The 72,089-nt window shown below is 37.6% G+C and overlaps 4 protein-coding genes and 1 long non-coding RNA gene across 19 annotated transcripts; 3 read left to right on the forward strand and 2 right to left on the reverse strand.

Moving 5' to 3' along the window:
- Window positions 1-4,422: 4,422 nt before the first annotated feature.
- LOC114272844 (Tetratricopeptide repeat (TPR)-like superfamily protein) lies at window positions 4,423-8,414 on the forward strand. Of its 14 annotated transcripts, none has more exons than XM_082870623.1 (5): window positions 4,423-6,268; window positions 6,371-6,550; window positions 6,648-6,739; window positions 6,859-7,109; window positions 7,898-8,414. In XM_082870623.1, exon 1 carries the CDS (start codon window positions 4,564-4,566, stop codon window positions 6,235-6,237), a length of 1,674 nt encoding a protein of 557 aa, XP_082726749.1. In that variant the 5' UTR covers window positions 4,423-4,563; the 3' UTR covers window positions 6,238-6,268; window positions 6,371-6,550; window positions 6,648-6,739; window positions 6,859-7,109; window positions 7,898-8,414. The 14 variants fall into 14 exon arrangements, with proteins under 14 accessions (XP_082726749.1, XP_082726754.1, XP_082726759.1 ...); XM_082870628.1 differs by having other exon boundaries at window positions 6,648-6,727; XM_082870633.1 differs by having other exon boundaries at window positions 6,453-6,550; window positions 6,648-6,727.
- Window positions 8,415-10,602: 2,188 nt separating this feature from the next.
- LOC114272846 (E3 ubiquitin protein ligase RIE1) lies at window positions 10,603-19,893 on the forward strand. The gene is made up of 5 exons (XM_028214544.2): window positions 10,603-11,379; window positions 13,714-13,833; window positions 14,034-14,166; window positions 14,258-14,416; window positions 19,334-19,893. Exons 1-5 carry the CDS (start codon window positions 10,865-10,867, stop codon window positions 19,493-19,495), a joined length of 1,089 nt encoding a protein of 362 aa, XP_028070345.2. The 5' UTR covers window positions 10,603-10,864; the 3' UTR covers window positions 19,496-19,893.
- Window positions 19,894-21,110: 1,217 nt separating this feature from the next.
- LOC114272847 (putative UDP-3-O-acyl-N-acetylglucosamine deacetylase 1, mitochondrial) lies at window positions 21,111-32,934 on the reverse strand. 2 transcript variants are annotated; one of them, XM_028214545.2, is made up of 7 exons: window positions 32,797-32,934; window positions 32,396-32,704; window positions 31,142-31,348; window positions 30,010-30,111; window positions 29,443-29,507; window positions 23,999-24,143; window positions 21,111-21,461 (listed from the first exon to the last, which is right to left on the reverse strand). In XM_028214545.2, the coding sequence occupies exons 1-7, from the start codon at window positions 32,845-32,847 to the stop codon at window positions 21,408-21,410; spliced, it is 933 nt and encodes a 310-aa protein (XP_028070346.2). In that variant the 5' UTR covers window positions 32,848-32,934; the 3' UTR covers window positions 21,111-21,407. The 2 variants fall into 2 exon arrangements, with proteins under 2 accessions (XP_028070346.2, XP_028070347.2); XM_028214546.2 differs by lacking the exon at window positions 23,999-24,143 and having other exon boundaries at window positions 21,222-21,461.
- Window positions 27,088-27,430, reverse strand: LOC145791026 (uncharacterized). Its single transcript, XR_014330651.1, has 2 exons — window positions 27,304-27,430; window positions 27,088-27,267 (listed from the first exon to the last, which is right to left on the reverse strand). It is a non-coding gene; the product is annotated as an uncharacterized LOC145791026 (long non-coding RNA).
- A 19,598-nt stretch (window positions 32,935-52,532) lies between the features above and the next one.
- On the forward strand, window positions 52,533-53,998 carry LOC145791027 (uncharacterized). Its single transcript, XM_082870635.1, has 3 exons — window positions 52,533-53,261; window positions 53,584-53,675; window positions 53,762-53,998. Exons 1-3 carry the CDS (start codon window positions 52,587-52,589, stop codon window positions 53,925-53,927), a joined length of 933 nt encoding a protein of 310 aa, XP_082726761.1. The 5' UTR covers window positions 52,533-52,586; the 3' UTR covers window positions 53,928-53,998.
- Window positions 53,999-72,089: the final 18,091 nt, after the last annotated feature.

Raw genomic sequence — 72,089 nt, forward strand, 5'->3', positions numbered from 1 at the left:
CACACCTTAGGATGGATAAAGAGAAGGAAGAGAGTGTTTGAGTGTAAGAAATCCTTACAGATGTGTTCGTGTATGGGGGGCGCAGACATGCTTATATACCTTCTGAGCCCCATATCCACTCCCAGTCATCTCCTGACACGTGGCTCTGCTATTCCATCTGTCAGCATAGACCATGCCATTCATCACCTAACCTCAACTGCCCGTCATCACAGCTGGAGCTCGGCAGCCGAGCTGCCCTGTCCGTAGTCGTGCCATGCCGTGCTCCATACCCTAGCACTTTCCTGGCAAAGTATATAAGGGGGGCCGGGCTAGGCGGCATCTCGGCAAAACCTAGCTCGAAGCACCCCGTGGCCAGCTTCCCTGCCAGTCAAACGGTAACCTCGGTCGACCGTGCCTTTCCGGGCACCGGACACTCGGCTTGTCTGGCTTCGGCTATCCTCGGACCGAGCAACCGGGTCCGACCGAGCACTGTCTTGCCCAGCTGTTTCTTTACGGTCCGGGGCGGGACGCGCTCGGCCCAAGTTCTGCCCGGCCCAAGCTCTGACAGTCCATCTCTGGGTGAACAGTCGATCATCTCAGCCAGATGCACTGTCGGGCTCTCAATTTGCTCGGTCACTACCTCGGCCCAACACCGGATCATAAATCACCCTCTCAGTACCAATTGGTCGTGTTAATGTATTAGATGGTTGTTTGTGCACTACATTACTCTGGTTGGGTTGAAAAGCCTTATATTCAGTTGGTGGATTCGAACATAGATAAGCATGTTGCGCACTTTTTTTGGGTTGTGTTCGAAATTCATCCCACTTACAACTTCGGCACAAAATGTCCCAACATGTATCAAATGTGAAGTATTTTTTCTGTATTGCATGATACATCCGCTTCGCTTCAGCGACCTGCAAAAACAAATTACAAAAATTTCAATAACAAGTATACATTACAAAAGAAAATTAATATTTAATAATAGAAATAAATTTTACCACGTCTGCCTCAATTGTTCCACTTTGTTGCCTCAGTTGAATTTGTTCAAAAAAATCACAGAATTTATTAATTGTCTTTTGCATACTAGACCAACGGTGAGACAAAGAAATACGATTTTGATTTGATTCACCACTCAATTGTGAATTAAAATAAACAAGTGCTTGTTCCCAAAATATAGCCATAATCTGACTATTACTAGTAATGGGATCTTAAGAGACTGTCAACCAAGATCTACATAAAGTTTCATCTTCTATAATTGTGAACGCTTTACCACGAGAAACACGAGAAGTTTCTGAAATAAAATGATCATCAGTATTCTGCGTGTTCTGCTCTCATGAAGTTTCCGACATAAAATTAATATCAGTGTTGTGCTCCAACATTTATGATTCCTCAAACATTTCAAAATCTTCCATAGTTTGAAACAAATTCAGTAGGATACAATATCTAACTTAGACAGTGAAAAATATTGGGATGATTAACAGTCAACCTCAGAATCAGATAATATAAACTAAAGCTCACTAGGAAAAAAATTTATAATGACACAGAAATAAAAAAATTCACAGCATATAATGTAATGCTATTATGCAACTGAAATACTCTGTCAACCCAACTGAAATTCCCAGCATGATATTATGAAACATATATATTTTATAAAGCACATGTAACAACCCCGAAAATTTAAGTTGTTCCTTAAATTTTATTTTAGTATTATTTAATTATAAATAAGAAAAATCCTAAATGTTTAATTAAATATTTCGTAAGAGTAAAATAAAATATTAAATGTTATGGGTATATGAGATAAAGTGTAATTAAATTAGGGATTATATATTATCGGAAAAAAAGGAACATATAATTAATTTAAGATTTGGGCCAAAGTAGAATTAAACCTAAAGTTAAATATGTTAGATAAGTATGAATTAATGGTTTGGGACACGTAGCCTTGTGGCTTGGTACAAAGAATGACACGTGGCAACTTGGTGGCTTGGTAGCCACGGTTCTCTCTCTATAAAAGGGAGAATTTGTTGGGGTGAAGGGAAAAAGAAGGAAAGCAGAAGTAAGAAAAGAGAAAGAAATACTAGATGCAAAGAAGAAAGAGTAAGGTATTAATTTTAAGGTGAACTGTATTATACCTTGAGCCACCATAATATATTTTACGTATATTTTGATTTACCATAATTTATTTTATACAAGTTATATTTTATAAATTATATTAATATTTCAATTGCGTGGGTTATTTTTTAAACTCTATTTGTTTAAAATGAAAACCATGGATATGTTTGTTTAAATTTTAATATATATTTGACTATGACCTTATAAACAATTATGTTTTGTAAGTACCACCATGGGAGTCCCATGCCTTGGGGGATTTAAATAAACCATTGGCTACTGATTGGTCACTTTGTGACCCTCTGTTTTCATGGATTTATTGACCTCTATTCTGTGCGGAGCAAAGTGTTATGCGGAGATAAATACTACACTATTGTGGAAGCCACCTCTATAATCCGTATGAGCCACCTCTTGAATCCGTATCTCTGTTCTGAGTGTCACTCCTGTGACCTCTGTTCTGTTCGGTTCAGTACCGTTATTATGGTTATTTATTTACATAATCTCAGTTTTGTTACTTAAATGATTATTCGTTCAGACTAAGTGGTCTTAAATATTTTAGTTATATAACTATCCATGGTTATTTTATGTCCCTTATACTATTGACATAATATTTCTCACTCTACATGTGCTTATAGTTCTTTACCAATTTTCAAGAAACATTGCAATTTAGAAATAGCTTTTGGAAAGTCTTAGATGTGGGACTGCGGAATAGACACACACAACACTTTTATGATATTATATGTAAATATCGGTCTTTTTGGTCAATAAATGTTGTGATAAAAATAGAAACTCCGATGATTATTTTGGTAGCCTCACTTAAATATTATTTCCGCTCCCGTTTATTTATTTGTTCAAGAATTGGCTGAAGGTAACTTTAGTTACTGGCCATCACGATACTTAACCCTTGGGTATGGGGAACGGGTCATGACAGCACAGCAACAACGGTAAATTTTCAAAATACTCTGTCAACCCAACGGTAAATTATTGGAATTGGTGATGCAGAACGGCTAGTTTTGAAGTCAAAATATTTATATAGGATGTAACTTTTTCATTTACATTTTCATGGGAATTTAAATTTATATCACCCTTCAATTTATTCTTAGTCAACAAAATAGCCTACCTATTTGAACTTGTTCCAGAAAATAAACCAGTTCGCACCTGTTCCACAAAATAAACGAGTTTGCAGAATTGAGAGAACCAGTCGACCGGTGGGTCAACCGGCCGGATATCCGGCTAGTTGACCGGTTGGCCCATCCCAACGTTACAGTACAGTGAAATATTGAAATCTCGCGCTTGTCCTCAGTTTGATGAAAATTTTGTTCCGTTCTTATTTTGATATCAATTTGGTGAAATTATTAGAGAGAGAAAAAGTGACTTTTTCATCAAATTTTAAATCTGATACACAATTTGATGCATCGCTAGAGATGGCCTTAGTAATTAATAATTTATCAAGCACCCAAGCCTTTAACTTCATTGTCCAATTTGTTTGCTGTACAAATATATTTTTGAAGTAAATAAAAAACAAAAAAAAAAAAACAGAAAGAAAAATGTTCAGTGAAAATCATAGTTGATGGCTACCTATTGAGGGTGGATGAAATGTGATGGTTGACTCTGGGTCTGGCCGCTGTACCATAGAGTGGCTAGAGAAAAGTCCAAAGTTAGGTGGAGGTAGCAAACAGTGATTGATCGATCACCAAAACTCTTGGTGCATGGTTGGTTGAATAATTTAGAGCATGCGATTGAAATTATTAATTTATGAGTTTAATTATTTTATATTTATTTTAATATTTTAATTTAAAATTATGAGTAATGGAATAAAGGTGAAATTATTAATTTAATAGATAATTTATTCTATTAATCTAATTGAATAATGAATATTATATTAATTTAATAGAATTATTAATATTTCACTATTAATTTTATGAATCAAACATAGCGTTAGAGTACTCTAGAAATTTATTGAAAATGTAGCTAAACGCAGTTGATTAACAATGTCACAAATGGATGATGGTAGTGATGAGTTGTGACGGAAGAGGTACGATAGACATAGGCCTTTTGGAAAAAAAAAAGATTAATTTTTAACTTTTTTCTCATTTTGAGTCTTTTTATTTTTTATGTTTTTAATTCATAAAAAGATAAAATAAATTAAAAAAATAAAAAAATAAATAATTTTTTACTTACTTCCCAAAACACCACATAATAAGCTTTAAAACTTGTTTATAAACAAGAGTAAATATTTTTTACTTGCATTTAAATTTTTTAAATCAATTCAATTTTTTAAGAACAAAATCAAATGACTATAACTAGCTTCCCAAACAAGCCTTAAAATCCGTTTGCCTCCATACAGGGTTTTAACTTGAAGCCCAATTTAGGGAACCACCAAAACCCTAAACCCTAAATATTTATCTCCCATTTCCACCGAGACTGACCTTTTCTCTGTACTCTGTTCTGTACATCCATTGAAGAACCTCCATATGCATGATTAAAGAAGCCCTACAATTCTTCGCTCGCCTGCGAAGAACCTCTACAACAAATTTCCCCAACCCCTACGCTTTCAATCAGTCTCTTCACGACCTTATTCGCTCCAACTGTGGAGACCTCTCTCTCAAGCTCCTCCTCCACTTCATCTCCAAAGGTTTCACTCCTCACCTCTCTTCTTGCAATTCCATTATATCCCATTTTTGCAATCTGGGCAATCTCAATTCTGCTCATAGCTTCTTAAATTCGATGCCTTTTTTCGGTTGCTCCCCCGATATTGTTAGTTACAATTCTTTGATTGCTGGGTATTGTCGTTCGCGCGATATTAAGGGTGCGTGTTCGATAATGAGGTGGGTTTGTGGTGGTGGGAAAATTAAGCCTGATTTTGTTACATTTAATGTTCTGTTTAATGGGTTTTGTAAGCTTGGAATGCAAAAAGAAGCATTTGTGTATATGGGTTTGATGTGGAAATGTTGTTTGCCTAGTGTTGTTACGTATAGTATTTTTATTGATATGTTCTGTAAAATGGGTAATTTGCATATGGGTTTTAAAGTGTTTAGGGACATGAGTGGGAATGGAGTTTTGCCAAATTTGGTTGTTTTTACTTCTTTGATTGATGGGTATTGTAAGGTTGGTGATATGGAAGTTGCATTTGAGTTGTATGAGGAAATGGGTAAATCATCGCTTTCGCCAAATGTGGTTACTTATACAGCTTTAATTGATGGTCTTTGTAAGAAAGGGATGTTGGGTAACGCTGATAGTTTGTTTGCAAAGATGTTGAAAGTTGGGGTTGAACTCAATTCTGCAGTTTACACTTCGATTATAGATGGGCAGTTTAAGAAAGGAAATGTAGATGATGCTTTGAAGTATTTGAGTGGAATGCAAGATCAAGGGATCAGTCTTGATGTAGCGGTATATGGGGCTGTTATATCTGGCCTCTGTAATAGAGGTAGGTTAGATAGAGCAATAGAAATTAAGGAAGATATGATGAAGAGTGGATTGGCACCTGATAGAATGATCTTCACCACACTTATTGATGCTTATTTCAAGGCTGGGAATTTGAAAGCAGCACTGAATGAGTACACGGAATTGTTGGCCAAAGGTTTTGAACCTGATGTTGTCACTCTTTCAACATTGATTGATGGCCTTTGCAAGCATGGGCATCTAAATGAGGCAAAAAATTATTTTAGCAAAGAAAAGGCCAACGAAATTTCATATACGGTGCTTATTGATGGGATGTGCAAAGAAGGAAATTTAAGTGAAGTTGAGAACATTTGTAGGGAAATGTTAGAGGCAGGGTTTGTCCCAGACAAGTATGTCTACACTTCTTGGATTGCTGAGCTCTGCAAGCAAGGAAACTTGGTGGAAGCATTCAGGCTGAAGAACAAGATGATTCAATCGGGTATTACTCCTGATTTGTTGACATATAGCTCGCTGATTTTTGGTTTAGCTGATAAAGGGTTCATGATTGAAGCAAAACAGGTATTTGATGATATGTTGAAAAGGGGAATCACTCCTGACTATGCTGTTTATGATATCTTGATTAGAGGCTATGCCAAGCAAGATAATGAAGTTGCCATTTTATGTTTGCATGATGAGATGAGAAAGAGAGGACTTCACACAAAAGTAAATATGGTGGAGGGAAGAAGGCAATTTATGGCAGACAGTGTATAGTGACTTACACACAATTAAGTCAGTTCCATGAGTAAGCAAGACCTTTTCTTGGTTTTCTTTTTCAGTGGTCCTATTTGAATTTAGCAGGAATGCTTACGCCCTATTTCTGATTAGTGGTCCATTTTGTTCATAGTACTGTTCCCCTCCAGGGAATTTTTGTTACATTTGCTTGGTGCTGCAACTTTATGTGTATTTAATGCTTCCGCTGTCTCAAGGTTTATATGGTGCCTGTCTGCTAGTGAATTCATATGGATTGTCATTCTTAGTACAAGTAACCGATTGGGGCTGTTTCTGAACTGTACATACAACTCAGGTGCAAAATAAATTCGGATTCTTGTTTATCACATTATAGCATAGGCACTACAAATCAGTTTTCTGATCTGTTTTTTATTTATTATTTTTTTTGACAGTGAATGCAAGGATGCAGAAATGTGTAGCACCTCTTGCTCAAATTTGCATGTCACTGCACTGCACATCAGCATATACAATTGTAAAACAATTGGTAATTACTAGTGTTTATTTTTCAAATATCAGCATTAGAAATTTGTCACAATATTAATCAATCTTACATATTAGACATACAGTAAAGCTGCTTGTTGATTATTTCTTTTGTATTTGCAGTGATTTCATGAGGTGAACAATGTGTAAAGGTGCTTGCTGGATGCATATTAGCAGATGTGTTTGGCAAGAATCTAGATTTTGACATCACCTCCACAAGCCCTTCTAGTGGAGCTGTCAAACCCTCTGTTTGTAAAACCTCATGTATTAATTAATCATCAGCAAATTTATGTTGGAGACTTGGGCCAATTTTCTAGTTAGCTATACTGCAGAGTGCAGGCCACCCCCCGTCTTTCACTTTACCCCTTTTATAGGTGATATACCTTTTGTAGATGGCATTTGTAATATGATACTTCAAATTGAGGATCAAAAGAACCAAAAGGAGATCAATGATTCAATCTCATAAAAACTCGTAACACCTTCTAGTTTTTGTTATATTCAGGCCTCGTTTTGGAACATGTTTTTTTAGTAATTTTTTGACTTTTTTGCTAAAATATGATGTAAAAAAATAAGTATGTTTGGGATAACTATTTGAATTTTTACAAAAAGATATGCAAAAAGTAGAAAGAAAATTGAATCTTTGGCTTTTTGGTATAAGTTGTTGGCTTTTGGTTTTTTTAATAACTTTTTAACTTTTTGACTAAAAAAGTCACTTGTCAAACGAGGCTTCGTCATCAAAGGGCCATGTCATGCATTTATATAGTATCATATTATAACTTACAATAATGAACTTTTTTTTATATTCCTTTGTGGGGCTTAGGAGTGGGGGGGTGCCCTTGGCTCCAACATCGTGTGAAAGTACAAATTGATGTACACTTTGTGTGTTCTTCTCCTCAAGACTTGCTGCAGAGCTTAGTATTTTTATATGTTGCGCAACAAAAAAGGCACAAGGCTGCGTCTAAAACACTTTGTTTTTTTTTTTATGAAGTGTTAATGCAATTAATGCATCTGTTTTGTGAGTTGTACCCCTTTGATTGAAGCGATTTTATTTATTTATTTATTTATTTTTGGATATTCTTCAGCTTCTAGATAGTAGGTGTGTTCTTTGCAATAGTCCTAAACCTTTTTTTTTTTTTTTTTTTTTTTTTGTGGTAATTTCCAGATTCATCATTTGTCTTTTAGTCCTCATAAGGATGCCAAAGGAATTATGGATCTTGTAAAATTTCTCTCCCAAGAGATAAAAACCTCAACCTCAGATGGCTTCACATAAAGCAGAATTCAATGTGAACTGGGGATTGGATGTTGTGATCCTGCAAACAGTGAAACTGCCGTCATTCCTTCCTCACATGTAAAGGCAGATGCTTCAGACGCCATTGGGAAGGTTTACAACCTCGAAACTTTAGTCACAAAAAGATGTGCTTTCCATTACTGACAATTGGCTTTGGCTTCTACTATCATTATTTGCATTCAACGAATAGACCATCCATGATTTTGGGCAACACCTTCAAGTGGAGTCCTTTCATGTTGTCTCTTAGTTTGGAGGTCAGCTACCCCTTAGCGATCCACCAACTCTTTTTGCAATAATTCTGCAACAGTGTATTTTTGCTGCACTTGGTCAGATGTGGATGAGAAGCTTGATTGGAATGTCATTTTTCAAATATAAATTTCCCTTGAATTAACCTGGTCCTTACTACCATTCTATCACTGCTAATACTGTCACTGTTGTCACTCTATTATCACCACAAATTGTTAGTAGATTTTAAGATCACAATAAAAAACAAGAAATGTTTTTTTTTGTAAAAAGTACATTTTCAAAAAAACAATTTTCATATAAAACTGTTTTCCTCCTAAAAATATTTTCCAAACAAAGCATAAGGCACAAATCATCCTCTATAGCTACATCGACTCCAACAAAATTATTTTAAAAATTAGCGTTGAATAATTATTTAATAGTCTTAGAGTATTATGTGAAATTTTCGAGTAGTGCTTTCAATCAATAATGTAAGAAATTTTTGTAAAACAATACTGATAGAATGGTATTTTGCCAAATTTGATCATGAATGAAACTCAAATGAGGTAGCCATTTGGTAGGCATTTTAAGAGTAAAACTGTAAATAATATAAGCATTACCATTGACATTTTAAGATTAAGGTTAAGTTTGGCAAATCCATAAAAAGTTAAAAAGTTAACACTATTCATCAAAAGTCAACAATTACGGTTACATAACTTCCAATTTTAATTTTTCCCTACACACTAATTTATACAATTTTTTAATACACATTTTTTTATAAAAAGTCAAAAAGTTAATCCAAACATCCATATTTTTGTCCTTAATTTTTTAATTTAAAAAGACAAAAACTATACTTATTTAGGACACACCAAACACTCCCTAAGTATCATGATTATTTTTTTCAAATAAACATGATTATTGGAGAGGTTACAAGATTGGATTGATAGTCTAATTTCATGAGCCATGGAGGAAAATAAACATGGCATAAGAGCATTGTTGGAATATATACTAACTAAAATATTAAATGTATATTTACGCCTATTATTTTTTGAAAAATGCTTGAGAGCTCTAGGAGAAGAGCTCTAAAGCATGCACTAATGACATGGAGGTGTGTGGAGTCCAGCTTGGTGTGATGTTTTAGCTTGAAATTTTTTTTTTTTTTTTTTTTTTTTTGGACATGCTAGCTCAATAGAGCTCTTTTTAGAGCTCTACTTTTAGAGCTCTAGATCATTGTTGTTATTTTTTAGCTTCAAAGTTAAAAAGTCACTAAAAAAATTAAAAAGTCAACAATAAAAAGTCAAAAATTATCATTTCTCTCTACTTTTTAAACATTTATTCGTAAAAAATTAAAATATCGTTCCAAACATATTAGTTTTTTTACCTTATATTTCAGTTAAAAAGTTAAAAAATTACTAAAATAATTTGTTCTAAAACGAGGCCTTAGCGCCTGTTTGGGATAAAGCTTATTTGTCATCAATTGAAACTAATAGGCCTATTTTGGAAACTTACAGTTTTAGTTAAAAATAAAATAAAATAAAAAATTATATAAAAGTAAACTTCTCTCTCTACAATTTTTTCAGGTCTTTTTGTAAAATGTCAAAAAAAAAAAATCATTAAAAACAAATTAATTTCCAAAAAATTCTTAACAAAACCAAATCAACGGCCATAAGAGGTAAACTTTGTTTGTTTTTAGTTTTTCAAAAACACTTTTTTAATAATTTTACTTTCTTATTTTCTATATTTTTTTTCTGAATTTTTTTTAATATTTTAAGAAATTTTTTATATTTTTAGACACACCTAACATAAATACACATAATAAGTATAATTTTTGTGAAAAAATCTTTTAAAAATTCACTAAATATCAAAAATATAAAAAAAAATACTAGAATTCAATATATTTTTCATATTTTTATGTATTTATTAATTTTTTAAAATATTTTTTTACAATTTTTTTATTTTTTAGATACATCTAAGTAAGATGAATCTAAAAAAATATAAAAAATACTTAAAATTTTAAAAATATTTACTAAAAACAAAAAAATACAAAAAACAAAAAACAAAAAACTCAACTTTAAAAAAACTTAATCCAAAAAATTCAAACCAAACACACACATTAAAATATTTTTATAAATCAATTTTTTAAATTATAAGAAATTAAAAAACCGCTCAAATAAAAAGTACACGCCAAACCCAATTGAAATACTTGTTAAATAAAAATAAATATAATTAGGCATATTTTGAGAAATAAAAAATAATAATTTTTTAAATTTTAATTTTTTTTAAAAAAAGAATAATAATAATAATAATAATAATAATATAACTTAAATAAGACAATAAATTAATAATTTGATTTTTATTTTTTATTTTTTTTAATTACGAAAATAAGCCTCAGTAGCAGTGGATCTGGAGTATTGATGAGAAAGAAACTGTGAGAAATGCGAGAAGGTAACAGGAAAAACAAAGCCAACTATCGTTTTTATATATTTTCTCGCTATAGGCAGAACGTCATCCCTCTCTCTACATCATCTAGACTTCCCGAAGAATTCAGGAATGAACTCACTGAGTCGCTAGCCACCGTTTCTAACCCACTCACCACTCTCTCTCTTTACAATTTCCCAAATGGCGGAGTCATCTGCGGCGGCGGCGGCGACGACTGAGCTGCCCACCACCACTCCCCTCCTCCGGCATCGTCAGGACTCTGCGGCGGCGGCGACGCAACAGACGACGCTGGCGGCGCTGCTAGGGCGTGCGACGGGCCGGAGGGGAGCCTCGATGCTGGTTCGAGAGACGGCGGCACGGCAGCTGGATGAGCGGCGCGCCGACTGGGGGTACTCGAAGCCGGTGGTGGCACTGGACATGGTGTGGAACCTGGCGTTCGTTGTGGTGTCGGTGGTGATGTTGATTTGCACAGTGGAGGAGAGGCCTAATGTGCCGATTAGGGTTTGGATCTGCGGTTACTCGCTGCAGTGCTTGGTGCATGTGGTTCTGGTGTGGTTGGAGTATCGGAGGAGGAACAGGACGATCAGATTCCGAGATGTGGATGCATCGACGAGGACTGATACGAATTCAGTTGATGCGAATGATAGTGAGGATGAGGAAACTGGAGGCGCTTTGGGAATTTCTAGTCGATCGAGGTGAGAGCTAAAACCCTAGCTTTTTCTTCTTCTTTTTGTCTCTTCATTTTCTAGTTCTGAAGTGTATCTAGGTTTGAATTAATTCCCTTATTTTTTACTTTTATTTTCAGTAAAAATCTTCTATGTTAAATTTATGTGTTCTTTAGCTTAGAATTACCAATTGAAATATGAAAATTTTAAAGTACTTGAGAGGCTTGAAGTTTGGATTTTATGTACCAATTGACACTGGCGCTTTGTTTTGTTCTTAAAAATGGAGGAGGATATGGAAAAAATAAATGAAAAATTAATTTCCTTCATGTTTTTTTCTCTACTAAATTGAAATTGAATAAAAGTTTTTGTTTTTTTAGGAAGTGAGTTGAAATCAAGGAATTTTAAAAGATAATTGAAGTACAACATTAAGAATGTGTCCTATGTGTCTCCTTGTAGTCATGGTGAGGTGGTGCAAGTTGTGATAGTGGTATTTATTGTGATAGTGGTATTTATGGTGGTTAGAATTGTGAGAGTCGTAATTCGATTCATACAAGTTTCAAACAAAACGATTTAAATCATATTGTTGAATCGAAAATTGGGTGAATCATACAGTTCAATTTGTGATTAACTACAATCCACTAGGATGCTCTTTTTTTCTTTTTTTGTATACATAATGCATGAAATGATGTGGTTTTCACTTCTCTGTCAAGAAATAAAAAGGGATCAATTAGTTATATTGAAATGTGTGGTTTTATATGTATATACATATACACAATTTAGTTGATATTGATCTTTATTTCATTTTAAACACTGTGTATTTTTATATATAAACCGTATGATTCACAATTGGATTCGTTCTTTGATATTAATGACTTTCATTAGGTTTGCTTGGGTAGCTGTGGGTTGTGTGTGGGCAGTGGTTAGTTGGTGGTTTCCAAGTTATGCACCCGGGATAAACAGAGCGGTGTTTATTAGGTGCTTAAGAATTGGATTTTGAGACATTAATATCATAGGTTTAACTATTTTTATGATAGCATAGAATGTGTGGGCTTTATCGAATTTGTTTAATAAGAACTAAAAGGTGTCTTTTGGTGTAGAGGGTATTGTTTGAATGTAAAACTTTTTTTTTTTAATTTTTATTTTATTTTTATGATTAGTAATTTGAGAACTTGGATTGGGTCTCAAACATCCCCTTGATTTGTACTGCAATGAGAAAGATGTGGAGACACCTCCTTTCTGAAGTAAGATTTACATGTAAGCGTGCTTTTGTGGGTGAGATGCGTTTGGTCCCATGGTTGGAACGACATTTGCTTATAGTGTTGCATAATTGGATTACAGTTTCATTAGATCCGGATGTATTGTCCTTTGTAGATGTTGTTGATGATTTGATTAGTTAGCTTGTTTTGTTTTGGTTGTTTGCTTTCTTCTTGCTGACTTTAGGGCTGGTTTTTGTATTCGTTGCATCGCCTTGATGCTTTCTCAATAAAGTCTGCTATTTATCAAAAAAAGAGAGTAAGATTTACATATAGGATGCCGTGTACCATTACAGAAAGGCCTGGATTTTCATTGCTGTTAGCCGTCCATATATCATTGACGTTGAATGCTACAGTTGTAACAGCTGGCTGTTGCCACATGGTGGCAGTTACAACACATGAATTTGATGGTTACGAACACTCTAAATAGCATTCTTTCTCCTATTTTGTTATTAAAAAATTAGGGTACTATATTTGTAACATAGATCTATTGTTTTTATGTCAAATAGCAAGATGTGATCTGAGTCTTTGGCTTAAAGTTGAAGAATTGCACTTAGTAGTAGGATGTTATATCATATTCACTTGTACCTTTTTTTCTGGTTCTTTATTGAGCTGCACTAGCAACAGATATTTGGAAAAATATCCTAGTCATAAAGATTGTGAGACGAGTCAACTTCCTACTGATGTTAACCTGGGCAGCAATTTGTTTATAGCAAATCATGCCATTGATGTCGTGAAATGCATAAATGTCATCTAAATTTAGTAAAACATGCATGTTGATTGATTTTTCAACCTGTACTTATGGATGAAAGAATTCACAGATTTGGAAACAGTTTTTCCGTTTTACATGGATTTATAGTCCTGATCCTGGTTGTGTTAAACTGTGGCTGTGACCATTATCTTGACCAATAACACAATTTAAATCATGGCTCTCTGGAGCAGGCTAAATTTGTTTTCTGATCTGAATGTAAACTCTGTTATTATTCCTTGATTCAAATGCTTCTGGTAGTTTAGGTATCCTCAGTTATTATGTTTTTCTTTATTCTGCTCTGCTTCCTAACTGTGTTGAGATGACTTATCCTTGAATTGTTACTAATTTTTTGGATTCCAGTTGGACTACACGATGCGAATCTGTGAATACAATGGCATCATTTCTCTGGTGGATAGTTGGCTTCTATTGGGTTGTTTCTGGTGGTAACATTCTTTTGCACAATGCTCCACGGCTGTACTGGTATGTGTTGAATTAATCCAATTTCCAGTATCCTTTAATATTGTCCCAACAATGAAAGGTGCAAAATAAAACCAATGTGGTACCAGCAGGGGACAACTTTTTTTTGGCTCGTTTTAAATGTCTATTTTTTTTTTAATGAAAGCATGCAACTATCAGTTGCAGGGAATGAGTCAGGGAATCTCTTATTCTGAATATTACAGGTTGGCTGTGGTATTTCTGGCATTCGATGTGTTCTTCGCCATCTTTTGTGTTGTTTTGGCGTGTTTGATAGGGATCGCGCTTTGTTGCTGCTTGCCTTGCATCATTGCGATTCTTTATGCTGTTGCAGGCCAGGTAACAACATGACAGGCACAATGATCTAAAGTTGATTGCAGATTTTTCAGTAGTTTTCGGCTGATGTTAATTCTCTCATGTGAATAAACAGGAAGGTGCATCAGATGCAGATCTCAGTATCCTCCCAAAATACAAATTCCAAATCTCTGGCTGTGAGGAAAAGCCTGGTGTTGGAGGAGGTAGAATGGTTCCTGATGAAACAAGTAGTGGATGCTTGGCTAATGAACGAATTATTTTGCCTGAGGACGCAGTAAGTTATTGATTTTATGATGGAATGCTAGTGTTTTGTTTCTTTATGATTATAACCTATTTAAGTGAAATTCCTTCTTTCATTCTTTGCATTCTTATTTTAGGCACTATATTTTAAGGGGGAAAATTGGAGATTCAATAAGTCTTATAAACATATTAAGCCCATTGTCTTTGTTGAGTTTGTGTTGATTATTCTGTTTGAAAGAGAAGCACAATTTGTTAGGGTGAAAACTGAAGAAGTTGACAAGAAAAAAAAAAATTCCACAATGATATAGATAGAAATGGAAAGTCGAAGCTGAATGCTTAAAATGTAAATGATTTTTTCAAAAGATTGATTGATTTATTTATTATTATTATTTTTAAAAAAATAAATAAATAAAGAAGAGGTTTTAAAATAAATAAATAAATAAAGAAGAGGAAGAGGAAGAGGAAAAGGAAAAAGGCAAACTGAATGAGTTAAAAGTATTTTTCCTCAAGAGATTCCTTTATCTTTTTACTTTTCAAATGCAGATCATCATTGTTCGTGTGCATACTTCAGGCATTTTGCCAAATTCTATCTATCAAACAAAAATTACAATTTTTCTTCTCTTACCGAGCCCGGGTAAAGGAAGAGGGTTGTGTGTTAGGTAGCCAACAGCTAATACGTAAAAAAAAGCAGCTCGGATCCTTTATGACAAGAAGCCTAATATTCTGAATCGATTAAATGTTAGGTAGTTCCCCTTAAGTGACACGTTGCGTTTGCCTTCGGGTGTTTCGAAAAGTGAGTAAGGGCGCCTTATCGACACCTGGGTGCGGTGAAAAATGGGTAAATGTTTCTGCATTTTTCTGGACGAGTGCGGATAAAGAAACTAGTCTAAGATTATAGGTTTAGGGTAGCCACGTGGAATATAGAAATTTTAACTAGCAAGACTATGAAATTGATAGATGTCATGATTAGGAGAAGAATTAGTACAACTTGCGTACAAGAAGTTAAGTGAATGGGTGAGAAAGCTCGGAAAATAGAGGATATCGGTTTTAAGCTATATTATAGTGGCAATGATAGACACAAGAATGGGGTAGGAATAATAGTTGCCAAGGGTCTTGTAGAAAATGTAGTTGCGGTCATTAGGAAAGATGATAAGATTAAGTTGGTTAAACTAGTTATTGGAGAGAATATAGTGAACGCTATTAGTGCATACGCCTCTTAAGTAGGATTAGATGATCAAACTAAGAGAGTTTTTTAGAACCAAATGGATGAGGTGTTACAAGAGATACCCATAAGATAGAATCTAGTTATAGGTGGTGATTTCAATGGCCGTGTAGGGGTAGATAAACTAGGTTATGAGAGGATACATGGTGGGTATGGTTTTGGTGATAAAAATGAGGCTGGAGAGAGCATTTTAAATTTTGCATTAACTTCTGACCTAGTGATGGCTAATATTATGTATAAGAAAAGAGAGAAACATGTGATAACCTTCAAGAGAGTTAATTAGGAGCTAAATAGATTACTTTCTAGTAAGAAAATGAGACTGTCTAAAATGTAGCGACTGTAAGGTGATTCCTGGAGAGAGCTTGACATCTCAACATAGAATTTTGGTACTGGATTTGTGCTTTAAAGGGCAATATCAAGCTCGGAAAGATAGTGGGTGTTGCAAGACTAGATGGTGGGACCTAAAAGGGGATAAACTAGACACATTTACAAATAGAATGGATAAAGAAGGTACTTGGGACTTGGAAGATGTTGCTAACACTATGTGGAACTCGATGACTAATTGTATGAGGAGAATCTCAAGGGAAATTCTTGGAGAGTCAAAAGGAAAGGGACCCAACTTTAAGAAAACTAGGTGGTGGAGGGAAAAGATCCAAGCGGGTAATAAAGATGAAAAAAGAGAGCTTTAAAAAGTGACAAAATGATAAAACTGAGGAAAACTTTAAGTGTTACAAATTGGCCAATAATGAGGTCAAAAAAATAAGAGATTTTACATAGTAAGGAGACTAAGTTGAAAGAGACTAAGTTGAAAGCCTATGATAAGAGAGAGACTAAGTTGAAAGCCTATGATGACCTATACACTATATTACATAATAAGGAGGGAGAGAAGAGGATATACAAACTTGCTAAGATAAGAGAGAGGAAAATAAGAGATTTTAATCAGCTTAAGTGCATCAAGGGTGAGGACTCTAAGGTGTTGGTGAAGGATGAAGAGATTAAGGAGAGGTGGAAGAACTATTTTGAAAAGTTGTTAAATGAAGAACATGAAGGTAAGTCAAAAGGGGAGGAAGTAGGCAGTAATAAGGAAAACCATGACCATAGATTCTATCGTAGGATTAGGGACTTTGAAGTAGAGTTTGCACTTAAGAAGATGAAATTGAATAAGGTTTTAGGACCCAATGATATACCTATTGAAGCGGTAAAATGTTTGGGTAAGAAGGAGGTTGTTTGGTTGACTAGGTTATTTAGTAAGATTTTGTTGACTAAGAAAATGTCAGAAGAGTGGAAGAAAAGTATTTTAGCGCCAATAAATAAGAATAAAGGAGATCCAGAATTGCAATAACTATATAGGAATCAAGTTAATGTGTTACACAATGAAAGTGTGGGAGAGATTAATGAAACGTTGATTGCGAGATATAACAGAGGTGTCAGAGAATCAATTTGGGTTTATGCCTGGTAGATCAACAATGGAAGCGATATATCTTTTGAGGAGAGTAATAGAAAAGTATAGAGAAAAGAAAAGAGACATTCATATGATTTTTATCGGTATTGAAATAGTATATGATAGAGTGTCTCGAGATATAATCTGGTGGGTGTTAGAGAAGAAATGGGTGACAAAATGTTACATTGATGTGATTAGGGATATGTATGAAGGTGTGGTGACCACTATTAGATCGTCTATTGGACAGACGAGTGAATTTTCAATTACTGTAGGGTTACACTAAGGATCAACATTAAGTTCTTATCTTTTCTCTTTGGTTATGGATGAGTTGACTCGTAATATTCAGAATGATATGCCATAGTATATGCTTTTTGCAGATAATATCGTGTTAATGGATGAGACTAGAGAAAAAGTTAATACTAAGTTAGAGATTTGGAGAAAAGCACTTGAATCTAAAAGATTTAGGATAAACAGAATTAAGACAGAATATATAGAGTGTAATTTTAGTAACAGTCACAATGGAAGCAGAGGAGAAGTGAAGATTGAGAATCAAACACTACCTAAGAGTGAACTAAGAGTTAACATTTTTGTTATTTAAGATCGATTATCATAACAACTAGGGAGATTGGAGCGTATGTGATCCACAGAATTAAGGTAAGGTGGCTTAAGTGAAAGAGTGCATTTGGAGTACTGTGCGATAAATGAATACCCATTAGACTAAAAGAGAAGTTCTATAGAATGACTATTAGACCAGCGATGTTATATAGGATGGAATGTTGGGCAACTAAGAAACAACATATAGATAAGATGAGTGTTGCTGAGATGGTGTTGCTAAGGTAGATGTATGGTAAGAGTAGAAAAGATAGAGTTAGAAATGAGTATTTTCGAGAACAGGTAGGAGTAGTAAGATAAGTTGAGAGAGAATAGATTGAGATGGTTTGATCATATACGATGGAGACTAACAGAAACAGTAGTGAACAGATACGATACATTGAAGGTAGATGGTAGTGTTTGGGGAAGGCGTAGACCTAGATTGACGTGGATTAGTGTAGTAAATAGAGATACAAATCTCCTTAATTTGACTGATGAAATGGCCTTGGATAGAGTTGAATGAAGAAGAAAGATTCATGCAGCCGACCCCATTTGATGTGACTTAAGGCTTGGTTTGATTTGGTTTGGTTTGGTTTGGCTTGGCTTTCTTGAGATATCACAAATGAATTAACAATATATCGACATTAAAGTTAGAATGCAGTACATGATGTGAGAAGAATAATATGGGAATGGGGTAGTAGATAACGAGAGATTTTATATGGTCTTTCTTGAGGTCTCACAAACGAATTAACAATATATCAGCATTGAAGTTAGAATGCAGTACACTATAAAGCACGGGTACTGATACGATATGGGTACGTTGATATTGTAAAATCTTTAAAAAAAAAGTAGGGTAGAGGTACGGGTACAACTTGGTATGTTTTATTTTAAATTTGAAGTAATGTAAAAATTGATTAGATGTTAAATTTGTTAAGATCCAACCTACAATTAACATTGAATGTCAAAAGTAAGGTATAAATCAAAATAAAATATTATTATATTAAATAACTTAGAAATCATAGCTTAATTTTCAATCTTGCCAAGCATAAAACCAAAAATATAAAAGAAATCTAGTGAAAGGAATTTAATCTCTGTAATGGAAGAAAATATTATTTTGACTAAGGTACAGTACAGCTTGGGTATTATACTAGGCACGTGTGAGTACTCTAAAAATTAAAAAGAAAAATTTTTGGTACATTTTCGTATACCCGATACATATGCAGAAGTACCATACTTCGGTATATACTCGGTACGGGTATGGCATGTTTGTTGAAGTACCTATACTTCATATATGAGAATAATAATATGGGATAATGGGGTAGTAGATATTGGAGTCTTATAGTTCAAAAAAAAGATAATGGAGTCTTATCTCAAGACTGCCCTTGAGAAGTAGGAGTCAATCTCTACGGAAAAATTTCATGAGCCTAGATTTTGAATTATGGATCAAGAAATGGAGCAGTAGATTGTCAGTCGTTTTTTAAAGAGTAGTTGATGCTGGAATGCCATAGTGGATATATTTTAAAAGCACATTTTTCTTTTGAAAAGATGAAATTTTTTGACATTTGCATGAAATTGATCAGGAAGTTTTTATTAGTAGCTATTATTTATTTATTTATTTATCATGGACAGCTTAGTACTTTCCTTTAACATTACCTTGGAAACTTGCTTTCAATGTTTCTCTTTGTTTTTATCCCAAGGAATGTTGTATATGTCTGACTCCATACGAGGATGGAGCACAGCTTCATGCGCTTCCCTGCAACCATCATTTCCACTTGACATGCATTGTGAAATGGCTTAAGATGAATGCAACATGTCCACTCTGCAAGTACAACATCCTCAAGGGAATGGAACAGGTTTGAGAAAAACTTTCAATGTTGCTGGTTGAAGTTGATGAGTTTTCTCTCTCCTCTTGTCTCTGAATGTACAGGAGAAGTCAAGGCAAGAGATACAACACAAGCTTTCCTGATGCATTCATCAAAATAAATTTGTAGAATTTATTTAATTGAGCTTCATTTTGAGTGTTTGTTTCAGTCTTGAGGTGACGTCTTGATTTATTTTTCTTCTTTTTAACTGGTGTGAAAACAAAGCTACTTCCAATTTCCAACCTTTTATTGTATTTTAGTTTGATTAGTAAAAAAGAAGAATATATATATATACACACACATACACAAGTACTTGTAATATTAGAGAACTGTAGTGTACCATTGTAATTATGGTGTGATTAATGTTGGAATGGGTTTTTTTTTATTGGGGCAAATATGATATGATTAACTGGATCGATTCTCTTTATTTATCTCCTTGAGGTTGTGTAATACTCCCTCCGTCTCAAAATATTAGTCCTTTATTTTATTTTTCACTGTCTCAAAATATTAGTTCCTCTTCAAATATCAAGTACAAAAATAATATAAATTTCATATTTTGCCCGTCTTTTAAATTAATAAACAATATAAAAAGTACAATTATGACATTGATATTTTAAAAAAATGTGCTATCAAAAGGGTAATTTTGAAAAATTAACTTTTTTAAAATATAATAATTGTACTACCAAAAAAAGTTAAATTTTTCAAAAGAGACCATTATTTTGGGACAGAGCGAGTAGTAATAATAATATATTTTATTAGGTAGTCCATGATGGGATCATAGAGATTGTAATTTGTATAGAAGCACATATTAAGAAATTTATCATTTATTATGGAAGAAGTGAGTTTCATTGCGGCCTCTTTTGCAAGGATCTCGTGTTTTTTTTTTTCTTTTTAAGGAGGAAAAGGGTCTCATGTTGCTTGCTTGAAAATGCTTCAGATTTCTTCACTTGTTAGTAAATTCATTTCGAACAGAGAAGATGCTGGGAGTTCTGGATGTTAAGAGGCTTTCTGAAACATAAAATTTTAATCAGACAACATTGTAAACACCAATCCTTCCTTTTTCTAATCGCGTAAACACCAAAGTCAGCCTCTCAAACCTAAACACCCACAACCTCCATCGCTTACAATAACGACTCAACTTATGGTCACTGATACAACCTTCACTCAAAGCCTAAAACATAAGTCAAGCTTTATGAGAAAAGCGGGCCACTCAACTTATGGACACTGATACCACCTTCACTCAAAGCCTAAAACCAAAGTCAAGCTTTATCAGAAAAGAGGTCCATCAATCCCCGTCTCTCATCTACCTGGCTTTTTAACCGTCGACCATCTGGACTCTTGCGGTAGAGAACTTGAGAAGTGTGGTCCTACCTCAACTTTTGCTCCTCTGGTAATCGGGGAATACCTAGAAGACTACAACCACCAGTGGTGGTGCCTGTCTTCAACCGTGACTATGTCTATTTCAGGTGTTACATGGGTTACTGGGCCAAGTGGAACTTGTCTCCAAATCACTGACTGACATATGAAATGAAATCATAGCCAACTGATGCATGAAAGAACTCATACCCAACCATAGCCAAAAAAAAAAGACTGCACATGAAAGTGGTGATAGTTGTGTAGACAGCATTTGCTACATTGCTAATCAATATGCAGTGAACCTGCAGTTTTCATTTTTCATGGAAAAGAAACCATCCCTCATTTCTTCTGCAGCAATTGCAGAAAATCGCAAGCAATGAACTCTGTTTATATTGCCATGGTGAGCTAAAACAATTTACTGAATATACACAGCATGCGCACATAATAAATTTGAAGAATAGGGCATATATATATCCTGATAAGCACAGGTTGCAGAGCTTCCTCCCTCTAATTGATTCTCAGTAATAAGCACAGGTTGCAGAGCTTCCTCCCTTTAATTGATTCTCGGTAAGCGGCGAACAAAATCAGCATGCAGTGCATGGCCACCCTATTATGACATACAGTTCACTTAGCAACCTCATTCAATGCATTATTGTAATCATGTTTCATGTACATTTAATCATGAGAAAAATTTATACAAATCAGTTAGAGAGAGTATCTTGAAAATCAGGATTAATGCATTATTCAAGGTTGTACTATTATGGCCACTTCTGAAAAACAAAGGAAAATTGGCCAATAGATAGTATAGTAAGGAGTTAAATTCATGGTCAGGGGATAGTTAAACATTTTTTGACGAGACATCTATAACACGGAGGCACAAATTGAAGTAGACACTGCCCATGGGATTACAGATATAGTGGAGAAATGTCTCTGAAGTGTTGTGCTATAAATATCAACAATAACAGGAGTGGCATGAATTCAAAGTAGACACTGCTCATGGAATTGTAGGTAAGTGGGGAAATGTCTCTTAAAAGTTGAGCTATAAATAGGACTGAATTCAGTGTGTACCATCAAGAAACTCAATCCTCAAAACTTTTGACTCGACAAATAAGGCACAGATTTCAACCAAATGAAACTGAAACTCAATCCTTGAAACTTTTGACTCTACTGATCAGGCACAGGTTTCAACCAAATGGGACTGGATTTGGGGATTAAGGTACGAGATGACAAGTAGGCACTCATTCAGGCAGGAATCACACCGAAAATCTTTTGAATGATAAATTTACCTCTAAGTAATAATCCCCATGGCTTGAGCCCAACCACTAAAGGTTCACCCTAGGTTTCATCATTCCACTTATTTTTGTGAAAACATACAACAATCATATAAATAATATAATTAAACCAAAACCAAACCGCAATGTCTGGCCATCCGAAGTCCAAAAAAACAAAGAGATTGGGAGAGATAGATAAAGAGAAAATAAACCATATCGAGTCCTCTTTGTAAACTGTCTACATGTAGACAAACTAAAATAAACAGCGCCCAATTAGTACACATTAATGTAGCCAAACCTAACCTTTGGCATGTTGCCAAACTAAAACAATTAGAAATTTAATTACATAGCTTCAGGAAGGGGAATACCTCAAATAATCCTAATGATGACAATCAAAAGGAAGGTGAACAAAAAGGATGTATATCTCTTTAGAACCAAACCATAATTCTTGGACTCAAACACTGTAACCACTAATTCAAATACACAAATTAGCAATAAAGCAAATTAGCATGCACACAATATGACTCTAACCCTTGACTCTAATCTAAACAAAAACCAAATAAACAGAATTATGAGGCAATTAACATGATAACCATATTAACTGATCATAAGAAACTCCAATCTCCTGTTAAAAATTAATAAACATGTAATCAGAATAAAAACATGCCATGATTGACAATAATATGTTAATCTTAACTTAAACATGAGACTCAATCATGACAAAAGCTTGGATAGCGAAACAGAGAGATCAAATGGACTCAGAAAATTATGAAACTTTTTCAGGACACTACCTATATGTGATTAACATGCCTACCAAATTTCAGAAACAACCACCAAACGATTTAGGAGATAAAAATCAGACTAAATTCGTACAAAAAATAGGAAAAAAAAAGATGGGGTCCACAATCAACTGTCTCCAAAATTCATGAAATTAATTCTAGAGACATGATACTTATAACAACCAATTAAAACAGTTTTTATAGACCTTCATACCGTTGTAAGAGAAACAACCCCCCCCCCCCCCCCCCCCCCCCGGCACACCAAACAAACCCCCCAAAATGGGCAGAAATTGAAAAAGTGCGAAAGACCCTACTCTAATGCAATCCTAAGCTTTCATGTGAACTAGTGATTTCGAACTAGTCTAAACATGTTCTAATGCATGAACAAAAACATGAGAAGAACTAAAGCAATAAACATGAATTAAATAAGAAAAACTAGAAGCCTAGAAACTAAACATGGCGAAAAGAATGCAAAACAAAAAAGCAAATCAACTATACATTAACTGGGACCTTTTTCTTTTGTAAATTCCTCGTGCTCTGGCCCTTTGGTGTTTAACAGAATGATCAGCCGGTCATATGGGGCTTGTTTTGTGCTGGCCGTTAGTTTTTTCCCAGGTTGATTCTAGAACATTTTCAAGTCAAAATTTGGACTTTTTAGGACTTGAAATCAACTTTGAAAATGTTCAAAACACATTTAGGGATATAAATTATAAGTTCAAAAAGAGTTTATGGTGGGCAAAAATGGTAGCTTATCATTTTGAGGCACGAAAGAGGTTTGGATTTCAGCAAAATGTGAAAAAATGGATTTCTAGACCTAAGACGATTCCAAATAAAGGCTAGGTTCACAAAATTCTTCATAATTGCTCTTCTATGTCATGGGGAAGCAGCTCAACTCCAGGACTAAGTATTATAGCTGGTCAAAATAAGGAGTCTGCAACATGAAAGCACATAAATAGCCATGCCTTTTTTATAGCCAGTTAAGTTGTCAACTAGTCCCCAACACCCCAGATTGCAACAAAATTTGCTGTCTATTGACCGGAGGTTACTAATCATATTAGAGCTACAAACATAGAAGAAATGAAAGGAACACATGCCTTGTAAGAAACTATATGTGCCATTGGAAGCCCTTGACTACCACATCGTGCAAACAGGGAAAGGTCACCAATAAGATCTAAAACTTTATGTCGACAAGGTTCGTCCTGGAAGCGCAGTGGTGGATTCAACCAACCTTTACTGGCACTGTATAACCAATAGTACAGTTATTAATGTCTTGAGACGAAATGTAAACTAATAAAAAATTTATGCAGAAGGGAAACGAACTTAGTAATGCCTTAATCTGCTAGATCATTAGTAATGGCTTAATTTGCTAGATTTCACACTCAAGTAACAAGGCTCTTGATTTTCTACTTGATAATTCCAATTAAATATTGACAAAAATTCAAGAATATTTACTAAACCAAAGAACTAATAAATAGTTTCAGTGGCAAGTGCGGACTGACTCATGGACGAAGCATACAAAAAATGAATGTTTCAACACCAGCGAATACAATGTCCACGCTGTTTTGAACACCAGCAAAGAAAACCTTTATGATTTGCTTACCCAAGTAAAAAATTGCAAAGGATAACATAATAGGACAAAAATAAGGCACCTAAGTTGGCAATCCAAACCTGCATCATGCTTCCAAGGCTAAATCTCAAAACAAGAATGAAAATGCAAAATAAGGAAATCTAGAGGGTCCATACAAGTAGTTTTTACAAACTGTTTTTGTATTGCTTAGACAACTCCCATTTTACCAAGGCCAAATCTCTAAAGTGGTGCAACAAGAAATGGTTAAAACTGATATGATTTATTAATTAAGGCAACACTGTAGGCAATGGAGTAAAACTGTGTCACAATTTACAAATGTAGGTTGAGCAAGATATACATGTGCCAAAGTTGGGGCAACTTTATGTGTGTTCAGTGAGAGCAATATGTTGGCCTGTATAGAATCTGTCCACTTAGTGTTGCGATGAGAAATTTTTTAATACAACAATGCAGATATAAAAAAACGCATTTTGTCTTGCATGTGGCTTACAAGTGGAAGAGCATATCCCAACTTGTTTCATCACTTGATCACCCAAGATAATGAAGGTTATAAAAAACAAAATGATGCGAAGAGGGTGGATGGTAGGATTTGTGTTAGAATTTACCTTCACCTACACCACTATCACCTCACCTACTCCACTAAACCTAACCCACTACACCACTACCACCTCCACTTCACCTACTCCTTACCTACTACACACTCACCCTCTTCTATATATAGGAATCATGAATCATTGTAATAGATATCAATAACATTATATCAATCAACAATACAATTCTCTATTTCTCTTTATACATTAAATTTCTACATGGTATCAGAGCCATAAGATTTAGGCCCGTATTTTGTTTTCTCACCGGCGGGCAGCCGGCCGGCAACCTTGCCTTCGCTGCCCGCTGGAATTTTGTACACATACCTTCACTTTCCTGCATCTTCCAACTTTCTTACAACTGTTGTCCCATAGATGGGCTTCATATCTACCAGTCCATCTATGCCTTGTGACACCTCTATACTGTGAAGTCCTCTGTCCAAATGTATCAATGGACTTCCTATGGCCAACCTGCTTCTGATCAAGCTTCTCAGCCCTCTTTTCTTCCCCTCCTTGAATGGTGTTTGGTACACCTCATGGCCTCTAAATGCATAGTAATCTGAGTATTGCTGGGCTTGAATCTGCTGTTGTTGACTATTGTTGGTCTCATGATCTGGGTTGTGGTGGTAGTACATGCTCTCTTCTTACATGAGAAGGCGCGTCACTGTCGGAATACGGGCTGCCGCCTCTGGCCCCTTAAGCTTCCGCTGCTTCCGCCCTACTCTTGCTGGCGGCGCCGCACCTGCGCTGAAGGTTGCCCAATTTAGGCGGAAAGTTTGCTCGGTATTTGGCATTGTAGTACCATTGGTTGTCGATGGCATCATCTTCACAGCCTCAATCTCTCTCCTCGAAATCACAGTGAATTGAAATTCGGCAACAAATGGTATACAGAGTGGTAGTAGTACTGTTTTTGTGCGAAGGGACAGAAATCATCACATTTCTCACCTTTTTTCTTTTATTTTGTCCTCCACTTTACACCTCACATGCCTTCTCTCTGTCTAAACAATAATTTTCCACCACCCAACTTTCTTTTTATTTTATTTTCTTTTCTTTTATTTTATCACCAACTCACTTCTTATGATGAAAACACATGCCTTAATTTATTTTAATAACATGAGTGGCCTCCCTTTTCCACCATCTCCCTCTTTTTCTACACAATATTTTTTGTACCACCGCCCACTCCATGATACCCATATTAATATTATTATTATTTTCACAAAAAAAAAAAAAAAAAAAAAAATTCATTCCAGTTGATTTTTCTGCATTACCACACCTACCATTCGAGTTTGCCAAACACACTTATTTTATTCATGTCAGGATCAACCCCGATCACAATTTTACACAAAAAAAAAAACAAAAAAAAAAAAAAAAACAAACAAACAAACCACCACAACACACCCAACACCCACAGTGGGATTTTTCTTCTCTACTCTGCTGCAGGTCTCTTCTTCTTGCCTCCGTCCTGGACGGCCCTTGCCGGTGTTGCCTCCGTGTTTCCCACACCACCGAGCACATTCACTCCACCCTGCTCCTCCACTACAGCATATGGCGGCCCTCCAAATCGGAACATAAAACTGGCCTTCCGCTTCAGCTCCTTGTTTTCCGCCTTTAGCACACTTATCTCTGCTCGCGCATCCTTATACATGCGTTGGAGCAGAGCCAGTTGGGCGTTTAACTGCTGCACCTCATTTGTCCTACTCTGCAGCCGGTTCGACAAATTTGTAACCGCAGTCATGGTTTCCACACATGACTTCAAGGTATACTGATTGGCCTCCACATCCGACTGCACCGCCATTTTTTGCTCCACTGACCGCATCGGAAAGTTCAATGGAGCAAACACAGAGGTGTTTGGTTGAGGTTCACTGGCCACCGCACCAGTTCTCTCTCTTGTTGACTCATTGAGGTCGGGAAAGAGGGTGAGCAGCCCGCGGGAAGACGAAGCCATTTTTCTGGGCTACAAAATGTTCCACAGTTTCTCTCTCCAAAGAGGTAGAGTTTTTTTCAGAGAAGGGTTGGTTTCAGAGGTTTCAGAATGGTATGCCTCAGCCTCAGCTTTCGTCTTGGTTAAATAGCCAAGGCAGCCACGCGCATCGCGCGCCTCTTGCCACCAGCCGACAAACGGGCACGCAAGCCAAGGCGCCCACGTGCCTCGCCATCATGTCCGGCACACCTTTTGATGAATTGGGCACGCCTTTTGATGGCACGCCTTTTGATGGATTGGGCACGCCTTTTGATGGCACGCCTTTTTTGAAAAATTGGGCGCACCTTTTGAGGATGCGATTTTTTAAGGGGTCCGACAAGACTCTGTAAACTGTCCCGACATTGATTCCGGTTAGCTCCTTTATGGGTCCGACAAGACTCTATAAACTGTCCCGACATTTGATACCGGTTAGCTTTTTCAAGGGTCCGACAAGACTCTGTAAACTGTCCCGACATTGATTCCGGTTAGTTTCTACAAGGGTCCGACAAGACTCTGTAAACTGTCCCGACATTGATTCCGGTTAGCTCCTTTATGGGTCCGACAAGACTCTGTAAACTGTCCCGACATTGATTCCGGTTAGTTTCTACAAGGGTCCAACAAGACTCCGTAAACTGTCACAACAACTGTCACAACATTGTCTGCTACAACGGTCCGACATGACCCCATAAACTGTCTTCTACAACGGTCCGACATGACCCCATAAACTGTCTTCTACATCGGTTTGACACCCCCATACAGTGTCCTCTACAACGTTATGACACCACCATACAGTGTCCTCTACAACGTTATGACACCACCATTCAGTGTCTTCACCAATGGTCTGACACGACCATACAGTGTCTCCTATCCTTTTTTTTTTTTATTTTTTATGTATTTTCTTGTTTTGTTCCTCTCTCCAAACTCAAGTTGGTTAGTTTCTATCCTCCTTGAGTTTGCGAGGGGCTGTTAGAATTTACCTTCACCTACACCACTATCACCTCACCTACTCCACTAAACCTAACCCACTACTTCACCCACTCTCCACCTACTTCACCCACTTAAACCTACTCCACTAAACCTAACCCACTACACCACTACCACCTCACCTACTCCACTAAACCTAACCCACTACACCACTACCACCTCCACTTCACCTACTCCTTACCTACTACACACTCACCCTCTTCTATATATAGGAATCATGAATCATTGTAATAGATATCAATAACATTATATCAATCAACAATACAATTCTCTATTTCTCTTTATACATTAAATTTCTACAATTTGACATTAGATGCTTGATTAGGATTTAAAATGCATGTAGTGTGATAAAGCCAACAGGTTCAACTGACAATCTCTCTGCCATGTTATTTTTTTTTTGATTTAGTTCTTAAGATGTAAGAAAATTGTGATCAGTTTGACAAATGTAGATTGACAGAGAGACGTTTCTTAGAGGTGGAAACATTAGGCAAGTTCAGTCCTAGAGCAACATCCTAGCATGTAGAAAACCCAGTCATGTTGTATTAAGTCGTGGGAAAATACTGAATCCAAATAAAGGTACAAGCCACGTGGCATATCCCCTCCGTATGCCTATGTCCAACACTGCTAGAATGCCTATTTCAAAGTGTCAGTGCTTCATAGCCTACGATATTATTTATCCTTTTCGTCAAACAAATATGAGCTTGTTTGGGTTGTACTATATAAGCACACTTTTTATTTTTTTTTATCTTTTTTGAGTCACATCACCTCTCTACTTTTCTGCACATCTTTTCGTAAAAAGTCAAAAAGTGCACTTATTTAGATCATCTCCCAAGACAGATCATAAAAGCAAAATGATGAGTGGGGTAAGTTGATTTAGATTTCAGCATTGGAGCTTAAAAATCTTTGGTTTTTCAACTACCAATCTTTATGCATGATGCTTGTTATTTCTTTTTTAATTTGGTTGTTAAAATGTAATGCAAATATTTAATTGTTGCATGAAGAAAGATTTTGTTGGCAATAGTTATTTTTATTTGCATGTTGCAATGATTTTACTCTGCAAAATAACTCTCTAGGGTAAGATGGCATCAAATTTCCAGTTAAATTTTCAACAGCTTTCTAGGTTTCTGGTTTAGAGAATAAACAGAAGGATTTAAAAAATTAATACTTCTTTTAATGGTTTCTAATCTGAACAATTTTTTACCAAAGGTTTTAAACCTAATGGTTTACAATTACACTTCACATATACAAGGTATCTTACGATTCATTGCAAAAGAATTATTACACAACCACCTCATAAGTGATCAAAGCACACATTTCTGTCAAAATACATTCTTGAACTGCAACACCAAGAACTTAAGGAATCCTAACATGCTTTCACATCCCAAAAATCTCTCTAATGTATCACAAAATGAACCACCTCACCTACAAACAATGGCATTTTCTTCTGAGCCACCTTTAATAAGTCCTGCATTGCGCAATCGCTCCACCTGCAACAATTTCCAATCTTGACTCCAAAACTAACTACATGGATTCAGTGCAAGATGACTCAAATAGTACACCAAGAAAGATAATTTTTTTCTCTGGACATCTAAACTCAGTATAATGAACCAATAGATTCTTTTTTATTAGTGGGTCTTTATAAAACTACAAAAAAAAATGGATAAATGAAAATATAAGTAAAGAATAAAGGTAATAAAAAAACTCAAGTTGAGAAGGATTATCACTTATCAATACTTCAAGGGAAAACAAATAACAGAAATGAACTTGAAAGAGCATTTTCAGGCGAATAGGAATATATCACTCCCTTTTGATCTTACAAAGGACATTTCCAAAAGGATAATTTTAATCACTTTAATAGCCATGGAAACCTAATTCTCCGAAGTTGCTTCCAATACCCTTAACACATCTCAGGTGGCAGAAACAAGAACCAGAACATGCAATACTCAAAATTTGTGCTTGCGTTGATGATGGAGGGAGTTTAGAATGAACCTCTTCATAAATGCAAAAGGTCCTTGAAGGAGCTATTTGTTTAGCATAGAAAGTGCTGCCAATTAAGTTGGAAGAAAACCACTGGCAGCCAATAGCAGGTACCTGCAACAATGAAGTTATTGAGGTTCATTCTGTGTAGCATTTTAATATTTAGTCAAACTCAAAACTTCATTTAGTTTTCCTACTTTTACCAGAGAGTCCTGGTACACCATCTACCATATATATCAGACAGCAACAATTTAGTTTTATAGTTAACCGGACATGTATGATGCAGTTAGGTAATATTCTTCTTCACAGTTTCCCAAAAACATTTGATCTTTTAACACTCCCTAACCACTTCGAACTACTCCCTTCACATCTTCTTTCCCTCACCTCACCTTATAATTTCTTCCTTAATCCTATGTCTTTCCTTCCCAAGCTGACCAAGGACAACCCCAAAGCATTGAGCACCTCTTTAAATTGGAACGCACCTTACTCATCGATAGGAAAAGAGAATAATTGGCACATCTCCCTCAACCATTTCTCAGTTTCATTAGAACTCCTATCCCCTCCCACTACCCTCAGCGTTACCATGATTGGTGGTCACCTTCTTAGAGACCATAATCTCATGGCATTTCTTTCAACATATTCATTTGTTAAAGTATTACACTATCCTCAATGTCAGAGTTGCTGAGCTTGTACTATCTTTATGTAATATTAAGATTACTACTTGAGAAGAAGACAACGTAGCTACACACCACAGGGGAAGGGGGATCTCTATTTGCTAAACAGGTTCTATATATCATTAAGAGCATTAAATGTGCCAAATTCTGTCAAAACAAAGTATCTTTACTAAGTCGTTGCACAGTTGAATGTCATAGTTTGGAACAGTTCAATGAAACAGCAAATCTTCCAATGCACACACATGAAAGCAGCGAGCAGAAAATGAGTGTAAATAAAATATCAGGTCAAAGTAGTGCAGATAAATATTCTGAAAAGAGTTCTTGAAGTTTCATTGTCTCTTCATAGAAGAAAAAGGCAGCAAGCACAGAGGTTTATTTACAGGTTAATATGAACAAACGGCAAAACAGAATGTGTCATTTTTCGTATTCTCTAATGTAAACATACTATTTAGCAAAGCGCAGAAATATACCTGTGAGAAGTTAATTCCACAAGTGATGTGAACTTCTGGAGAAGGGAATGCAACTACATAAGAATCATTCCTCCTTGCATGAACAGGTTCATTAAGAAAAGGTGCCATTTTCTCACAACTATTTCCACCCCGATCAATGGCCACCCTTAACCCAACTTGTTCAATTGCTTCCACCCACTCCCTTGCAGATCCATCTAAAATTGGAACCTGCGTCAGTTTATTTGGATACTATTAGTCTCCTTGTGCTATATTCAGCGTATTCTATTTGCTGACCCGACCTTCAACTAGTTATACGAATCTAGGGAGTTCATGGATGTGTTTGCCAAATTTTAATTCAAAGTTTAATTGTTCATACAAACGGAGGAAATTTAGGAGCATATATTAAACCCCTAAACTATCAGTCTATCACAAAATTTACCAAATATCTGAAAATAACATTCACCAAAAAACAATTTTTTTTCTTTTAATTAAGGTAGTGTTCATTATTTTTCCCCCCCACCATTATGATCATAGAGAAGTGACAAGTAAATGTCAAATCAGTTGACTAAACACACGGATAAACCATCGCCATTTGTCGCAATGACATGCCAATATTTCCAAATTCCAATGTCAAACACATTCTTAAACTCCCGAAATTGTCACAACTTTAAACCTATATTTGAACTCATAAAATAATTCCTCACTCTCATAAGCCAAATTTGCTTTCATTCAAGCCCGTGATGTTTGGTGTAGCTTATTGTAAGTTAAAAATTGATAATCAAAAAACAAAAGCTAAAAGCACCTCATCTTCAGCTCCCAAATAATCAGCTTTTCAACTTATTTAAAGCTATTTCTACCTAATAAGCTATAAATAGAAGTTGCACCAAACAGTCTCCCAAATTCAAATGAGCTATAATCAGCTCATGGAAGCTGCAACAAACAGCCTTGAAAAGCCAATGTCATTCCTACCCTTAAATGCCGTGTTTGGTTCATAGATTTGGGAAGGTATTTGGAAAGGGGAAAAGAAAAACCTGTGAAACCAGGTGAAATATATATATATTTTTTATTTACATTTCTGCCTTTTCTCTTTCTCTTTCCAAATCGCTCACCAAATCTTGAAACAAACGCAGACTAACAGAAAGATAGAGGATTTCACGGGACAATCCAACAATCAATTATCAGTTGCATCACATTTATAAAGTAATGATAAAGTTGATTACTAGTCCAAATTCAAAGACTCTCTCTATATATACATATATTTTGTGATACGTATACCTCGAGAGAATGATCTTCAGAGTCGGAGCTTGTGATCTGGATTCGGCAATTATCAACACCGGTGGCCTCCAAAGCCGAGAGCAAGTGCTCAACAGTTCGCACACTGTGCCCATCTTTATGCAGCGTAGTAGAGAGAGGGCTCTCTTTAGCGAAATCGATCGATGCGGGAATCAAATTCGAACGACACTCGAAATACCTTCCTTCTCCAGCGAACTCCGGTGAGATCTTCACCGTCGCGACCTTTCCTGAATGCAGAGCCTCTCCGGTCCTCTCTATGCACTTCGCTATGGTTTGCTGAAGCTTCCCAGTCTGGAATCACAGCAATACATATATATAGTCGCATCGCAGGCATGTATGTATAATAGAGAGAGAAAGTAGAGAGAGAGAGAGAGAGAGAGTACTGATTTCCAGGAGATGAGAGAGGAGGACTTGAAAGCGCCGGCGAGAGTCATAGGTGCCTCTGATGAGAGACGCGGAGCTCTGTTGTGCTGTGCTGTGCTGTGCTATGCTGACTGTCTTAAACAAATAATTAAAAATGATTTTAAAAATTAAAACCCCCCCCCCCCAATAAAAAAATTGGAAGGTATATGAAAAAATAAAATAAATAAAATAATAATAATTTAAAGTCTTGATATTAAAATTTGGACTTTTCTCATGTGTGCCTTGCATATAGTATGCAAGGCACTTATACCTTTCTATTTTGCATTTACACATTTATATGTATTGGGTTATATCAAAATATTTGGAAACTTACACATTGGTGACCTGCTAAGCAGGTCACTTTCCAGGTAAATTAATAAAATAATATATTATATGACTAAAGGTGTAAATGGTCACAAGAAAAGTATAAGTTTTCAAGAAAGGCGTAAGGAATTTCAGAAAAAGGCGTAACTGATTACTGAAAAGTATAAATCATTTACACCTTTTATGAACACTAAAGTATAAATCATTTACACCTTTTATGAACACTTACTCCTTTTGTGTAAGAATTTTTGGCATAAGATTTATACATTTTGCTTCGAACATACACCTTTTGTGGAAGCCCAACTTAAAGCTTTTCGGAAGTCACTTATACCTTTTGTGAAAAAATAAATTCATCAAATTTACACCTTTTGCTTCAGCTTATACCTTATCATGGAACTGCTTATATTTTTTTTGAAAAGTTACTCCTTTTGTGAAATAATTTTTCTCATAAGATTTATACTTTCTTTTTCTTCAAACTTACTCCTATTGTGAAAGAGTATATAACCACAAAAGTATAAATGTTATGCCAAAAATTCTTACACAAAAGGAGTAACTTTTAAAAAAATATATAAGCACTTCCACGAAAAGGTATAAGCTTAAAAAAAAGGTGTAAATTTGATGAAATTTTTTTTTCACAAAAGGTATAAGTGACTTCCGAAATAGGTTTAAGTTGGCCTTTCACAAAAAGGTGTAAGTTCGAAGAAAAAGTATAAATCTCATGCCAACATTTCTTACACAAAAGCAGTAACTTTTCAAAAATTGTGTAAACATTTTCACGAAAAGTATGAAGGAGTAACATTTCAAAGCGTTGATAATCAGAAAAGGAGTAACAAAGGGTTCATTTCAAAATGTTCGTAAACACATAAGGAGTAACATATGTTCATCTGAAAGTAGTAAACAGAGAAGGAGTAACATTTCGAAGTGTTCATAAACCCAATTGAGACAACCACTGAACAAATCAAAGGGTCGTGACCCCCGCTGACCACCCAAGCGTCGGTGGGCTCCGGTGCTCACAGCCATCTGAGATCGGCACCTCCACTGGCACCGTCGCCGCAAATCAAAGGTTTTTTGAAAGATTGGCTATCGAGCTTGGTCTCTCTGTGTCGATGTCGGTCTGTCTCTGTCGATCCCTGTTTATCTCGGTCTGTCTCCAGCGATCTTGGTCTGTCGGTGTCCAGGTGGGTCTCTTCTCTGTCGATCTCTGTCGATTTCGGTCCCTTTGTCAATCAGTGTCCATCCAGGTCTCTATGTCTGTTGAGCTCAGTCTATCTCTCTCTCTCTCTCTCTCTCTCTCTCTCTCTATCTCTCTGTCCGTTGCTCTATATTAAAAACGGTCTCTATGTCTGTCGATCTCAGTCTATCGATCAGTTATACCTTTTGTGGAAAAATTAATTCATCAAATTTACACATTTTCCCTAAGCTTATACCTTTTTGTGGAAGTGCTTATATTTTTTTTGAAAAGTTACTCCTTTTGTGTAAGAATTTTTGACATAAGATTATACCTTTTCTTCGAACTTACACCGTTTGTGGAAGGCCAACTTAAAGCTTTTTCGCAAGTCACTTATACCTTTTGTGAAAAGATAAATTCATCAAATTTACACATTTTGCATAAGCTTATACTTTTTCGTGGAAGTGCTTAAATTTTTTTTGAAAAGTTACTCCTTTTGTGTAAGAATTTTTGGCATAAGATTTATACATTTTCTTCGAACTTACACCGTTTGTGGAAGGCCAAATTAAACCTTTTTCGGAAGTCACTTATACCTTTTGTGAACAGATAAATTCATCAAATTTACACCTTTTGCTTAAGCTTATACCTTTCGTGGAAGTGCTTATATTTTTTTCGAAAAGTTACTCCTTTTGTGTACGAATTTTTGGCATAAGATTTATACCTTTTCTTCGAACTTAAACCTTTTGTGGATGCCTAACTTAAAGCTTTTTCGCAAGTCAGTTATACCTTTTGTGAAAAAATAAATTCATCAAATTTACACCTTTTGCTTCGGCTTATACCTTTTCGTGAAACTGCTTATATTTTTCTTGAAAAGTTACTCCTTTTGTGAAATAATTTTTCTCATAAGATTTATACTTTTTCTTCAAACTTACACCTTCTATGAAAGAGTATATAAGCACAAAAGTATAAATGTTATGCCAAAAATTCTCACACAAAATGAGTAACTTTTAAAAAATAGTGTAAGTATTTTCAGTAAAAAGTGTAAGCTTAAGCAAAAGGTGCAAAATTAATGAATTTTTTTTTCACAAAAGGTATAAAGTGACTTCCGAAATAGGTTTAAGTTGGCCTTTCACAAAAGGTGTCAGTTCGAAGAAAAAATCCAAAGTATAAATCTTATGCCAACAATTCTTACACAAAATGAGTAACTTTTCCAAAATGGTGTAAATATTTTAACGAAGGAGTAACATTTCAAAGCGTTGATAACCAGAAAAGGAGTAATAAAGGGTTCATTTCGAAATGTTCGTAAACACAGAAGGAGTAACATATGTTCATCTCAAAGTAGTAAACACAAAAGGTGTAACATTTCGAAGTGTTCATAAACCAATTGACACAACCACTGAACAAATCAAAGGGTTCGTGACCCCCGCTAACCACCCAAGCGCGGTGGGCTCCGGTGCTCACAGCCTTCTGAGATCGGCAACTCCACTTGCACCGACGCCGCAAATCAAAGATTTTTTGAAAGATTGGCTATCGATCTTGGACTCTCTGTGTCGATGTCGGTCTGTCTCTGTCGATCCCTGTTTATCTCGGTCTGTCTCCAGCGATCTTGGTCTGTCGGTGTCCATGTGGGTCTCTTCTCTGTCGATCTCTGTCGATTTCGGTCCCTCTGTCGATCAGTGTCCATCTAGGTCTCTATGTCTGTTGATCTCTCTCTCTCTCTCTCTCTCTCTCTCTCTCTCTGTCCGTTGCTCTATATTAAAAACGGTTCTCTTTTACATTGACATACTTGGTTGGATTTGGGGTCGGAGTCGCTATTCCAAGCCCTCCCAGACTCGTCTTCTCTGAAACAGAGTTCTACTGGGAGAAAGGCCAAGCCCTCCGAAATGCCCTTCTCTCTCACATTGCCATTATCTGAACAAGACAAATACAGTGTGATTGGATTTTAGGAACTTACAAAAAAAACGGAAGTTGGACATTTTGCGAAGTTACTTACATCTCTTTGTGGCACAGATCTATACGTTTTCTCCGAACTTACACCTTTTGTGAAAGCCCAACTTAAAGCTTTTTTGGAAGTCAGTTATACCATTTGTGAAAAAATAAATTCATCAAATTTACACCTTTGGCTTAAGCTTATACCTTTTCGTGGAAGTGCTTATATTTTTTTTGAAAAGTTACTCCTTTTGTGTAAGATTTTTTGGCATAAAATTCATACATTTTCTTCGAACTTACACCGTTTGTGAAAGCCCAACTTAAAGGTTTTTCGGAAGTCAGTTATACCTTTTGTGGAAAAATAAATTCATCAAATTTACACCTTTTGCCTAAGCTTATACCTTTTCGTGGAAGTGCTTATATTTTTTTTTGAAAAGTTACTCTTTTTGTGTAAGAATTTTTGGCATAAGATTTATACCTTTTCTTCGAACTTACACCGTTTGTGGAAAGGCCAACTTAAAGCTTTTTCGCAAGTCACTTATACCTTTTGTGAAAAGATAAATTCATTAAATTTACACCTTTTGCTTAAGCTTATACCTTTTCGTGAGCGTGATTATATTTTTTTTGAAAAGTTACTCCTTTTGTGTAAGAATTTTTGGCATAAGATTTATACATTTTCTTCGAACTTACACCGTTTGTGGAAGGCCAACTTAAACCTTTTTCGGAAGTCACTTATACCTTTTGTGAAAAGATAAATTCATCAAATTTACACCTTTTGCCTAAGCTTATACCTTTTCGTGGAAGTGCTTATATTTTTTTTTGAAAAGTTACTCATTTTGTGTAACAATTTTTGGCATCACTTTTATACCTTTTCTTCGAACTTACACCGTTTGTGGAAGGCCAACTTAAAGCTTTTTCGCAAGTCACTTATACCTTTTGTGAAAAGATAAATTCATCAAATTTACACCTTTTGCTTAAGGTTTTACCTTCTCGTGGAAGTGCTTATATTTTTTTTTTGAAAAGTTACTCCTTTTGTGTAAGAATTTTTGGCATAAGATTTATACCTTTTCTTCAAACTTACACCTCTTGTGAAAGAGTATATAACCACAAAAGTATAAACTTTATGCCAAAAATTCTTACACAAAAGGAGTAACTTTTCAAAAAAAATATAAGCACTTCCACGAAAAGGTATAAGCTTAAGAAAAAGGTGTAAATTTGATGAAATTTTTTTTTCACAAAAGGTATAAGTGACTTCCGAAATAGGTTTAAGTTCGCCTTTCACAAAAGGTGTAAGTTGGAAGAAAAAGTATAAATCTCATGCCAACATTTCTTACACAAAAGCAGTAACTTTTAAAAAATGGGATAAACATTTTCATGAAAAGTATGAAGGAGTAACATTTCAAAGCGTTGATAACCATAAAAGGAGTAACAAACGGTTCATTTCAAAATGTTCGTAAACACAGAAAGAGTAACATATGTTCATCTGAAAGTAGTAAACACAGAAGGAGTAACATTTCGAAGTGTTCATAAACCAATTGACACAACCACTGAACAAATCAAAGGGTCATTACCCCAGCTGACCACCCAAGCGTCGGTGGGCTCCGATGCTCACAGCCTTTTGAGATCGACACCTCCACTGGCACCGCCGCCGCAAATCAAAGGTTTTTTGAAAGATTGGCTATCGATCTTGGTCTCTCTGTGTCGATGTCGGTCTCTCTCTGTCGATCCCTGTTTATCTCGGTCTGTCTCCAGTGATCTTGGTCTGTCGGTGTCCATGTGGGTCTCTTCTCTGTCGATCTCTGTCGATTTCGGTCCCTCTGCCGATCAGTGTCCATCTAGGTCTCTATGTCTGTCGATCTCAGTCTATCTCGCTTTCTCTCTCTCTCTCTCTCTCTCTCTGTCCGTTGCTCTATATTAAAAACGGTTCTCTTTTACATTGACATACTTGGTTGGATTTGGGGTCGGAGTCGCTATTCCAAGCCCTCCCAGACTCGTCTTCTCTGGAACGGAGTTCTACTGGGACAAAGGCCAAACCCTCCGAAACGCCCTTCTCTCTCACATTGCCATTATCTGAACAAGACAAATACAGTGTGATTGGATTTTAGGAACTTACAAAAAAAACGGAATTTGGACGTTTTGCGAAGTTACTTACATCTCTTTGTGGCATAGATCTATACGTTTTCTCCGAACTTACACCTTTTGTGAAAGTCCAACTTAAAGCTTTTTTGGAAGTCAGTTATACCATTTGTGAGAAAATAAATTCATCAAATTTACACCCTTTGCTTAAGCTTATACCTTTTCGTGGAAGTGCTTATATTTTTTTTGAAAAGTTACTCATTTTGTGTAAGATTTTTTGGCATAACATTTGTACCTTTTCTTCGAACTTACACCTTTTGTGAAAGCCCAACTTAAAGGTTTGTCGGAAGTTAGTTATACCTTTTGTGGAAAGATAAATTCATCAAATTTGCACCTTTTGCCTAAGCTTATACTTTTAGTAGATGTGCTTATATTTTTTTTGAAAAGTTACTCCTTTTGTGTAAGAATTTTTGGCATAAGATTTATACCTTTTCTTCGAACTTACACCGTTTGTGGAAGGCCAACTTAAAGCTTTTTCGCAAGTCACTTATACCTTTTGTGAAAAGATAAATTCATCAAATTTACACCTTTTGCTTAAGCTTATACCTTTTCGTGGAAGTGCTTATATTTTTTTTGAAAAGTTACTCCTTTTGTGTAAGAATTTTTGGCATAAGATTTATACATTTTCTTCGAACTTACACCGTTTGTGGAAGGCCAACTTAAACCTTTTTCGAAAGTCACTTATACCTTTTGTGAAAAGATAAATTCATCAAATTTACACCCTTTGCTTAGGCTTATACCTTTTCGTGGAAGTGCTTATATTTTTTTTGAAAAGTTACTCCTTTTGTGAAACAATTTTTGGCATAAGATTTATACCTTTTCTTCGAACTTACACCGTTTGTGGAAGGCCAACTTAAACCTTTTTCGGAAGTCACTTATACCTTTTGTGAAAAGATAAATTCATCAAATTTACACCTTTTGCTTAAGCTTATACCTTTTCGTGGAAGTGGTTATATTTTTTTTGAAAAGTTACTCATTTTCTGTAAAAATTTTTGGCATAACTTTTATAGCTTTTCTTCGAACTTATACCGTTTGTGGATGCCCAAGTTAAAGCTTTTTCACAAGTTAGTTATACTTTTTGTGAAAAAATAAATTCATCAAATTTACACCTTTTGCTTCGGCTTATACCTTTTCGTGAAACTGCTTATATTTTTCTTGAAAAGTTACTCCTTTTGTGAAATAATTTTCCTCATAAGATTTATACTTTTTCTTCAAACTTACACCTTCTGTGAAAGTGTATATAAGCACAAAAGTATAAATGTTATGCCAAAAATTCTTACACAAAAGGAGTAACTTTTCAAAAATGGTGTAAGTATTTTCAGTAAAAAGTGTAAGCACAAGCAAAAGGTGTAAAATTAATGATTTTTTTTTTTCACAAAAGGTATAAGTGACTTCCGAAATAGGTTTAAGTTGGGCTTTCACAAAAACTGTCAGTTCGAAGAAAAAGTATAAATCTTATGCCAACAATTCTTACACAAAAGGAGTAACTTTTCCAAAATGATGTAAATATATTAACGAAGGAGTAACATTTCAAAGTGTTGATAACCAGAAAAGGAGTAACAAAGGGTTCATTTCAAAATGTTCGTAAACACAGAAGGAGTAACATCAAGTGTTCATTTCAAAGTATTCGTAGTAAACACAAAAGGAGTAACATTTTGAAGTGTTCATAAACCAATTGACACAATCACTGAACAAATCAAAGGGTTCGTGACCCCCGCTGACCACCCAAGCGTCGGTGGGCTCCGGTGCTCACAGCCTTCTGAGATCGGTAACACCACTTGCACCGCCGCCGCAAAGCAAAGATTTTTTGAAAGATTGGCTATCGATCTTGGACTCTCTGTGTCGATGTCGGTCTGTCTCTGTCGATCCCTGTTTATCTCGGTCTGTCTCCAGCGTGGGTCTCTTCTCTGTCGATCTCTGTCGATTTCGGTCCCTCTGTCGATAAGTGTCCATCTAGGTCTCTATGTCTGTTGACCTCAGTCTATCTCTCTATCTCTCTCTCTCTCTCTGTCCGTTGCTCTATATTAAAAACGGTTCTCTTTTACATTGACATACTTGGTTGGATTTGGACTCGGAGTCGCTATTGGAAGCCCTCCCCGACTCGTCTTGTATGAAACGGAGTTCTACTGGGAGAAAGGCCAAGCCCTCCGAAACGCCCTTTTCTCTCACATTGCCATTATCTGAACAAGACAAATACTGTGTGATTGGATTTTAGGAACTTACAGGTTTTCGGGGGAAAAAACCGAACTTAGACGTTTTGCGAAGTTACTGACATCTCTTTGTGGCATAAGATTTATACTTTTTCTTCGAACTTACACCGTTTGTGAAAGCCCAACTTAAACCTTTTGTGTAACAATTTTTTTCATAAGATTTATACTTTTTCTCCGAAGTTACACCTTTTGTGGAAAAAAAAATACATCAAATTTACACATTTTCCTTAAGCTTACACCTTTTTGTGGAAGTGCTTACACCATTTTTCAAAAGTTACTCCTTTGGTGTAAGAACTTTTGGCATACCATTTATACTTTGTCTTCGAACTTACACCATATGTGAAAGCCCAACTTAAGCTTCGTCGGAAGTCACTTATACCATTTGTGAAAAAAAAAAAAATCATAAAATTTAGACATTTTGCTTAAGCTTACACCTTTTTGGGAACATATTTACACCATTTTTGAAAAGGTACTCCTTTTGTGTAACAATTTTTGGCATAACACTTATACTTTTTCTTCCGACTTACACATTTTGTGAAAGACCAAGTTAAAGCATCTTCGGAAGTCACTTATACCTTTTGTGAAAAACAAAATTAATGAAATTTACATGTTTTGCTTACGCTTACACCTTTTTGGTAACATATTTACACCTTTTTTGAAAATGTACTCCTTTTGTGTAAGAATTTTGGTCATAACATTTACTCCTTTTGTGCTTATACACTCTTTCACAAAAGGTGTAAGTTGGAAGAAAAAGTATAAATGTTATGCCAAAAATTCTTACACAAAAGGAGTACCTTTTCAAAAATGGTGTAAGTATTTTCACGAAAAGGTATAATCTTAAGAAAAAGGTGTAAATTTGATGTTTTTTTTTTCCCAAAAGGTGCAAGTGACTTCCGAATAAAGCTTTAAGTTGGGGTTTCACAAAAGGTGTAAGTTGGAAGTTAAAGTATAAATGTTATGCCAAAAATTCTTACACAAAAGGAGTAACTTTTCAAAAATGGTGTAAGCCCTGCCACGAAAAGGTGTAAGCTTAAGCAAAATGTGTAAATTTTATGTTTTTTTTATCACAAATGCTATAAGTGACTTCCGACGAAGCTTTAAGTTGCCGCTCACAAACGGTACAATTTCTTGAACAAAAGGAGTAACTTTTCAAAAATGGTGTAAGTATTTTCACGAAAAGTATGAAGGAGTAACATTTCAAAGTGTTCATAACCACAAATGGAGTAACAAAGCGTTCATTTCAAAATGTTCGTAAACACAGAAGGAGTAACATCAAGTGTTCATTTCAAAGTATTCGTAGTAAACACAAAAGGAGTAACATCAAGTGTTCATTTCGAAGTGTTCATAAACAAATTGGGATAACCACTGAACAAATGAAAGGGTTCGTGACCCCCGCTGACCACCCAAGCGTCGGTGGCCTCCGGTGCTCACAGCCTTCTGAGATCGGCACCTCCACTGGGACCGCCGCCGCAAATCAAAGGTTTTTTTCTCTCTGGCTATCGATCTTGGTCTCTCTGTGTCGATGTCGGCCTATTCTCCGTCGATGTCGGTCTCTCTCTGTCGATCCCTGTTTATCTCGGTCTGTCTCCAGCGATCTTGGTCTGTCTGTGTCCATGTGGGTCTCTTCTCCGTCGATCTCTGTCGATTTCGGTCCCTCTGTCGATCTCGGAGTGGCTGCTCTGTCGATGAGTGTCCATCTAGGTCTCTATGTCTGTTGATCTCAGTCTATCTCTCTCTCTCTCGCTCTCTCTGTCTGTCCGTTGCTCTATATTAAAAACGGTTCTCTTTTACATTGACATACTTGGTTGGATTTGGACTTGGAGTCGCTATTCGAAGCCCTCCCAGACTCGTCGTCTCTGAAACGGAGTTCTACTCAGAGAAAGGCCAAGCCCTCCGAAACGCCCTTCTCTCTCACATTGCCATTATTTGAACAAGACAAATACAGTGTGATTGGATTTTAGGAACTTCCAGGTATTGGGGGGAAAAAACGGAACTTACACGTTTTGTGAAGTTACTCACATCCCTTGTGAAAAAACTTACAGTATTTGTGAAAAGGTTACACATTTGTGAAACAATTTATTTTACAAAATTTAGACATTTTCGTTGAAATACTTAAACCTTTTGTGAGATGTTACTAATTTATTAAAAATCATGTCTATTAAAAAATTTACACGTTTTATTGGAACTTACACTTTTTATGAGAACAGAACTTACACCTTTTTTGAAATAAGTTACATCTTTTCTGAACATGCTTACACCTTTTATGGAAATCTGAATTATATTTTCCTAAATTTTAAACCTTCAATGGGAAGTTACACCATTGTGATATATCTTTCATGTTTTGTGAAAACTACATACATGTTTTTGAAAATATACACCTTGCATGGAAGGAGTATTTGAATAAAATTTATACCTTTTGTTAAAAACATAAACCTTTTCTGAATGATTACACCTTTTTGTGGGAATGCTTACACCGTTTCTGAATGGTTACTGCTTTTGTGAATAACTGTTTTCATAAAATTTAGACTTTTTATGGGATATTACAACTTTTCTGCCAGCAAAACTTACACCTTTTTAAAAAATTTACACCTTCTATGAAAATATGTTTTCAGCAAGTTTACACCTTATTTTAAAAGCTTACACCTCTTCTAAAAAGGTACTCCTTTTGTGAAACAAACATGTTTAAAAAATTGTACACCTTTTAAATAGGAGTTACATCTTTGGTGAAGACAGTTAGACCTTTTTTGAAAATTTACACGTTTTATGGAAAATAAGCTTTTGATAAAGTTTGTTAAGGCCGTTTGGTAACACTTACGTTTTCAGTTTTATGTTTATATTTACAAAAACTTAAAAAACTCAAATAAAAACTTGTTTGGCAAAATTTTTGATTTATAAATCAGTGGTCTCAGTTTATAAATTTGGCCAAAAAATAAAAACACAAAAAATATATTTCCATTTTGAGCTTTCAGTTTTTTTTTTTTTTACCACCCAACACTAGCCACCACCCGCCACCATTTTCCACCACCGTCTTCCGCCTCCGCCACCACCACCCACCCCCACCCCCACCACCACCACCACCACCACCACTACTGCCCACCACCCAGCACCCACTTGCCATCCAACCGCCACCACCCACCACTTGCTATTACCATCCACCGCTCGCCACCACCACCTACTTGCCACCACCACTCACCACCCACCTGCCACCACCACCTGCCACCACTAGCCACCCACCACCACCTGCCACCACCCACCACCACCATCACCTATCACCCACCTGGCACCCACCTCCCACCACCACTCGCCACCCGCCACCACCACCACCCACTCGTTACCACCTATCACCCGCCACCGTCACCCACCCACCCACCCACCCACCACCACCACCACCACCATCCGTCACCTACCCGCCACCACCCACCACCACCCGCCATCCGCCATCCGCCACCCACCTGCCACCACCACCCACCACCTGCCGCCACCACCACCACCAGCACCCGCCACCGTCACCCACCCACCTACCATCACCACCCGCCACCACTCGCTATCCGCCACCCACCTGCCACCACCACCCACCACTCGCCACCATCACCACCACCACCTACTCGTTACCACCCACCAACCGCCGCTGTCACCCACCCACCATCACCACTCGCCACCACCTACCACCTACCACCACCCGCCATCCGCCACCCACCTGCCACCACCACCCACTTGCTACCACCTACCACCCGCCACCGTTACCCATCCACTCACCACCACCACCCACCACCCGCCACCACCACCCGCCACCACCACCCACTCGCTACCACCTGCCACCATCACCCACCCATCACCACCACCACCACCCACCACTCACCGTCACCACTTTCCACCACCGTCTTCCACTGCCACTTGCCATCACTCGCCATTTCTCACTCTTTTTTATATTTTAAATTTTTTTTAAACATTTTGTCAATTACCAAATGCGTTTGTAGTTTATGTTTTTCAAAAAATAAACAAAAACTAGTTTATAAAATTTTTGTAAATATAAACTGAAAACGTAAACGTTACCAAACACACCAAGAAATTATTTGACAAAAGGTATAACCTTTTCAAATATGGTGTATGTTTGTCCGAAGAAAGTGTAAATGACCATAGAAAAGATGTAAGTTTTGTTTTTCACTAAAGGTGTAACTTGAAATAATAAGTGTAAATTTTACGAAAAAGGTTTTTCCACAAAATGTGTCATTTTTTAAGAAGTTGTAAATATTTCCGAGAGGAGGTATAAATTTTTAGGAAAGGTGTAAACTTTAGGAATAGTTGTAAACTTTGTGAGTTTTTACAAAAGGTACAAGTTCCCAAGACCAATCATCGAAGCTGAATGTTTCGTTTTTACAAGAGATATAAGTTCCCAAAGAAGACCAATCTCAATGAAAGCTGAATGTTTCGTTTTTAGAAAGATCCAAGGTGTAACTTTTACTAAGAAAATTAATGTAATGTAAAGATATAAAGTTCCAAGGTGTAACTTTTATGAAGAAAATGAATTTATAAATGATGTCAGTTTTCATTAAAAGGTGTCGGTTGTTAGAACAAGTATAAAACTTTAAAAAATCCCGAAGTGTTCAGAAGAGGTGTAAGTTCCGTCGGCCCGTCCGTCTCTCTTCCATCTCGGACCTCTCTCTTTGTTTGTCTTTCTGTCTGCCCGTCTCTCCGTTGTTCCATTTCCCCGTAGCTGTAGGGTTTTACAGAGAACAATATTTGAGTGCTGAGCTTGAGTTCTTGGGAAGGCTAGCCATGGAAGTGGATGCGTAAATACTTTTTTTGAGTTGATTTTTGTCGGTGGAGCACAACCGCAAGGGTTAATCGAGCACCACCGTCGGTTCGTCTGATCCAGTTGGTATTTCCTTTATTTCGTGCTGGTACATTATCTGTCTCCTTGTTTGTCTTCTATCATTCGCATATACCTTCACACCCAACCCGAAATCGACCCAATAGGAACTGTTCTGTACTCCATTTTGGTATTTTGTGCTATTCGAATAGGAACTCTTCCCTCTGCTAACCGAAATGGACCCAATAGGAACTGTTCTGTACTCGATTTTTGTATTTTCTCCCTTCCAAATAGGAAGTCTTCCCTCTGCTATCAGTGCTGCAAGTTGAACATAGGTATGATAGTAGTTAGCAACAAGCATAAAAGGTGTTCTGCATTTACATGGCGAACTTGTTAGGTTGGGTTATATATAACGAAAGAAGACTTTAAAAGAAATTTGTGTAATGTTGGCACGGGAAAAACAATTTTTTTTTTCGAGTAGCCAAAAAAGCAAAAATAAGAAACTCGATAAACAAACAATGACTAATCTTGTTTCCGCAACAGGTAGCACACTCGGTTGAATTGTGCTTTAAATTTTGTAGTACTCGGTGATTTTATATTGCCAGAACTTATGTTTAGAAACAATCTGTGGTACACGGACTCTTCAAAATAGATCAAATACCTGTGTCGGACACCTGAGAGTCGGACAAGGGTATGGGATATGTGTCGGATACTTTTCAACGGACACTTCTTATATAATTGTATAAAACACAATTATTATATGTGCAAATTATTGTGAAATTACTATAAATGTGATTTTGACACCGTGAGTTACATATAGTACCATTTTATGGCACATATTAGATTAAAAATATGATATTTTTTCCCCACACCGTGTACCATTGAATGTAGGGTGAAGATTTAATGAGTCGGACCTGTACATACATACCGCACCTGGGACCCGTAGCCGAGTCCGTGTAACACAGTAAACAACTCTTTCTTTCAGTGCTGAAGTTCATGCATAGTTGACGGTATTCAACTTAAAACATAGGAAAGCCAATTGAAAGAGTTGAAATGAGGATGACGATTTCCAAATTTTGTAGAGAGCTATTCATTCCCACACCCAATTCTGAATCAAGAGTTGAAGCATTCACTTTCATGGCTAGCCTTTCCAACAACTTAAGTAGCCGGAGACGATGGCTGAAAACCAATACCTTCTCCCCACCTGAGTCGGACAACCCTAACAGATTAAGGAAGAAGTTTGGCTTCAGTCCTTGTCTAATATCCAACTTTTCTAAGATGTGGTCCATCCGGGCATCGTCAATGCCCTCTGTTTCTGTGGTTGATGTGTCTGTAGGTGAAATCTTTAGGAGGGATCTCAACTGTGCGTGCACATACAGTGTGCTCCCATCCCAGGTGATGTTCAACTGCTTAACGAAGTTGTTCAGTTTTTTAACTTCACGAACTGTCGTAAGGGTGACGTGAAGAAATTCAGAGAGGTCAACAAGCCCAGGCAATTCACAAAGAAAATCTAATTTGTAGAAATGGACAACCTTGCCTGTCATTGCACGCAACTTTTGAATGACGGTTACCTTTCTATTGAAGTTATCATCTTGCATATATATACAGCAGTTACATTTGAAGAGGAAGGTAGCTGTCATTCATGAGTTGCGGGCTGTCTGGACTTTATTGAGCGAGTTCATGAATCCGTACTCTCATTTGTCTTTTTTATGACCTTCGTGCAGAATGAGAATGGATGGGTACGTTAGTAATATTTTTTGGCAGGCAGTGGCAGTCTTGCTTGTTTCATTGTCACATACAATTGATGAAACTTGTTTGTACGCCCGGAAAAGTATTCTTCTCTGATCTGCCCACTGTCTGAGCACCCGAAGGTAATGGAGCATGGGCCAGGATTGACCCACCTCGATTCTCTGCAACCAAGTTGCTCAGTAGGAAATTGAAGCCCTCAACTTGATGGCTGGCCTTGCCAACAACTTAAGTGGCCGGAGACGATGGCTGAAAACCAATACCTTCTCCCCACCTGAGTCGGACAACCCTAACAGATTAAGGAAGAAGTTTGGCTTCAGTCCTTGTCTAATATCCAACTTTTCTAAGATGTGGTCCATCCGGGCATCGTCAATGCCCTCTGTTTCTGTGGTTGATGTGTCTGTAGGTGAAATCTTTAGGAGGGATCTCAACTGTGCGTGCACATACAGTGTGCTCCCATCCCAGGTGATGTTCAACTGCTTAACGAAGTTGTTCAGTTTTTCAACTTCACGAACTGTCGTAAGGGTGACGTGAAGAAATTCAGAGAGATCAACAAGCCCAGGCAATTCACAAAGAAAATCTAATTTGTAGAAATGGACAACCTTGCCTGTCATTGCACGCAACTTTTGAATGACGGTTACCTTTCTATTGAAGTTATCATCTTGCATATATATACAGCAGTTACATTGGAAGAGGAAGGTAGCTGTCATTCATGAGTTGCGGGCTGTCTGGACTTTATTGAGCGAGTTCATGAATGCGTACTCTCATTTGTCTTTTTTATGACCTTCGTGCAGAATGAGAATGGATGGGTACGTTAGTAATATTTTTTGGCAGGCAGTGGCAGTCTTGCTTGTTTCATTGTCACATACAATTGATGAAACTTGTTTGTACGCCCGGAAAAGTATTCTTCTCTGATCTGCCCACTGTCTGAGCACCCGAAGGTAATGGAGCATGGGCCAGGATTGACCCACCTCGATTCTCTGCAACCAAGTTGCTCAGTAGGAAATTGAAGCCCTCAACTTGATGGCTGGCCTTGCCAACAACTTAAGTGGCCGGAGACGATGGCTGAAAACCAATACCTTCTCCCCACCTGAGTCGGACAACCCTAACAGATTAAGGAAGAAGTTTGCCTTCAGTCCTTGTCTAATATCCAACTTTTCTAAGATGTGGTCCATCCGGGCATCGTCAATGCCCTCTGTTTCTGTGGTTGATGTGTCTGTAGGTGAACTCTTTAGGAGGTAGTTAAGAAGTTGAACATCACCTCGGATGGGAGCACACTGTATGTGCACGCACAGTTGAGATCCCTCCTAAAGAGTTCACCTACAGACACGTCAACCACAGAAACAGAGGGCATTGACAATGCCCGGATGGACCACATCTTAGAAAAGTTGGATATTAGACAAGGACTGAAGCCAAACTTCTTCCTTAATCTGTTAGGGTTGTCCGACTCAGGTGGGGAGAAGGTATTGGTTTTCAGCTAACGTCTCCGACCGCTTAAGTTGTTGGAAAGGCCAGCCATCAAGTTGAGGGCTTCAATTTCCTTGCTTGTTTCATTGTGACATACAATTGATGAAACTTGCTTGTACGCCCGGAAAAGTATTCTTCTCTGATCTGACCACCCGAAGGTAATGGAGCATGGGCCACGATGCAGCCACCTCGATTCTCTGCAACCAAGTTGCTCAGTAGGAAATTGAAGCCCTCAACTTGATGGATGGGGTTTCATCTGGTTTTTGTGCCTGGGATGAGCACCAATTTCTGTCACAGAAGAATCGTATCCTGATTGTTTAACCCCGTCATGAAATAGTTCAGTTGCTTCTTTGTCATTTGTAGTCGGGCCTTCATAAAAGTATGTGCGTGTAGTCCTTCAGCCCTAAATGAAAAACACAATGTAGTCCTTCCTCTTGAAGATTTGGGAAATTATGCATTTATCGCTTGTACACATAATTGTTTTAATTGTAAGCTGTGTGAACGAAATGCAAAATTTCCATGTGTGCCCTTTCTTTTGTCTGTTTCAAAATCTGTATATGTGTTGGGAAATTCTGCGTGTTGTTGTCTGTGTTTACGCAAAATTTTAAGGTTAACAGCCACATGTTGCAGCCGTTTGTTTGTGTTGTTGTAAATATTGATTGCAATACTTTGCAGGAGTTGTCGTCATTGCATCTGATGGATGTTGGTCACCTCGCACCAACAATGTTAGTTTTCTCCTTAAAGACTTGCTACCAGTTGGTTTCGTACATATGTTTGTAAACAAACGAAATCCATCACTAAGGAATACGCTAATTTTTTTCTGGATCAATTCTTACAGCAGCCCTTGTACTTTTGTGTTTGTGTTATTTGTTTTGCATAAATTTTGAATGGCCTCGCTTTGCACCATCAATTTTGAACTTTTGTTTCAATTACGTCCATTTGATTTCAACTCTTCACTGTTTTGTATCAGAAAATATGCATATACGTGGCAATTGTACTTTTTGTTGTGGTCAACTTATAACTTTACTGAACTTACATAATCTCAATCAATTGACATTACAATCTTTGTTTTAAAAATGACAAACGGCATTAGCAATTTGACCGAAAATGTCCACGACATTTGAAATGGACTGTCACAATTTAGGTAGTTTAAAGTGCATCGATCGAAATTAGACAACGGACAAAATGTGTACACCACCCCTGTAATTCTCCCTTCCATCTAATTTGTATGATTTGCTCTTTCATAAGGGGAAGGAAAAGATTGAAGACAATTGCCGAACAACATATCCAAATGTCTGACACTATCGCTGGCTCTTGTCGAAAGCGGCCAGTTGCACCATTCATTTGTTACAGGTACTAGTTGTTTATTTTGACAATCTGGAATTACATATTTCGTACTGAAATTATGCGCCTCGTCGAAGTTCAGTTTATGATGTTTCAAATTGGTTTTGTTCCGCATGTCTGAAAATGTTTAACTTGGTGTCGATTCAGTCCCGGATGTACGAAAGCTGTCTTATGCCGATTTCGAGGCCAGCTTGACATAAAAACTTGCATATATATATATATATATATATATATGTATTCATATTTCACATTTAGTGATGATAAGCTTGACGATGCTTCATGCAGCCAGCAACAATTCAAGGAAATGCAAGGGCCAGACAACACTCGACGAAAAATGGTGAGTGTTGAAATCTGTATTCTCTATAATACACTATGATGGAAACACATCGCTGGGTTGCTATCCACACGTTGTATTGAATGGTCATAGTGGGCTTGTGATTGTTTCGCGTTTGTAGGATTGTAGCATGTAATAATGTCACCTTCCTATTGTTTTTGTAAATTTCAATTCGTTGTAAAAGTCCAGCTACGTTTTGTCGCTGACTTTTTGCTGCAACTGTTATTTGTATTTGCAATCTTATTTAATTACCAACAATGCACACGGATTGCGTTTGGCATAAAGTTGTAGTTACAGTAATTTCGGACTCATAGTTGTTACTTGTCTTGTACGTCTGTCATTTTCTTGGTTAAAGACTAGAAAGGAGATTGGGGAAAGGTGGAAGGCACTCCCCTCTGATGAGAAAAAGAGGTTTGTGGAAATGGCTAAGGCGAGCGCTGAGGAACACGCCAAAGTAGTACCATGTGCACTGAAGTCTGAAAAGGTCATTACGTACTTCATGTTTTCGTAAATGCATTTGGCTAGGTCCTGCTTTGCTGACATTGTTGGTTGTATTTTTGTATTAATTTAAGGGTAAAAAATGTGTAGGGTAAAAGGCAACTCCGCATATCATTGAAGTCAATTGTTGAGCTAGTTAACCGGTTCAACGAAGCACAAAAGCAAGCAGTCATTGACATTGGGTTTGCTGGCCTCCTGGGGATGAAGTGTACACGTATAGATCACGACTTGTGCGCATGGTTGGTACAGAACTTCGATCCTGACAGTAGTTCATTGAATGTTCATGGTTGTCAAGTCAGGCTCACGTGTAAGGCAGTTAATGTTTTATTGGGAATACGGTGTGAAGGCGATGACGTGCAGTTGGCTGGGTCATTGGAAGCATATCCCAATATCTACGATAAGGTTGGAGTTGTTAACGGAGTCATTCCTTTGAACAAGTTGAGACTTTATCTGACCGAGACTGCTGGTGCGGAGGACGAGTTTCGGCGGAAATTTGCGCTGTACGTGTTGGGGGCCATGTTGTGTCCTACCACAATGACCGGGTTGAAGCCATCGTTCATTCATGCCGTAAAGGACGTGAATCGTATGCGAGCTTGTAATTGGGCAAAGTTGACACTGCAATTCCTTCACAACGGTGTTCGGAAGTATAAAGGTCATTGCGGTGCAACTGGATGTGTTTTCCTGCTAATGGTATGCCAATACCTTGAATTTTTTTTCCATTCCCCCCTTCATGTGTTTCATGCATTGTTCTGTCATGGTTCAACAAATTGGCCTTGATTGGCACATACAATGGTACCTGCTTTGTGAGTACGACAAACAGCACTCTTCCTGACCAAGTATGGTACTTGCAGAAATAAATTTTGTGTGACTACCGTCATGAATTTAAGAACAAAGAGTACAGGGCAAAAAGTATGCTGAACCACAATGGAGGAACTAATTAAAACTACGTTGCGAAGAGGGGAACATGTACATAAATTTTTTTTCTTGGTTTCATCAATAAAGTCCTTGGTGTGCTGTACAATTTTTTCCCCAAAAAACATTGCATGATATGTGCCTATAAAGTTGACAGCATCCTCAACAAAATCGGTATGCTATGTACGTTCCACTGCAAAATTGAGAATAATGAATGTCATTGTTACTGAATATAGTTCATTTCTGTGGGAAGGACAACTTAATTATGGTGTGCCCCTTAATGTCCACAGCTGTTGTACCTTGATTGTGTTTGTCTGAGCTCGACTATGACGCGGTCCACACCTCGGCTTCATGATTGGGGTGATACCCAAATACGGGAGACGCTGCGACGTATCAGAAGGAAGCAAAATTTCCCAACAATTGCGGTAAGCACTCCTACCACTGTGCACATTTCACACCAATGACCCACTTGTCTTCAACATACAATGTCAGACTTCATTTATGCGTTTCTATGATTAGGTGGAGTTTGATTACAGTAACGCCGATGATGCTGGCATGGATGCATGCCATGTCGAGAACCAACAAACAGGACAGTACAATGAAGTCCGTATGAGCAATTTGGAGTCCGACATTCGTGAACTGAAGGAAATGATGAAGCAAGTTCTCCACAACCAAACAGATTTAATGGAGATGTTGCGACATTTCGAAGGCAAGCAAGTTGTTCGCAATGACAAGGTAATCCATCCAAACATTACGCAATTTTCACACAGTTGAGCCACATCATTTGAAGATGGTTTGTAAGACTAAGTTCACGAATGTGTATGTATAATTAGGTGGAAGGCAATGATGTGTGTATCATTAACCTCTCCTCCAATGTTGCTCAACTGAAGAAAATGCTGAAGCAACTGCTTCAACGTTTCAGTTTGGGCTGCAACGAACCGTTCACTGAACAAACCAATTTACGTGAACTGAAGCAAATGCTACACCACCTCATCGAAGGTATATTCTCTACACCGCAACCGGCAGGCGTGGCCAAACAGGGTGTGGACCCTGCTGTTGGAGTCGAGGCATATGAGGATGGCGTGGTCAAACCATCGGACGAAGTTAACCCAATGGAGTGTAATATTTCAGATGTACAAGGGGTGGATCACCAACAACATATTTTGAAGGGAACCTTGGCAAGGGACAAAAGTCATTTGCATGATGGGCACAAGCTGAACATCGAAGAAGGTGGGGACAACATCAAGAAGGGAGGCCTTCAGTCAGGGGAAACATATGAAACTGAAGATAAATACAGTCCTGACCTTCAGTCAGTGGGCGTGAAGAACGTGGCGTGCGATGTGCATACTTCTCCTACTAAGCTTGGCAAACCATTGGGAGCAACTGGAATCGTTAGAGGAAGTGCAAAGGGAAGACGAAAAGGAAAAGGAAAAGGAAAAATGTGCGGAAGTGGAGTTCAAGCCACTGAGGTCGGGGATATGCAATTGTGCATCGATAGCAAAACAAATAGTGGAGTTGACGACAGCAGTTCACCTGTGGATGTTGATGGTGTGGACAACGTGAACAAGGTACAAATACTGCCTTTAATGCCCCACAAGTTGTGAATACCCAATTCATGCCCACATCAATAATGTGAATCAGTAATTTTACAATCATCTGTGTTGTATTGTACTAGTTGTCAAAGAATTGCATGTTTGCAGTTATGACTGCTGCCATATGTTAGTACACATTTTTAACAAACTCCGCACCAAACATCACAAGTTGGGAAAACTCTGAGGCTCACAGTTTTTACATCATTTCACGTTTTTTTTTTATGACTACAGACCTTGTAATATAAGTTTCAATATTTTTATGAAATGTGTACTGTTAGTTGGCTGTTTATTTTTGTAGGACTCGTTGACGATGTTGGACAGCGAAGGGTTGTTATCGGCGGAGGAACAAAAACTTCTTCACTATGTATTTGACGATAGCAAAAATGAAATGTATTGTTTCATTTACTACTTGCAAATTTTCAATGACAGTCCACTGTGAAATAACTATCGTTCTAAGGATCATTTATTGCTTGTAGGGACATTGTTGTTTCCATGAATCTTCATGGACGGGCATGTGAAGTTGGCACCCGGCGTGACATGCGCACGCTCAAACCAGGGTCGTGGCTATCCGACACTGTAAGTGTTGGCTGCACAAATATGAATCTGCGTTTTTCAGTACCCCTAACTCAGAAACCTTTCTAATCAACTTGCCTTGTGTCTTGCATACAATGTTCCAGCCAATCAACTTGGTGGTGGTGCAATTGACTAATCGACAGAGGGATTTACACAATGACGGGAGGCACACTGATTGGTTCTTTCCCGTATATATGTCGGTAAGTAAGTGTTTAAAGCTACGTTGTGTATTGTGTATGACATATTTTGACAAATGTTTCCGTCAATGACCTTTACGCATTACACATGCAGACTATGATTCTAAATAAAGATATGCAACCTCTGGACCATGAACATATCGTCACATCATTTTTCGGACATGACAGATACACTGGTGCGATTGATGCATGCCAGAGGGTAATATCAATGTTCATCCCGTTATATTAAAATGAAAATATGAAAGCCATTACATGTTTGCATGGCCTCTAAACAAGGTCTGCCGTTGTGTTTTCGTGTAGATTTACGTGCCTTTCAATTACAGAGGAGTGCATTGGTTGTGCGTTAAAATTGATATGGTGGACCGTGTAGCCTACCTATTCGACTCAGTCCCATTCAACCGACCGAACAAAAGGAAGCTAAATGCAGCTAAAATTTTGGTATGTCCTTCTGGTGCATTTCTGAACACTACAAAAAACTTGAACATCCTTTACGTAAACCAACTTCAACCTTGTGGAACAGGTTGAAACTATGCACGACTTGCTGCAACTACACTTTGGAAATGATTATGTTACAGACGTGCGTACCTTCCACCGCTGCATGTTAGACGAGAGGCCAGTACAGCAACTGGACGAGTAATCCACAATCCCTCCCTCACATTAATGTCTAAGCTGCATGACTGACTTAATGAACCTATTACGTATTGACGACAACTTTAATGTGAAATTAATTTTGTAGCACGTTTGACTGTGGGATGTTCGTCATCAAATTCATGCAGCAACCTGATTTAAGCCCCGGTCCACACAAGGTACATTCTACCGCTTAATTTCCATTTGTCAATCAAATCCTTCCTCGTACGTCCTCCAATTTTAACTGATTTGTCTTACGATTTTTGTGGACAAAGTTCGCTCCCTCTGTGCGTCATAAGTTGTTGGTTGACATCGTTATGGATGTCAATAATGCAAAGATCGCAGAGTACCGGGAGTGCCTTCATATGAGCAATGCCACAAGCTAGGCCAGTGATGGGAATGGGCTGCCAGTACGCCAGTAATTTGGGTGGCAATAGGACTTTAACTAATTTTTTATTCTTTGATTTCAATATGGATGTTAATTATGGGTCCCCAGTATTGTTTTTGCTGGACGATGTAAATATAGACCAACTGTAAACATGGATCAAACATGTCGATGTAAACATGGATCAAACATGTCGACGTGGTTGCTGACTTAGTACTATTTTGTTTACGCATGTTTCTTGTTCGGATGAATGCGACTGTAACTGTATATAATTTACGGCTGCTTTTGTTACCGAAGTTAATTTATAATTTAATTACAAAAAAGGGAAAATTAATTTTCAAAAATGAAAGAAACCACATTATGAATGAAAACTCAATACTCTTCGTAGGTAAGTTATATATCAGCCCATTAGCACATATGACTCCAGCCAAAAAAAACTTTCATGGCTTACAGGGAAGGATAAAAAAAAAATAAATCAAATCTACATATCTGCTGCATCATCAGCAGCGTCTTCTGAAGAGTTGTCCGTACTGTCTGACTGACTGTCCTCATCCATTGTCTTATCAGACTTCGCTTCGTCCGCCGCCAATTTGTCATCGGTCAGCCAATCAACGTTCTGCTTGATAGCGCCGACTTGCCGCTCCAAACTTGACAACCGTGTGTCCACTTCATTCAGCCTTTCGTAGATAGCTTGCAACTGCTGGAATACAGGAGCAACATGAGCTTCAACAATAACTTCAATCTTGTTCGAATCGGACATTTTGTAGGAATATGTGTATGGTTTATTTTACTGATTACTTTTTTAAAGGAATGTACAGATTCATAATATTACACAACACTATGCTGTAAGTATTTGTAATATATGGTACATGACTTGTATGTTTGCAGAAGACCTCATGCATTGTGACATACATCGTATTAATTTCTCAAACTGGCCGAATTCATCTTGCAAAAATTCGTTCCTTCTTGCATGCACCAAGTCATCCGTTCAGTACCCCTGATCGTCCATTATTTGGCATTTCCAACACACATGCATTGTACCTTCCATCAGTACTATCCCACTGTCATTGATTTCCACACACACAGTTCATCATACAGTCACATTCGTCATTTGTATTTGTGCCCCAACCCAATTACATGTCTACTCATCCATAAAGGTTAGCAAAATTGCTCTTATCAGATACATATGTCGTTCCAATTGCACCGAACCTTTAAATGCAATACCCGCAGTCATTAAGTTGCTTTTACGCAGTTTAGGTAGTTGTTGCCACCAAACAACAATAAGTGTGTTAACGTCTTTAAACCTACCACCAACGTATTAATGACTATGGGTTGAAGGTAATTTAACATTTACTACCAACCACAAAAAAGTTTGCAACCAGTGTTGTTTCCTTTGCATTTGGGTTTGTTTTTGCGTCCATATATTCTTCGTGAACCTGCGAAAACAAAGTTGGACTCAATCAAGAAGCTTCACACCTATGGATGCACACCACGGTAAACGTGGTCATGGACAATCACTTGCAACGGCTGGCAGCTCCCGACCGAAGTCACCAGAATTGGATTATGCAGGTGGGTATATTGATTCCTTCGGTGATCGACGTTTCTTTGAAACAGGGTTCCCACTGTGGAGTTTTGAATCTCTACGGGATTATAACTGCACCCCAATACAAGATGCTTACCTGGGGAAGTATTTTGGAATTCCAGTTTCACTGTTTGCCAAACGAGTTCAGTGTGAACACCACTGTCGATGTGCTTTTCTGAAGGTCACAAAAGCCCGATCGGTTGAAATGCAGCGGCAATTCCCTCATGTCAGCGACTTCCAACTTAGGCATCGTTTGCAAAGTGAGGTTGATCAAATGACTCGTCGACTCATTAGGAACTCACAGATAGAGGACGCAAAGGCAGAGTCGAAGATACATGGATCGAACCCGGCATCTGCGATAAAGGCTATAATGGAGGATCCTGCACTAGTATCGGACCCTGACCTTTCAGATTACTCAGACTCCGAAGTTGTTGATTTGAGCGAGGATTAGCAGACCTGGACATGTGTATGACATAGTAAGCGTAGTCTTGTGAGATGGCATCGTCGCGCGAAAATAAACGACTTAGAAACTAACAGACCGTCATACTCTGCTAACCATTGCAACAGTGCATGCGTTAACGTCTTCATCAAAATGATTTGTTGAAGGTATTTTTTTTGGGTCACCGTCCTCGACTAAAATCTGTCTTATGATTTTTGTTGGTACGATGACAAGGTAATTTTTTTGTAATGTCAATGACCGATATCAGAAACTATCATTAACCTACGTTTTGTTGATTACTTCATGTTTGTGAATCGTTCAATATGGACAACAAGGTTTAAGTATCGGAATCATTGACTGGAATCACAAGCTGTAATTGCAAACAAAAATTGTGCACAACCAGCCAACGGTCTCATACACTCTTACCATCAATATGGGCACAAAATGTTTTGTTTTTTCAAAGACGACGGTTGTGTGGAAGCATACCCCATGGGGTCAACCTGTGCATTACCAATTTTTCTCCCATTGTGCATTGTTATGAACTAATCAGCTCCCTTTCAAACAAAAAAATATACAATAGACCATGCAGAAACAGAGTATTGATATTCATTAATGAAGAAGTCAGCACGATGGTGAAGAAATGTACCACGCATCCTATATCTGCTTTCAACTTGCTAACAGATAATAGTTGAGGCCACAGATAAGTGACAAACAGATACTAGTTGACAGATAACAGATTTGCCAAATCTGTTAATTACAAACAAACCTGCAACACATAACAGAAGTTGTTCATTACAACCAAAATTGATGCACCCAGATAAGAGAACCTGCAACAGAAAACAGGCCACAGATAAGTGACAATGCACCGAAAAAATTCAGTCATTCACAAAGCATCCACAAAATTCATCCACAGAGCATCCACAAAAATGAATCCACATACCATCCACAAAATTCGTCCACAGATCTGCCAAATAGCATCCACAAAGCTCTTACAATGACACCAATGTTTCCCAAAATTCATTACAGACTAACATTGTAAGTCACATCATAATAACTTATAAAATTCATTCCGTACATTCATTCCATAATAAAATTCATTCCACAAAGCTATTAAGTAAGTTACATCATAATAAAATTCATTCCATAAACATTACTTACATAATGAAGTACAATACAACAAAAACTGGTACAAACTTCCATTCAATTTCCCAAAATACAAACAAGTACGAAAGTTACATGATCAAGTACAAAATGATAGAAGGGTTGTGCTACATCCCCCGAATTTGAGGGCCCCTAATCCCCCGAAAAATCAGAACAAGGCAAAAAAAAAAACATGCCCAAAACGACGTTGCTTTGGGCATTAGGGGGATTAGGGGGGGCATTTTTAGGGGGACAAATCATTTCTCAATGATAGAAAATAGGAAAATGATTTGTCCCCCTAAAAATGCCCCCCCTAATCCCCCTAATGCCCCAAACGACGTCGTTTTGGGCAAATTTTTTTTTTTTTTTTTTTACCCTTTTTTTTTTTGCCTTGGTTTGAAATTTAGGGGGATTAGGGGGCCAAAAATTAGGGGCATGTAGCAAGGCCCTAGAAAAAATAATGAAATACACCATCGCTTTGATTATATTTTCTATCCTTTCAAGCCTTCGACCATGGTCATTTCCCAAGTCATGAAGCCTCGTCCTTACATCGTTGAAGTGTTCTACTGTTAAAGCATCACCAGCTCTAGTGTTGGAAGGGATTGTGGACATAACGCCTTCATCATCTTCAGCCACGAAGTTGAAGTAATTGCAATGGGGAGTGGGAGTGGTACTCTACAATGCATGACAATCAGTTAGTTGAATACGACAAATATTACTGTGACTACTAAAGGATTAAAATTTCCAATACATACTTACATATTTTGATGGGCAAACAAAGCACAAACGCCCTTCATTTCCATTCTTATTGTTCTGACAATACGTATGGCAGCGGTTTTTCCACAATTGCACAGCCTCGTTTGTAATCTTATGTTGCTAATGTTAGAAGAAGAAGCCATTTTTTAAATCCGCATACATGATAAATTTGTAGTGGTCTTCTATGCTTCTGTTTGATGGGGTTAATAGCAGGTCTAGCTTAATTTGAGGGACAGAGTGTGTCTTTACTGAAAACATCTATTTGTTCAAACTGCCATGTTTAATAGCATTTGCACAGAGGTTACACAGACTAAACTGTTAATAGCATTTGAACAAACATCGCAGCTTAATGTACACACGTAGCATTTTGAAACTGAACAAATACAGCAGTTTCAAACATAGCATTTGTGATTAATTACACACATGTTACACACATAGCATTTTCAATCTGAACAAACATGGCAGTTTTACAAACATATCAGGTCAATGTCAAGTAAATTATCAATCACACATGTTAAACAACTATTATCAACAAATCATGCTGAAGTGAAATGATTAGGGGCAGATTGTTGGAGACTGTGATTCAGTAGTTATCAAACTGAAATAGTTATCAACAAATGACACATGTGATTTTCAACAAAGCACACTGAAATACTTATCAACAAATCAGTAATAGTTATGAACATTTAAGTTCAGTTTGATAATAGTTACCAATGTTGATAATAGTTAATTCAAGTCACGCAGCTAACACATTAGTTGATAGCAGTTCATTACAACAATTCATGCGTGATTGACAACAAATTCAGCAAAATCACATTATCAATCACACATTGAAAATTACACAACTATATGCATTCGTTCAACTAATTATCAATCTGCATAATCATACTATGTTCTGCAAAGATGTGATCCTTTCATTTTATGTTGGATCAGTTTCTGCGTATTCATACTACGTTCTGCAAAATTTATACTTTAACTCTAAAAGGTAAATGCATAAATGTTCGTCACAATATGTGCCGCATTTTTCAAGCATACCATTTATCTATCTGCATAACAGTAATTTTCAAATATATTTTGTGAATCACAACCCTAACTTTTTTATTTCAGCGTTTGGAGGACGAACCTGGTTCATCTATGGCCTGAAAGCCCACGTTATCGTCAACAAATTCCTTCTCTACAGCCGATGGTGGTCGCGGTCGAGCTATGGTTCGCGAAGCAGAGAAAATGAGGGCTACAGCGGTGGGTTGGGTTTACGAGTGGGTGGCCGTCGGGAGTGGTCGCCGGTGAGGCTGGGTTCGGTGGAGGAGAAGTGAGTGTGACAGTGAGGGGGAGTGAGAATGAGATTGAGGTGTATACTCTGTATAACCTGTATAGCAGAGCGGGAAAACAGAAATTTATGTTTGGTTTGCATTTGGGAGACGAGTTTTAAAGAAAAAAATTTTTAAAAAATTGTTTGGTTTTAGTTTTGTAAAAAAAATTTCAAAATCACTTTCTCTCGCTTACATATCAATCAATCACTTTTTCTCTCTCCTCTCTCATTTCCAATCACTTTTTCTCTCACACACATCTACTCAAATTCTCCCAAAATATCAAATCATCCCAAACTCCCAAAAAAACAACTCTCCCAAAATACACAACCATTGTTAACATAAATTTCAGAACATAAACCTTACACTTTTGATCATTTACCATGTGTATTATCAAGAAATCAAGACAAAATGACATACCTGAATCCATTGATGAACGGTTAAACAGAAGCGTGATTATCAATGAACTCTTTGTTATTGATTATGTTATTGCCTTCTAATCCTTTCCCCTTTGGTGCCTTATGTTTTTCCTTGAGAGGATTTAGAAAATAAAATGGCAGTGTTCTTCTTTTTTCAGCTTTTTCACTTGGGAAGGAATAGGGACCATAACCTTTTAAAGGTTGTAATTGGTTTTCAAAACTGAAAGGTTGTGGAAGTTCAAAATGAATGAAAACCAACTTTAACCATTATTGGTTTTAATTTCTATTTATTGGTTTTCAAAACTGAAAGGTTGTGGAAGTTCAAAAGGAATGAAAATCAATTTTAACCAATATGTTTTAATTTCTATTTCTGCCTCTCATAGAAATAGAAATTATACAACTAGCTAGTATCTACACATTAGGTCCATAACACATATACCCTTAAGCCTATTAACTAAATTGAATCACTTAAATTGTAGGCTTCTTATAAATGATAACACCACATTTAATTATGTGGTCCCATTGAGACATTATCTAACAATCTCCCACTGGACCACATATGTATCCTGAAAAATGTGCTTAACTTTACTGAGCTCAGAAATTTGTTATCATAACTTGAGGGTATCCAAACAATCTTGTCCATTAACTATATTAATATAGGATCAAAGCGGTCTTCATTACATCAATCGTAACTCGACCCACCAATGGTCACGTATACTAATACAGCTAAATGACATAGATCAATCATGGATGCGTAGCATGGAAATTACATGTGATGTGATCCATACATGCCTATTTCCAACTGGTCCTACTTAACTTTATTGAGATCAATACTTCACAATACGTAACAGAGCGTAATAAACAGAATATTTCATTTCTGCAGAAATTAATCAAATTACATAGATAAAACTCAAGGCTGACATAAAGCAGTAATATAAATACAAACTCCCACTAAACCAGAATGTTCTCAAATAGAACAACACCCATCTGAGCAGTGTGCTCATGAAAAACCTTGGGTGGTAGTCCCTTCGTAAGTGGATCCGCTATCATGGAGTTTGTCCCAATGTGCTCTATGGAAATCTGTTCACTCTGCACTCTTTCTTTTACAACTAGGAACTTGATATCAATATGCTTTGATTTTGTCGAGCTCCTGTTGTTATTTAAAAGAACAAACCCAAAAAAATTTTAAACTCTCTCCCCAAATTTTTTTTCAAAAACAACTCTCCCAAAAACAAACCAAACAGTCTTCATTTTAATTTTTAGTCCATAAGCCAAAAAATCACTAACAAAAGACAGAATGAATTAAGACTGGGACCCCCTTTCCCCGTACAAGGATCCTCTCCTTGCAAGCCCCTCCTTGTGCCCGTCCTTGCAGAGCCTTCGGGCCTACTTTTAGGCCCAATTTTGATAATCCAAACCGTTCATATTTTCTGATTTATTCAGTATATCATACCTGTAAAAAATCAAGTTGATTTATTCACTCTCTCTGCTTCCAAGTCCCTATGGAGCCTCCCTTTCTCCTCCCTGCCTTGGCACGCTCGCCCTCCAATTCCCTCTGGAGATCGCCCACTCTGCTATCCACCTCGTCCTTCTGCCTGACCAGCTCCTCATTATTGCTCATAGCCTCTTCATGTCGCTCGACCGCGGCGGCACAGGCTCTTTGGGCCTCGTCGAACTTCTTCTACTCGCTAGCAAGTTGGAACTCGAGCGACACAACCTGGCGGCGTGTGTCCTCCAGCTCCGCCTGAACCGTTTGCAGCTCAGTGTGGGCACTCTCCCAACTTGCACTCTTCTCCTTCAACTTTGTAAGTTGGGCCTTGGCCTCATCTGCCTTGAGTTTGGCACCCCCCGCCTTCCTCAGCAGGGCCCCTGCTAAGGTGGTTACCTCCATTTGAGTAAAGTATAACCCCCTTAGCAGCTCAGCCTCGTTGAATCTGGAGGCCGAGCGCAAGGCTGCCTCTTCTACAATCCCTACAAGGTGATCTGCCCCTGCTCTGGCTGGGCCTTATTCTCCCTCCAGCCGCCTTGCGGTCCTACCGACTCCTCATTCTTGAGGTACAAGACCCCCCTGAGGCTGTCCCTCCCTCCTTGGCCCAGGGCCAACAGCCTCATCCTCCACTTGGCTTTCAGGGACGACCTTTGCGCCCCCTACGGCGATCGCCGCCACCACTGGCACCACCTCCATGACCTTTGAGGTAAGCATTTATTACGACAACACCTCTCCGTCGGAACAGGACCCCCTTACCCTGAGCAAGGTAAGCTACAGCATAGGCTTTCGGCAAGGAGAGCAGGTCGGAAGGGACAACGAAATGATGAGAAAAGGATATAAGCAAATGTTGTAGACAAGAAAAAGGTTAAGTTCTCTATCTGGAATCCTCTCCCATATACTCTGCTTCTTTCCAACAACTTGCTCGTCGGAGAGTTCGCTGGGGGACTACTCTGTTCCCCGTTGAACTTGCCTACAGGTTATCTAGTGGGCTTGATCATTTGGACACGGCCTGGAGGAGCTTAGACCTGTCTGATCCATACACTGGGACGAACAGCATTAACACATAATCAGTGCAAATTTCCTGTCACAAACATCATATCCAAGTACAACAAAATCTATTACTTTGAAAACACAAAAAATTAAATTTAAAAAATATGAAAATACTAAAATAACATAAAAATAGCAACTTCCTAACCACCTTTTAGGGCTGGTTTGGCATGTTTACAAAAAGCCAAAAGTCAAAAAGTCAATATTTTTACTTGGATCACATTATTTTAAGTCACATCACCTCTCACACACATCATTTCAACCCCTAACCCAAACGGAACTCATATTTCACAAAAAGTGAAAAAATACATTTATTTATATTTAAAAAGTGAGGAAAAAAATTGGACTAAAAAAGTGCAATTTTTGTCTTTGTGGATGAAAAAAATGTGGATGTTTGGGTTAACTTTTTGACTTTTATAAAAAAATGTGTATTACAAAGTTGTATAAATTAATGTGTAAGGCAAAATTAGAATTCGGAATTGTGTAGGCGTAATTTTGACTTCCTGTGAATAGTAATAACTTTTTGACTTTTTGGTTTTTTTTCCCAACTTGCCAAACTTGGCCTTAATATGTAGTGTCACGTACGTTTCCGTTTCCCTCCCAAATTTGGAACAAAAACCAAAGTCGGCAGACAGCGCTTTTGAAATCCCACAGACGCAGTACTTTTCATGATGACACACATGCCGTAGCCTTTCTAATCTCACCAACTCATTTCCATTTCCCATACAAATTTCGGCTACTTTACTGTCCCTCCTTCTCTCTCCATTTCGGTTTTGTTGTCCACCTCCAGTAACACACTCTCTCTCTGTGTCTCCATTTCGACTGCGCCAGGTCGCCGACGGTAACAGTCAACATTTTCTCGGGCATGTGTGAGTCTGTCTATTTTTTATTTCGGAGCACATTATTATTATGACCTACTGTGTTCCACTCGCACGACATTACCATTTATGAACTATGAAACTGTTCCTCCTTAGGTAATTGAAACCATACGTACGATTAGGTATACAAACTACACGGGTGACAAACTGATATTGCCATTGAGGAGTTCCAAACTGACAGACGGTCTTCGTTGAGCAGTGTAGTCGGGTTTTTATTTCTCTGCATGAAGGTAAGTTGCGTATGGGTGCTGTTGGGTTGAATGTCCAATGTGGCCCTGTTTCAAGTGTGCGCATTGGTTGTTGATTCGGGCTTCAAGTCGTAAATACTATAAAACGAGTACAACATATGGCCAATTAATTTTCGTAAAACAGTGGCATGCCATATCTGCATAAATTAACGACAACATATCGTAGTTGAAAATAAACGAAAAGTACCACTCGTACAATGCACGTACGACTCAATGGTCCGTTGATTGTAAGTTGTTAACAGTCAATTTCGTTTTGTTACAATGTGGGAGTAACGTTCTTTCTGCATCCTTATGAATATTGCATGCAATTCTTTGCAGGAATTATCGTAATTGGATATGGGCGACATGTCAGACAATGCGAAGCAACTGTGAGTTTATGTCGTTCAGTATTTGATACAGTTAGGTTTGCAAGGTTATGTTTCCTGTACCTACTAAATACCACGGTCTGTTCGTGTATGGCATATTGTGCCGTTATGTACTGCCATTAGGAGGTTGTGCGATTTGAGTTTGACACATTTGTGATAGCCTCAAATTGCACCATGAATTTCGTGTAATGGATTAAAACTGTGTCGATTTCTTACCAGAATATGTGCACATACGGCACATGTCGCATATTCTGCGGAGAGCATTTGTGAAATCCATAATTCACTGAGTTATACTAAACCACTTCGGTTCATCATTTTCGGTGACAACGGAAAACGACGTTACCAATTTCACGAAAATGGCACAACTTTTGAAATGGGAAGGCAAGATTGACTAACTTGAAAGTTAACCGACGAAGATGATAGGATGCACAAAACGTACATACCACCGATGTAATTTGGCCTTGAACAAAATTTCATTTACGCTGATATTTGTTACAGGCAAAGGAAAACATTGAAGGCAAGTGGCAAAGGTTCAGGAATGGAAAGGGTTGACATTACCGAGCCCCCTCGTCGAAAGCGGCCACTTGGGCCATTTATTTTTTACAGGTTCGATCCGTGTCCTTCAAAGCGGCTCACAGTACGAATCCCTCTCGTCAGAAACATGTGACAGTATTTTTGCACAATTCTGCATTACATATTTTGAACTCATAGCTTGCGCCTGTGCAGATTTCAGTTTGTACTCACAAGAAATTAAGATTTTAGAGACCAAAAGTAAGGGCCAAAATAATTTGGACCATTTATAATTGTTGTTGCAGAAATGATGTGGTTATTATATTTTTAGCAACCAAAATTGGACATTACGGATGCATTATTATGTAGTTGGGACCAAATTTGTTTGTGTCACAAATTGTGTACGTATATGTATATATATCCATCCATATCTAACATATACTTGCGCCGAAATTGACAATGGTTGCAGCCAGGAACAATTCAAGGAAAGACGAGAAGCAGACAACCCCGGACCGAATATGGTTAGTGTGCAGACATGTAATAAGTAGAGTACCGTGATGGAAACACGTGACTGCTGTGATAGCAAAGTATGGACTTCTATTCCATGCGCGCACCAGTCATGTGCTTCTATTGTGTCGTATTCAGCGATTTCCAGCAGTCATAGAAGCCATATTGCATGCTCTTATAAACTCCGATTATTTGTAAAATTCCATGTCCGTTTTTATTTCAACTGTGTGCGAAATAGTAATTTGTATGTGCAAACATATGTAAATACCAGAAAATGTGCACACATTGCGAGTGACACAACTTTTGCTGACAATTATTTTGGACTTACAGCTCCTATTTGTCCTGTATGTGCGTCACGTTGGTGTAACACTTACAGAGCCGAAAGGATATTGGGGAAAGGTGGAAGGAACTTCCCTGTGATGAGAAGAAGAGGTTTCAGGACATGGCTAAGGCAAGTGCCAAGGAACTGGGCGAAGAAGTTGCAAAGAAATCTGCAAAGGTACTTACGTGCTTAGTGTTTTCGTAACTGCATTTGGGGAGGACCTGCTATCGACACAATGTTGGTTACTTTTTTGTATTAATGTTCACGTTAATCACATTGCAGAGTAAAATGCAAGTCCGCATATCATTGAAAGCAATTTTTGATATCGTGAACCGGTGTAACGAAGCACAAAAGCAGGCAGTCATTGATATTGGGTTCGGTGGCCTCCTGGGGTTAAAGTGTACCCGTATAGATCACAACATGTGCCAATGGTTGGTACAGAACTTCGATCCCGACATGTGTTCGTTGACTGTTCATGGCCGTCACTTGAGGCTCACCTGTGAGGAAGTGCATGTCTTATTGGGTATACGGTCAGAAGGCAATGACATGCAGTTCACTGGTTCAATAGACGCATATCCCAATATCTACAAAGAGGTTGGAGCTGTTAAAGGAATCATTCCTTTGAACCAGTTGAGAGTTTATCTGACTGAGAGTGATGGTGTGGATGACGAGTTTCGGCGGAAGTTTGCGCTGTACGTGTTGGGGGCCATGTTGTGTCCTACCACAATGACCGCGTTGAGCCTGTCGTTCGTTCATGCCGTGAAGGACGTGACCGGTATGGGGGCATGTAATTGGGCAAAGGTGACACTGCAATTCCTTGTGAAAGGTGTTCGGAAGTATAAGATGAAACTTCAGCGCCAGGCAACTGGATGTGTTTTCCTTCTAATGGTAACGTAATCGACCGTTGTTTGTTTGTACCATGCCGATTACATATTTTATCCATTGCTGTGCATATGGTTCAATAAAATGGCAGTCGTTGCGAAATACAAACTTACCTGTTATTGAACAGCATGACAAATATACCTGTACGGGCCACATTTTTTGTAACCACGAAAAGCTTATCTTTTGAACCGGAAAGCTGCATGGGGATTCTGCCATCGAGACACATAAACACATACATATGATTGTGTTGTAAGTTGTATGCATTGTTAGCGAATACGGATTACTTTGCTCGGAAGTGTATAGTAAATATCTTTTTCCCCTTACAATGCAGCTATTTTACTTGGATCGTTTTGCCCCTCCCTGCAAGAGTACGTCGGCTACTACACGCTCCATCCCTCGGCTAAATGATTGGGGTGATGCCGAAATACGGGAGACGAGGCGACTTATGGGAAGGAAGCAAATGTTGCAGCAACATGAGGTAATCAACCCATTCGTTCTGCACATTTGACAGCATTGCCCCACCTGTGTTATGGATAACGGTGACAGACAAAATATGTGTTCCTATGACTAGGTGACAAGCACCGACAAACAGTGACCCATTCCTTAGCGTACGTCATATTTTCAGTTTGTCCCTCCCTATTTACTCTGAAATACTCGAACTTTTGGGGGAAAACATGAAGTTTCCATGTGGACGATGTTGTAGCCTTACAAATTCAATTTTATGTACTACTTCTGTTACGAAATGAATTTTCGTTAAGCCCTGAAGTCAGATTTTTGGAAAAGCTTGAAGATTTTGGTTTTTTAACCTTGTAAAAAGGTCAAAACATTGTCGTTCAGTTATTGTTAGTTAGTTTGTAATTGAAAGTTTCTCTTTGTTTATGTAATTGGGAAAAGGTAAAGTGGTAAACATGGGATCGACTGTGAAGTTTTTATCCACACCAGATGAGCATCATTTACAACAACATTTTTTTTCCATTTCAGACGAATGGAGTAATTAATTTTTATTAGATATATTTAATATGTAAAGTGTGTACACATATGTTGTGTGCAACTTAAGAAAGCAGACGGAAACTTTACGATTCACAGTTGAGCTTGATTAACGATTCAGTGCATTACCATTTTCATTTATGATTTGAATCCCGATTTGACAACTATGTTAGGTGGAGTTTCATCCAACAAAAGCGGAAAGCAACAACATTGATGACGCAATTGACACACACCATGTCAATAACAAACAGAAACCACGGATTGATGATGTTCGTTTGAGCAAGGTTGAGACCGACATTGGTGAACTGAAGGAAACCATGAAGCAAGTGCTTCACAGCAATGCGGAAATAAGGGACATGTTGCTCAATTTCCGAGGGAAGGAAGCTATTCACAATGCAAAGGTAAGCAAAACCAATCAGTACACATGCTTCACACAGTTCACAGAGGTTACTTGAAGATGAAATATCGTACCAGGTTAATGTATGTGTTTGTGTGATTAGGTGGAGTCGACTGAAAGAAATTGTAACATTAACATATCCTCCAGCATTGGTGAACTGAAAGGAATGTTGAACGAACTGGTTGCAGCTATATTGTCTGGGAAACAACCGTTTACTGAACAGACACACATTGCTGAAATGAAGCAAATGATGCAGCAAGTGCTGGCAGGTTTATCGGAAACAGCACAATTGGCTCGCTCAGAGGAAAAGGGTGTTGACCCTACCATGGGAGTCGAGTTGCATGATGGCGGCGTGGTCTTCCCAAATTATTTTGGTAGCCCAAATGAGGGTAATGTTCAAGATTTACAGGGAGTGGATTGGGAGGACAATTATGTGAATGGAATGTTGTCCAATGAGATAATTGATATGCACGTTGGACAGTTGCGTACCGTCCAAGAAGTTGGGGACATGCACAACAACCGTCCCCTTGCGTTGGAGGAAACATACGCAAGCGAAGAAAGCAAATCTCTTTCAGTTCAGTTTCTGTCCATGAAGAACGTTGCAAAACAGAGTTTATCTTCGTTTGATGATTTGCAAACCTTGCCACCAATGCGAGGAGAAGCAGACAATGTGCATCCTTCTGCTGGTAAGGTTGCCCAAACATTGGGAGCGGGACAAATTGTAACAGGCACACGAAAGGGAAGAGGAAGAGGAAGAGGTGTTGAAGCGACAGACGTAGGAGATATGCATTCGTGCAACGATAGCAAAATAAGTACTCGACTTACTGCCGAAAAATTCTCAAGTCGCCACATCACTTCACCTTTCGTATGTTTCATTACCAATTGATGCCGACAGCATTACTGATCATAATAGAACCATTATTTGTGTTGTATTTTAATATTTGTCATTCTACTGCAAGTTTGCAGTAACAAATGTTGTACAATTGTCTTACAGATTTCGGACAAACTCCTGTCCAAACTGCACAGGTTGGACAAGCGGTTCCGTTCAGAGGTTAGACATCGCTTCACCAATTTTAGATGCATAAGGATGTGTTATGTACTTTGCAAATTACATTTCTGAACAGTGGTGAGTTAGTTAATTGTTTATATTAATAGGAGGAGTTGATGTTACTTGATTGTTTATATTGATAGAAGGACTTGATAACACTGGAGAGCAGAGAGGTTTTATCAGCGGCCCAAGACGAAGTTGTTGACTCTGTACTTGATGACAGAAACAATGAAAGGTACGGATGAGTTTAGTACTCGCAATTAACCTGTTCCGTAGTATTTGTGAAATAAGTTTGAATTCCACAATTTTCATGTGTCGTGCTATGTTTATTTGATTCTTGTAGGTATCAGTTCTTTAATTTTTCATTCTCTATGATTTTGATGGGTTTATGATGGGTTTATCCATGTCGTATGTAGGATTCTCTTTGAATTTAATGCAGTGGGCTACGGAAAGATCAGTGGCTAAATTTCCTGTCTGAAGTTTTCTTCTTTTGGTCTTATCCTGCACACATGTGCCTATTAGGAAAATTGCAAACCACTGATATTTTCACAAAAATATTTACACATTCATGGAAACCTTTATAATTTTAATTATGAAACTTAATAAAGTTTACCAATGATTTGCAAATTTTTTTGAGAACTTATAATGAAGTGCAATTTTCCCTACCTATTTTCTTCTACTCTGCTTACATTTTCCATTTTGATCATTTTGGGATATTGTTGGCTCCAGTTTGTAAAAAACGTGTTTCTTTTTTTTTAACTTGCTGACCTGTAAATGAGCATTTCAATTTTCACATATTATTTTAGCAAATACTATTGGACATGTCATGAGTTGTAATATCTAAAACTTTGTCTTTTCATTTTGTTTTTTAAAAACTTAAAACTAATCTTCATTGGATTGGAGCCTAGTAGAATCAGGAATATCTGCCATAGTTGTACAACAGGAAAAACTAATCTTATGTTGTAGAGTTAAGCCAGATACGTTTAAGTTTTACTAGGCTGTAGGTTGCTTCTTACTGATTGATGTATACGTTTTATGTAGGGACATTGTCGTGTCTATGAATCTGCATGAAATGCCTTGCGAATGTGCTACGCGACGTGACATGCGCACGCTGAAACCAGGGGCATGGCTATCCGACACTGTAAGTCGTGGCATCTGACAATGTTATTTCCACTATATTTGCATGATGGACATATCCATGTAGGGACATTGTTATTTCGTATTACATTTAAACAAATGGCAAACCTTATTTCGCAAGTTTCCTGGTCTGTTACAATGTTCCAGCCAATCAACTTGGTCGCGGTTCAATTGACTAACGGACAGCGGCAAGTACACAAAGACGGGAGGCATACTGCGTGGTTCTTTCCAGTATATTTGTCGGTAAGTAAGTGTTTTAGGTCGGTTGTGTATTGCAGAAGACATATTTTCAGAAAACTTTGGCTGACTGAACTTTACACACTAAACATGCAGACTTTGATACTAAATCAAAAAACTCAACCTCTGAACCATGAAAATATGGTCAAATCATATTTTGGACATGACAGATATACTGGGGTGCTTGATGCATGTGAGAAGGTAATATGAATGTCCAACCCATTGAAGCGAGTAGATTTAATATGGACGTCGGTAATATGAATGTCGATCCCATTTACTTGAATGTCAATGTAAATATGAAAATGCGTACATGTTCGCATGCCCTCTAAACAATGTCTTCACTTGTGTTTATGTTTATGTGTAGATTTACATGCCTTTCAATTATCGAGGAGTACATTCGGTGTGCCTAAAAATAGATATGGTAGACCGTGTGGCGTACCTATTTGACTCATTGGCATCCGCCACACTGGACACCAATAAGCTGAACACAGCAAAAATGTTGGTATGTCGTGCTGAATTTCACAAATCTACTTCCACACTGTCACATCCTTCACATAAACTAACCGTCTCATTCTGCAACAGGTTCAAACAATGCATGTCTTACTGCAACTACAGTTTGGAAATGAATATGCTGTAGACATGCGTACCTTTGAGGTGCGCATGTTAGAACAAAGGCCATTACAACAGCTGGACGAGTAATCCACAAACCCTGCGTCACATTGACTTCACTCTTGAATCACTCATTTAACGAACCTGCTTATATTTTACGAGAAACTGAATGTTACATTTCATTTGTAGCACTTTCGACTGTGGGATGTTTGTGATCAAGTACATGCAGCGGCCTGATATACCCAGCGGTCCACACAAGGTGCATTGTACCGCTTAATTTCCAATTGCGAAATAAATCCGTTTATTCCCTACCGCTGTAACTGTACCTGATTTGTGTTATTCGCTTTCTGTACATAGTTTCATCCTTCTGTGCGTCGGAAGTTGGTGCTTGACTTCGTTATGGATGTGAACAATACAAAGATGGGCGAGTATCGTTCGTGCATGTGATTGATTGCAATTACAACAAATAGTGCAGCGATTTTATCATGGCCTGCCAGTATGAGTGTAATTTCGATGCCCAACCACAACTGGATTACTGCATCAGCTTGTCGTGACAACTTTTTAGGTCGCAGCTGTGATAATACTAATTTCCCACGCGTATTGATTGTACACATAATTCCAATGTTTGGGACTCGAACAAACGAGGGAAAGTAGTCATGTTTGTTTGCTTTTATCGTGGCCTGTACGTAATGTGATACACATAATTCCAATGTTAT

Source organism: Camellia sinensis, chromosome 5 (genome assembly GCF_055761805.1).
Source record: "Camellia sinensis isolate YWXY chromosome 5, ASM5576180v1, whole genome shotgun sequence".
Lineage (NCBI taxonomy): Eukaryota > Viridiplantae > Streptophyta > Magnoliopsida > Ericales > Theaceae > Camellia > Camellia sinensis.

What these genes read in the sequence shown, in the direction of transcription:
- LOC114272846 (XM_028214544.2), top strand. Translation starts at nt 10,865, where the DNA reads ATGGCGGAGTCATCTGCGGCGGCGGCGGCGACGACTGAGCTGCCCACC. An exon ending in AATGCTCCACGGCTGTACTG is followed by an intron (nt 13,834 to 14,033) that starts GTATGTGTTGAA and finishes TGAATATTACAG; the next exon opens with GTTGGCTGTGGTATTTCTGG. An exon ending in TTTATGCTGTTGCAGGCCAG is followed by an intron (nt 14,167 to 14,257) that starts GTAACAACATGA and finishes GTGAATAAACAG; the next exon opens with GAAGGTGCATCAGATGCAGA.
- LOC114272847 (XM_028214545.2), bottom strand. Translation starts at nt 32,847, where the DNA reads ATGACTCTCGCCGGCGCTTTCAAGTCCTCCTCTCTCATCTCCTGGAAA. An exon ending in CTCTCATCTCCTGGAAATCA is followed by an intron (nt 32,705 to 32,796) that starts GTACTCTCTCTC and finishes CTGTGATTCCAG; the next exon opens with ACTGGGAAGCTTCAGCAAAC. An exon ending in GTGGAATTAACTTCTCACAG is followed by an intron (nt 30,112 to 31,141) that starts GTATATTTCTGC and finishes TCATTGTTGCAG; the next exon opens with GTACCTGCTATTGGCTGCCA.
- LOC114272844 (XM_082870620.1), top strand. Translation starts at nt 4,564, where the DNA reads ATGATTAAAGAAGCCCTACAATTCTTCGCTCGCCTGCGAAGAACCTCT.
- LOC145791027 (XM_082870635.1), top strand. Translation starts at nt 52,587, where the DNA reads ATGCTGAAGCAACTGCTTCAACGTTTCAGTTTGGGCTGCAACGAACCG. An exon ending in GTGTGGACAACGTGAACAAG is followed by an intron (nt 53,262 to 53,583) that starts GTACAAATACTG and finishes TTATTTTTGTAG; the next exon opens with GACTCGTTGACGATGTTGGA. An exon ending in GACGATAGCAAAAATGAAAT is followed by an intron (nt 53,676 to 53,761) that starts GTATTGTTTCAT and finishes TATTGCTTGTAG; the next exon opens with GGACATTGTTGTTTCCATGA.